At 39.3% G+C, this 71,468-nt stretch overlaps 3 protein-coding genes across 5 annotated transcripts; all 3 read right to left on the bottom strand.

The window, feature by feature from the left end:
- Positions 1-11,259: 11,259 nt before the first annotated feature.
- On the bottom strand, positions 11,260-12,485 carry LOC118584495 (protein CTLA-2-beta-like). The gene is made up of 4 exons (XM_036188783.1): positions 12,355-12,485; positions 11,946-12,068; positions 11,707-11,850; positions 11,260-11,405 (listed from the first exon to the last, which is right to left on the bottom strand). Exons 1-4 carry the CDS (start codon positions 12,439-12,441, stop codon positions 11,397-11,399), a joined length of 363 nt encoding a protein of 120 aa, XP_036044676.1. The 5' UTR covers positions 12,442-12,485; the 3' UTR covers positions 11,260-11,396.
- Positions 12,486-19,814: 7,329 nt separating this feature from the next.
- Positions 19,815-21,151, bottom strand: LOC118584467 (protein CTLA-2-beta-like). 2 transcript variants are annotated; one of them, XM_036188719.1, is made up of 4 exons: positions 21,050-21,151; positions 20,632-20,754; positions 20,424-20,534; positions 19,815-20,044 (listed from the first exon to the last, which is right to left on the bottom strand). In XM_036188719.1, exons 1-3 carry the CDS (start codon positions 21,134-21,136, stop codon positions 20,424-20,426), a joined length of 321 nt encoding a protein of 106 aa, XP_036044612.1. In that variant the 5' UTR covers positions 21,137-21,151; the 3' UTR covers positions 19,815-20,044. The 2 variants fall into 2 exon arrangements, with proteins under 2 accessions (XP_036044612.1, XP_036044613.1); XM_036188720.1 differs by lacking the exons at positions 19,815-20,044; positions 20,424-20,534 and adding an exon at positions 20,274-20,384.
- A 29,521-nt stretch (positions 21,152-50,672) lies between these two features.
- LOC118584078 (protein CTLA-2-beta-like) lies at positions 50,673-52,805 on the bottom strand. Of its 2 annotated transcripts, none has more exons than XM_036188049.1 (5): positions 52,665-52,805; positions 51,907-52,032; positions 51,489-51,611; positions 51,281-51,391; positions 50,673-50,901 (listed from the first exon to the last, which is right to left on the bottom strand). In XM_036188049.1, exons 1-4 carry the CDS (start codon positions 52,695-52,697, stop codon positions 51,281-51,283), a joined length of 393 nt encoding a protein of 130 aa, XP_036043942.1. In that variant the 5' UTR covers positions 52,698-52,805; the 3' UTR covers positions 50,673-50,901. The 2 variants fall into 2 exon arrangements, with proteins under 2 accessions (XP_036043942.1, XP_036043941.1); XM_036188048.1 differs by having other exon boundaries at positions 50,673-50,978.
- Between the last annotated feature and the right edge of the window lie 18,663 nt (positions 52,806-71,468).

A 71,468-nucleotide genomic window follows, 5' to 3' on the forward strand; every position in this document is an offset into this window, starting at 1 on the left:
TGTGGGCATGTGACCATTACCGAAGCCTCAATGGGGGTTGGAACTTCCAGGCCAAGGCTGGGATGGCTACCCACTACATCTCCCCCTTTTGTCTAAATTAGAAGGTTCTAACCTAATAAAAGATTATATACAAGGAAATGGTTATCAAATATTGTCCAGGAGTAATGAGGGATAATGACCTAGATAAGTTGGAATTACAATAAATGCAAACAATATCAAGCAAAAAAAACACATACTAAAATCCAGGGAAGTCTAGAGCATGGGTAAGTGACATGTTACAAAGATCATTCCAAAAGGTGTCCTATCCTAAAGAACCTGAGTCTAATACTTAATATATTCTATCTAAGATATTACATATGTATATATACTAAGTTGTAACTATAACTGCTAGTCTTCAACCTCATCAAAGGCCTGAGGAGGAATGTAATAATACCTGAGAAATGGGAAAAGGATGCAAGCAACTTTCAGGAGTCTTGCAAGAGTAGACAGAGACAGCTGGCAGCCTGGACAGTCACCTAATGTTTCTCAGCATTGTTTGTGCATTCAAATTGGCTACAGGCCTAGAGTATCTGACAGACCATTTTCAGAAGCAGGAATTGTGGAAGACCATCTTACCCTGTCTTGGCAAAGTATAGTGGTCACTTTCCTTGTGTCCTGCTTGTCCAGAAAGGACAGCATTTGTACTGTCAGCAGTTGAGGCAAGCCCGGCTAGCTCAGTTGGTAGAGCATGAGACTCTTAATCTCAGGGTCATGGGTTCATGCCCCACACCATTTGTAGATGGAGAGTTTCTCTCCAGCCCCTGCCAAGCCCTATTAGTCCAACAACCCATTTATAAAATAAACACACAGACATTCATATTATTTAAATTGCTTGGCCATTAGCTCAGGCCTACCATTTTCTAGCTCTTACTCTTATATTTAGCCCATTTTTAATCTATATTTTGCCACGTGGCTTGTGGCTTACCAGTGTCTTTACATGTTGCTTCTCATGGCAGCTGCTGGCAGTGTCTACCCTCGCCTTCCTGTTCCCAGCCTTCTCCTTTTCCTTGTCCCTCCTACCCTATCCTTCCTTCCTGGCTACTGGCCAATCAGCACTTTATTTATACAGAGTGATATCCACAGCACTTCCCCTTTTCTTTTCTTTTTTTTTTTTTTAAAAGGAGGGTTAACTTTTACACAGTAAAATTACAGATAACAAAACAATTATCAAGCAAGAATTATAGTTACAATATTAAAGAAGATATCCTATCTATCTTATATTTGTGAGTCTCAAGTTTTATATCTGACTTATCTTTTATCATAACTGAGGAAATTATAACTATCTAGTCGCCAGCCTGGCTAGCTCAGTCAGTAGAGCATGAGACTCTTAATCTCAGGGTCATGGGTTCGGGCCCCATAATGGGCGCCAGATATTGGTGAAATTATTAAGGCCACTCCACGTAGTTAAAAGGGAGGTTTATTTCATGGGGTAACTTACAAATGAAGGGATAGGTTGTAGGGTCTGGCACAGGTATGGTACAGTCCAGCAGTGTTCTCTGGAAAACTCTGCTTGGTGTACCTCCAGCGTCCAGGATCCCAGAACCAAGAGAGAGCTCTCTTCTGGATCCTGGGTCTTCCGCTTCCTCCCTCAGCCCCACCTTGTGGTCGTGACCATTACTGAAGCCTCAATGGGGTTTGGAACTTCCAGGCCAATGCTGGAATGGCTACCCACTACAACATACAAATAAAATATCACATTTCAACACAAATAAAATATCACCACACTTCAAACACTTTTTCCTAAGGTTTTTGTGTCTGAATCAGCTAATAAGATATCTTCCATTTTCCTCCCCATGGGAGGTCTTGCCTTCTTTTAGTGGGGAGTGTGGGGTGGGTTGTCAGGGCGAGGATACAGTGTGGGAGTTCTTTGATTTATGTGTAAAATGAATGAAAAAAATCTTAATTAAAAAAAGATATCATCCATATAATAGTAAATTATAGATTGAGGAAATTGTTTACAAATTATTTCCAATGGCTATTGTTCAAAATATTGACACAGAGTAGGGCTGTTTAACATCCTTTGTGGATGAACTTCCACCGATACCTTTTAAGAGGCTGGAAATTGTTATAATTAGGCACCATGAAAGTAAATTTATCTCTATTTGTAAAAGTATAGTAAAAAATCAGTCCTTTAATTCAACCATTATAGTAGACCATCCCTTAGATAATAAGGAAGGCAAAGGAATTCCAGGATGTAAAGAGCCCTTGGTTGAGTCATCTTATTTATTGCTCTTAAATCTGTTAACATTTTCCATTTTCCAGATTTATTTTTAATAACAGGTATAGGAGAATTCCAAGGACTGGTCGATTCTTCAATATACTGAGCATTTAGCTGCTCTTCTATCAGCTGTTCTAGGGCCTGCAATTTTTTTCTGGTGTCAGTTGCCATTGTTCTATCCACTGGTTTGTCAGTTAACCATTTCAAAGGTAGGGCTGTTGGTTCCTTTGAAAGACCAACAGCTGTTGTGCCCTGTTTATGTACAACCTGAACAGTATGTGACTGTTGGTGAGAATACTTCTCAATATTTCTCTCAGAACAATTCTTTATCTTTTGCTTTGTCTCTGAGACTGGAAGAATGTTAATTTGTTTTTTTCAGTGCTACAACAATTATGTTCCCTTAAATTCATTGCTTTGTTAGCCACATGTGGTTTCAACTTTCTCACCTGTCCTTCTGGCTCTTTATACTTGACCCATCTTGCACTTTGTTTTAACTGAGACCAAAGTTCCAATTCTTTTTTTTTAGTTGTGATATTATTTTTTTCTCCTTTTTTATTTATTATATTTGTGTTTTAATTTTATACATCAGCCATGGGTTCCCCTGTCCTCCCCCTCCCGCCCTTACTCCCACCTTTCCCCCAGCCCCTCCCCTCCATTCCCATCTCCTCCAGGGCCAAGACTCCCTTGGGATTCAATTCAACCTGGTGGATTCAGTACAGGCAGATCCAGTCCCCTCTTCCAGGCTGAGCAAAGTGTCCCTGTGTAAGCCCAAGGTTCCAAACAGCCAGCTCATGCACTAAGGACAGGTCCAGGTCCCTCTGCCTGAATGCCTCCCAAACAGTTCAAGCTATTCAATTGTCTCACTTATCCAGATGGCCTGATCCAGCTGGGGGCTCCACAGCCTTTGGTTCATAATTCCTGTGCTTCCATTCATTTGGCAATTTGTCCCTGTGCTTTTCCAATCTTGGTTTCAACATTTCACACTCTTACAGTCCCTCCTCTTCCTCGACAATTGGACTCCTGGAGCTCCACCTGGGGCCTGGCTGAGGATCTCTGCATCCACTTCCATCAGTTATTGGATGAGAGTTCCAGGACAACTGTTAGGGTGTTTGGCCATCTGATCACCAGACTAGGTCAGATCAGGCTTTCTCTCGACCATTGCCAGCAGTCTACAGAGGATGTATCATGAACAACCTGGATGACAGTGGGAGTAATGAAAGGCAAGGTTTGAGGGTAAGAAAGCTTAGGAGAGCAGGAGATCCCAGCTGGATCAAGAACGGGAAGCAAGAACAAGGAATAACAGACCGTGATAAATGATGACTACATGAGAACAGGAAGAGGCAGAGTGCTGGAGAGGTCCCCAGAAATCCACAAAGTTCCAATTCTTAGAAGCTGAACATTTACTTTCTGAAGAGGCTAATATGGTTGACAAGATTTTGGTCAAATTATTGTTACATGCATGCTTGTGTCAACCAAACCTTCAATCACAATGCCCTTTATCATTTTTTTAGCTTTGGTTTTGGTCATTTACAGAAGTTTGCTAAAATACTTGGTTTATATTCTCCACTGAAAATTTTGTTTTGTCTAGTGAAGTTGTTTGGTCATTCAGAGAAGCTTGGATTTAACCAGTATTTCCTTTCATTGATCTGTGGGGGAGTTCCCCCCATGCTGACAGGGAATGACTGAACCAAATTTGACTTTGGTGCATGTGAGAGACCTCTTATGGCATTTCCTAATTGCAAAAGGTTGCCTTGCTTGTCCCTTGTTGATCTGCATTCACTAGTCCAATGACAACCTTTGACACACCTTCTACATACTCCAGAAGGCTGAGACCTTCTGTTTCTAGGAATGCCTTGTCTACAACCCTTTTTAGATGACCTTTTCACCACAGTTACAACATCTGACATTTTGATGTTTATTAAAGTTTTGGAAATCACCTCTCCTATTCAAGTAGTATCATTAATACAAAATCCAATACTGACTGTATTTTGGATCCTTTCATCTATGGATGCTGATCTTGCTTTTAAAAGCCTAATCCTCCTCTTGCACTATGAATTAGCATTTTCAAAAGCCCAAGATTCAATTAATATTTGTCTAACTTCTGGATCTGATATCATTCTATTTACAGCTAAAGTCAATCTTTGTAAAAAACCAGTGAAGGCTTCTTTTGGGCCTTGTATAAGTTTAGTAACTGGCCCATTCCTCTTTCCTGATTCTTCAACCCTGTTCCAAGCATTCAAAACTGCTGTACAACATAGAGCCAAAGTGTGATCATTAAATATAGACTGTCTTTGTAAATCACCATATTGAACTTCCTTGAGATGCTGGTCTGGGAAATTTCCACGTCTCTAGCCTGACCTTGTTGCTATATCACCCTAGCTTCCTTTCTCCACCATGTTTTTCATTGTAACTGAGGACCAGCTTCCAGTATTTCTGTAGCTAAATCTTCCCAATCTTGTGGAATAATTCTGTTCCTAGTTGCCCATGAATTTAACATCTGCTTCACAAAAGGTGAATGCATACCATATAAAACTATTGCTTCCTTAAATGTTCTCAAATATAACATTTCAACAGGATTCTAGTTAGCTTCTGCACAGCCTTGGGAAAGCCTGTTATCTGGTGGTTGTTCTTATATGGTAATTGGATAAATTAAGGTTGGTTTTCTAATAACCTTTAATTTCATAGTGCAATAGTGTGCTAGGTTCTGCCCTAAATTCCTGTCTGTGTCTGAATAATTTTCTTATTTTTATTAGTAGGTCTTTCTAAGGCTTATATTTGTAAGTAGTAAGTCTTTCTGAAGCTTATACCTTACCAATAGTAAGTCTTTCTAAAACTTCCATCTTATCAGTCAAAGTTTTCTTACTTTCATTAGTAAGTCTTTCTAAGGTTTGTATCATATCAGTCAAGTTATCATATTTAGCACAGTTAACCCATTTTAAGGACCAAATATGAATTAATAAACTGATAATTATGAATGACATTGTGTCAATCCCAGCTAAGTTGTCTATCCCCTCATTTATTTTTCCATTTCAAGTCATCCATAGTAGTGCTAAACTGAGTCCTAACTCCCTGCATTGTGACATTTCTGATTCTTAACATGGGAAAGATTTTCTTCCTTTTTATAAATACCTCATTTAAAAATTCCCAAGACTCTTACCAGCTCTGATGTTGCTGACAGTGTGGGCAGAGCTGTACACTGGTAATCATCTGTAGTCATGATGTTTAATAGTGCTAGGGTAGGCTTGGCACCGAGGCAGGATGGGAGGTGTTACTAAGAGAAAGTACCAAGTGCAAGAATGACCACTGGCTCTGGCTCAGGATCTGGGAGCCCAGGAACCAGCCATCACAAATGAGCTCTTGTCTTGGGCAGCAGCAGAGGTGGCAGGTTATGCTGAACCAGCTGTGCTAAATGCATGGCTGAGCTGCGGTGGGAAGGCACTGTGGTTGCTCACGTGCAGCACTGTACTGGGAGAGTGGGGTGGTGGTGAGCCACCTGAAGAGCTAATGTAGAGAAACTGGTAAAAGAAATCTAGGTGGCTGGGACACAGCAGCATGGGATAGGATTGCCCCACCTGGCACTAATTGTGGCTGCTCCCCATAGTGTGCTTATGGTTGCAGCAGCAGCAGTAAAATCCCAACCCTCAAACATGGGCACTGCGAGTGGGGGCCACAGAACTGGTGGTGGCTCTAGGGGGTGGCCAGGCATCTAGACTAGTTCTGCTCATCCCTGGTGCTTGTGCTGTCCCTGTAGGACTGGCCTGAGAAGGAAGCAGCTGGCTTGCTCTGTTCTGCCCTGGGATTTGTGCTATACAAGGAGAGCAAGCGAGTGGCCTGAGAAGCAAGTATGAGGGGCAAATAGGCAGAAGCCCATTTGGCTAGTACCCAGGGTGGCAGGGCACTGAGTTGCAGCTGACTCAGGCAGCTGAAGAGCCAGCGGGTGGCTGCATAGATCGCTAGGGGAAAAGCCCTTGTGAAAAGCCAGTGACCCATGGTGGCATGGGGTCACCTGGAAAATGACAGGTTTAAAAGTCACCATGTGACATCACCCCACATTGGGTACCAGATGTTTTGATTCCTTTTACTGTTTTGTTAACAAAATAAAACTCAGGGATAAACATTAGGGAATAAACCTGAGAGATCTCAGAGCAACTGAGACATGATCCTGCTCCCTCTACAATTCTGGATCAAAAGAGCCAGAATCCCTCACCTCCTCCTCTTCCACCCCTGTGTGTCTTTCTAGCTCCCTGTGTCCACCAAAAACTCTTTGGTCCACCCTGGCCAGCTGAATGTGGACTCCACTCTCTGAACCGAGGTTGGACTAGATTGGTGGTCTTAGAGCAATCAACACAAACAGAACTCTCCCAACAAGGAACTGAAGCAAAAACCATGGAGAAACGGGGCTTACTGCCTTAATTCCAGGCTCATATTCTGCTACTTCTCTTATATAGTCCAGACCTACCTGTTCAGGAATTGTATCCTTTCCATTAGACTGAGACCTCCAACATCAATTAGCAGTCAAAAATATTCCTCAAAGATATGCCCACAGTCCAATCTGAGGAAGGTAAGTCCTCAGCTAAGAATTCCTTTTCAATGTTGTAAGGTTGACAAGATAGATTAGCCATCACAGGGAGTATCATAAAAATCCATCCAAGATCTTATTTAACAAAAGCTATGAGACTACCCTGAGATCAGGGCTGTCCACACAGCTAGTGTGGCCAGGCTCTCATTGACTGTGCCAGATAGAAGCTGCTCCATCAAATAGCCTTGGACAGCAGAAATGCAGGACACTGACCTATATAAGTTTTGACTCTTTCCTTGAAGCATGCTTCAGTTTCCATCTCCCCAGCATATGGGTAATTGGAGTACACACAAAGTTACAGGCACTCATGAATGTATGGACCCTCAGACATATCTGGAGACCATGCAAATCTCAGTTTCACAGATACAGATCTCCAAATTAGAACCTTTCAGGCATTCATTAAGGGTGAGTTGACATTATATTAATCACTTGATTTAAATATCTACAAAGAACCATCATAGTCTTTTTTTTTATCCAAGGTTCACAAAGTGACAGAGTCTGAACAGCTAACTCCTGCAGGTGTCAGCACATCTCTCCTAGCCACCAGTATCTTCAGCTACCCATGTCCCCTGCTCCTTGACAGCCTCAGAGGCCAAGGCAAACTCCTAATATGATGACATGAAATATTTTTTCCACAAGTCTGTGATCTTTGACTATGTCTCCAGTGACATCATGCATCACTCATTTCCTATGCCACCTGGTAAAGTAACAATACCTTCATTCTTGAAGGGTCTGAGCCATTTTTCATCTGCTTTGATTGGATTTGTATGGTTTCATATTGGCCTTAGTGATATGACATGGCCACACCATGATGTACCCTAAAGGATCTTGTGCACTTCAAACTCTTCCTTACCTCAATCGTGGAAAATAGGTTCACATATTTTAGTCTGTATCAATCACTCTTCCTAATACTGTTATTCCTCTCTTAGTCTCTTGACTTAAAAACATCAGGAACCCAAAGTGGCCAGAAGGAAGTCTTAGCTTCCAGTTCAATTTGTATGGTACCTCCTGAAAGAAGCCCTCCAATCTCTGGATACAAAATTTCTAGTTCACCTAGTAATAAAGTTTGGGGAAGAAAATTTTTTCTTAGTGGGTTACTAGAGGTGATGCTGAGTGGTACCACTCCCATGGCTACCGCTTTATTCCTGGATCAGTGGACTCTTGGCTACAAGAGAAGCCATCCAGATAACCTATCCCTAGTCCACTGTGCTATTACTAACTAATTGGTGCTGTGACTGTGTCTTTAAAAGACCATTATATCTTTCTATTAAACCAGCTGCTTCAGAATGGTGGGGGAATTCGATAAGACAAGTGTATTTCCACTGCCACACTTATTTGACCATGAAGTTGCTTATTCAGAAATAATACTGTGTGGAACACCATGACAGTGGATAAGGCACCTGTAAGTCTAAGAAAATATTTTTGGCAGGAAACTAATTCACAAGAAGATAAACCTGTAACCAGAATAAATGTCAATTCAATAGAAAACAAAACACAACCCTTCCCAATTTAGTGATCCTGCCACCAAGTCATCTCAGAAAAAGTACCATCTCTAGGGCTCAGTATTGATCCCCACTTTTGGAATATTTGGTGCTAAGCAGTAGTAATATCCTAGTCAGTTTTGGTGTGTGGAAGACCACATTGTTGAGTCCATATTCAGCCTCAATGTCTGCAACAACTGCCTCTTTATTCTTGGACCCATTGAGCAATGATGGGTATGGCTAGTGAAAGGGGTTGATGTTTCATAGAATAACTCACAATATCCTCTTAATTAGTGAGCATCTCCTTTGCTGAAATTAGCTTTTGATGAATATTTTAATGAGTCTTTAAGTATCTTTAAGACATTTTACCATTTGAAGAGATCAATCAACATATGGTTATCAGAAATCTTGGATAGTCATGCCAGAGTCAATTACATGTTCCTAGGAAAATTGAGGTCCCCAAGAATTTGAGTAGCTTAGTCATGCTAATAAAATATCTTAAGAATGAACTAAAAGTGTAATAATAGCCTTAGTAGGATTTAAAAGAAAAACTAAAAGTAAGATATTCTCCAAATATCTTCGCACTAATTTTCCAATTATTCTCCTTCCTAAGTAAGTCTCTGACACAAAGCCAAACCTTTGGCTATGGTCCACAAGTCAGAATCAAGTTGAATATCTGGTCATTTCTTCCAAGGGAAATATATGACCTGTGCCTTGCCCAGAGTTCTGCCCATTGTGAGGTGGTCTCTTCACCAGTGCTTTCATGGTTGTCCCAGTAAGGGGCTCTAACATAGATGTCCCCTTCTGGGTGGTTCCTGTTTTGTGTGAAGAGCCATCAGTGCCACACCCTGACCTCTTTCTCAATAATTTTATGAGGCCATATGTGCATGTTTGGGATAGAAAGACATTGTTACAGATCTAGGAACCATAGGCATTTGACAATTTCTTCATGTAAATTGCTTGTTCCTTCAGGACCTGCACAACCACATATATCATAGCTATTTGATGAAAGATTACATCTATGAAAGTCTAATTTTATGGCTTAGTGAGTCCAATAAATCTCAATTCATGAAGTACTGCTCAGATCACATGGTAATTTGGTGTTCCATTGCCAAGTATTCAGTTCTCATGAAAGCCCAATAACAAGCCCATAGTTGTTTTTCAGAGGAGAGAGGTTGGCTAAAGATGATCAGAGGATCCTGCTCCAAATTTTCAAGGGCGTCTCCTGAAATTCACTTATGGAGTCTTCCATAGACTCTAAACAGCATTCTTATGTGCCACTGAGACCTGTGGTCTAATCAAGTATGCTGGATTGCATGAATCAAGTGACAGAGCATTCTACACAGAAGCCTGGGCCCACTGAAAACCCGTATTTTGTTTTGACTCTATTCAAAACTAACAGCTTTAAGGTTCACTTGCTATTTGGGTTAGAGTAACACATTCAAGTGAGGAATGTGCTGCTTTCAAAATCCAAATAGGCCACTAAGCTCTGTGCATCTTCGTCAATAGACTTCCCATCCAGCCACAAGCAAGCAACTGGAATTAAACTCAGTGAGTCAACTCACTGAAAAGAGCTATTAAGGCAGAAGGGTTATTGTTGGAGAAAATCAGTTTAAATCACAGGCAGGAGGTAAGAAAGTATAATGGGGGATAGAAATGACAAAATTAGTTATGTATGTATAAAACTGTCAAAGAATAAAAAAATTAATTACCAACAGCTTTCTGTATGTCAAATACAGAAAAAAATTCAATTCACAAAGTTTAAAAATTACCTAGGACTACACCTAACCGAGTTGGTAAAGGGCCTCTGCAATGAAAACAGTGAGACAACAAAGAAACAGTGGATGAAGAAGCCTGAAGATAGAAAGCCAACCCTTGTTCATGGATCGGTATGATAGTATAAAAATTAGTGCCGGGCGGTAGTGGCACATGCCTTTAATCCCAGCACCCAGGAGGCAGAGGCATGTGGATCTCTGTGAGTTGGAGGCCAGCCTGGTCTCCAAAGCGAGTTCCAGGAAAGGAACAAAGCTACACAGAGAAACCCTGTCTCAAAAAACCAAAAAAACAAAAAAACAAAAACAAACAAACAAAAAAAAATTAGTAGACTATCAAAAGTTATCTAGCCAATGGTCTTTTTACTAAATTCCTGTGTTCCTCAGAAAAGTATAAATCAGCTCTAAAATTTATATGAAAACACAAAAGACATATTTTACATACTGACATAGCTATGAACTTCTTCCATGACTGGGTTGTGTTGGGTTATGAAAGGGTCACTTGAGCATGACCTACACTCCTGTGACCACAGACCTTGTTCTCTGAGTGGCTTCTACAAGTCCACAGTGCAACTAGAACACAGTTCTGATCTGTTCATTAGAAAAGATATTCATGGCACAGGTGCGATGTAGTGGAAGGGAAGATGGTGCCTTCTCTTTGCACCAAGTGACAGACAGTTTGCACTTGTCACATTCATGTGAGTTAAAATCATTGAGTTGTAGAAATTTTCAAATAGACTTTCAAATCATTGTTGAAAGAGGGCATCTAAAACCCTGGAACCAAGCTCAACCAAGGATGCAATACTGACAGTATACTGAAAAGACCCACAAACACTACCATCCAGAAAGCCATTTACACAGTCAGGTGTACCATCAAGCAGAATTATTTGCTTAACTACATAAAAACCTACAGAAATAAAACCAGAAAGAAAGCAGAATACTACATTTAAACCCAAGCTTTTTTTTTTTTAGACATTACAGTGTATGCTATTTTTATTTAAGCAAAATTTAAAGATCCTTGTGAGAATTAATAACATAAAGGACTTCAGAGCATGTAATAAAATATTGGTAAAGTTTTATTAGTGTGAACATGACAGAGTTCACATAACAGTGTGGACCTTACAGGTCTTGAGTGTTGGATCCCTCATAGCACAGGGAAGCCTCCTGCTATTTCTTCTTTTCCTATAGTTTAGCCTCGTCACCATCATGTAGTTCACATCTTGGGGCAGAATGCTCCTCAGGCAATGGCACAGTAATTTCTTCACTCCTTTGTGAAGTCATTTGTGTTGTCATCCAAGTCCCAACAGTTACTCTGGCTGGAAGAAAAACACACGTAGCATTAACTTGAAAGAATGCAGCAGAGTGGCTTTATCACAGTATCTACCCTGGACTTCTACCATTCATGTTCACCAGCCATATTCAAACCAAACTCACAGAACATCTACCATGAGCAAGAAGAAAAGGTTGTCATCCATAACCAAATATCGACTCTAGCTGCTATTCACAGAGTTGAACACTTAGTGAAGAGTGAACTGTGTGTGTTTTTCCACAGCTGACATAAGTTCCTTCTTGGCTTCCCTGTGAGTAGTTCAGGGTGGGAATGTGACACTGTCATACCTGATCCTTCTCAGGTATATTGTTTTCCTCTGTCAAATCCTCAAATTCAGGAATATCACTAAAGAGATGTGTGTTGATTATCTCCTGGTCTTCCAATATTGAGTCTGGAGAGCAAGTCATCGTTTCCCAGAATTCATCATTAGTCTTTATGGAAAAGCAAATAAAATATTGAAAACCAACAGATACTAGAAAAATGTGCAAAGAAAAACTATAGAGTTAACAATTGCCATGTCACTCACCAAGTCACTAAATTCATTCAGGCCCATGCAGAAGCTGGCCATGCCCTGCTCATATTCTGCATTGTGCTCCTCAATTTTCTTTTTATTTTCCTCCCACACCATTCTCCTGTGTCCTTCTTCATCCTGGAAATAAATGCAAAAGATAATATTTCTTTCATATTAACCCCCACACAAGCTGACCAAGTAAAGTGTAGTGAGAGGTAAAGAGGACCCATGGAGAGGGATCTCAGGACACTACGTTCTCCACACTCAGAGGATAAGAAATACTGGCCACCTTGAGTTCATAATACAGGTCTTTAGGCAATTCCTGGTGACAGCTGGTTTCTGTGACCACTTTTATGTTCAGGAAGTCCTTACAGTTAAGATCTTTCTCTTTGAGATCCCCCTGGACGGTTAATACGTTACCAACCTGGCCGTAAGTTTTCTCATATCTCCTCTTCCACTCCTGCCATTCAGCATCCAAACTGGGATCAGGTAATGGAGAAGCTGAAGCCATTTCCAAGCAAAGGATGGTTGGGAAAACAGCAGGAGTCAGTTATCAAAAATCTAGAGAAAAGAAGTCTAGGGTTAGCCATACCAAAACTATTGAAATATTTTTTGCAGCATCAGTTAGCTGCATCTCCTGCCCTGTACACCTTGGCTGGTGTCTGATTCTTGCCTGAAATTTGTAGTTTCCAACGCAGAGGCTGAAGCCAGTACTGCATTGTCCTAGGCTGACTAGGAGCTGCTTAAATACAAAGGAGGCCCCCAGGGCACGGGCTCAGCTCCACCTCCAATCCAATCCCCTCCAGGTGGTGGCTCTCCCTACCTGGAGGCTTTGGCCCACCACCTGGCATCACGTGCAAGCTCAGCTAGTGCATCTAGGCCACAAAGCTAAAAATTATGGCTCAGGAGACAAACTAGACCTCAGGCCCAAGCTGTGTTTTATAGGCTGTGACTTTTCTAAGAATTCTAAGACTCACAGAATATTCTGTTTGTTACAAAATATTTTCAGGAACAGCAAAATCATGGCAGGATGACAACAATGGGGACAGCTAGTGTGTCCCACAGTCCTACCTCAGATTCTGTCTGTGTGGAGAGCATATGCTAGTCTAAGAACTGTGAAGGCTCTTCTGATAGCACATCTGAAGAATCAAGAAATGTGTAGGTATCTGCATCTGCCTTGCCTGAAACTCAGCTTATGACAGACAGGAGCATCTTCAGAATGGATGAAATAATCACCCCAAAACCAGAGATGTTAGAAATACTGGTCACTTAACCTGACAGTCAGTGTTTCAGCCCAGGAATTCTCATCATAACTAAAGATTATCTGAGTTGCCTGAACCAAAGAAGAGATGGCTCATGTGCACAAAAAGGTGGTCTACAAGGTTTGACTGGACACATGGAAACTGCTGTGTGGACTTTACCATTACCCTGACTAGCACAGCTGGGCATCACAAAGCAGATGTAGCAATAGTCAGAAAAGTGGATACAGGTGTGACTGAAAAATACACAATGTAAATCACTGCATGTGAAGAGATCTGAAGCTTGTTTCTATTTTAATATATCACAGGAAAACATAAAAAAGTAGATCCATGCCCATTTTCCTTTGAGTTTTCTAAAGTTTTACCGTACATTTGTCAGCCGGGCAGTGGTGGCACATGCCTTTAATCCCAGCGCTCAGGAGGCAGAGGCAGGTGGATCTCTGTGAGTTCGAGGCCAGCCTGGTCTACAAAGTGAGTTCCAGGAAAGGCGAAAAGCTATGCAGAGAAACCCTGTCTCAAAAAACCAAAAAAAAAAAAAAAAAAAAAAGAAGAAGAAGGATAATTGATATTTAAGGATGTTCATGTGTTTCTTATAGGCAGAGTCAGATAGATACAGCCCTACTGAATGTGTATGCCTTTCTCCTCAGTCAAGATAGATGGAAGTCTGCACAGCAAATTGAAATATAAATAGGAACAATATTTAGTCCCACATTTCAAACAAAATGAAAGAAATCCCTGCATGTTTGCAGTGTACTTGGGGTTTGGGAATGTAGTCATGGTATAATCTTTGGTTAGTGTTCTGTACTTGTGTTTAAAACATAAATGATATTGAGAAAATACTGGGGGGCTACTCTCTTAGACAAACTTTGCCTTCATTGTAACATGGCTTTTGGCAGCAGGATCAAAGGGGTAAAGAGAATCAGATCTGTCCTATTCACACCAACAGTTGGTGAGTATTTAAGCCTAGATAAATTCAGCTTCTACCAGTGCCCTATGTAGAATTGAATTTGTAGGTGGATAGTGCTTAAATTTTGTTTTTATCATGTAATGATTTAAAGTCTGGCTGGGTAGAGTTGTCTGTCTAGAGATGTATAGACTCTGTGGCCTCCTAGAGTCTATATGTCTGTCCAGGCCCTTCTGTGTCTTTGAGTCTCCATTGAGAAGTTCAGTGTTATTCCGACAGTTCTGCCTTCACGTTACTTGGTCTTTTCCCCTTGCATCTTTTAATATCTTCCTTTGTTCTGCATGTTTAGTGTTTTGATTGTTATGCGTTTTGAGGATTTATTTTCTGGTCTGTGTTTTTAGTGTTCTATATGCTTTTTGTACCTTGATAGGCACCTCCTTAGGGTTATGGAAATTTCCTTCTTTGTTTTTGTTGAAAACCCTTCCTGTGCTTTTGACTTGGGTTTCTCCTCCTTCCATTGCTCCTTTTACTCATAGATTTGGTTTTTTATAGTTTCCCACATTCCTGGGTGTTTTTGCCTGGATCTTTTTAGGTTTAGTGTTTTCTTTGACCGAGGTGTTCATTTCTTCTACCTTGTCTTCACTGTCTGAGAGTCTCCCTTCCATGTCTTGTTCTTTGTTCTTGGGACTTACCTCTGAGGGTTTTGTTTGACTTCGTACATTTTTCATTTCCTGTTTCATCTCATTTTGGGTTTTCCTTCGAGATTCTATTTCTACTTTTATGTCTTGAATTGTTCTTTTTTTTATAATTTCATTACACTGTTTTGTTTTGGGTTGTTTGTTTGTATGGTGTGTGTGTGTGTGTGTGTGTGTGTGTGTGTGTGTGTGTGTGTGTGTGTATTTTCACAGACATCAAGGGCCTCTGTTGAGGATCATTTATGGGTCCTGCCACAGACTCCAGACAGCATTCCTATCTGTTACTGAGGACTGAGGTTTGATAGATCAAATATGTTGGGTATGACAGAAAATTCTACATAGCAGCAAGGATTTGTTGAAAAACCTTGTTTTGTTCTGGCTGAACATAGAACTAGCAGCTTTAAAGTTCACTAGCTATATGGGTTAGAATAACACATTCAAGTGAGGAACGTGATACTTTCAAAATCCATATAGACCATTAAGCACTGTGTATCTTAGTCAATAAAATTCCCACCCAGACACATGCAAGTAATAATAATAAAACTCAATGGGCTACACACTCAAAAAAGTCGTTAAGGTAGAAAAGAGATATGTTGGAGAAAAATAGTGGGAGTGGGAGGCAAGAATATTTAATAAGGGATGACAATGACTAAATACTTTATATACATATAGAGCTTTCAAAGTATAAAACACTTAAAATATAAATGGTATTCTATATGTCCAACAAAAATACAAAGAATGAAGTCACAAAGCATCAAACAACAATAACAACAACAACCATATCCACTTAAACAATGTAGTAAAGGTCCTCTTCAACAAAAACATCAAAATAATTATGAAAAAAAAATTTATGAGACTCTTGAAGATAGAAAGGAGCCCCATGCTCATCAATTGGCATAATTTTGAGAGATGGCTATATTATTAAATACTATTAGAATTTTAAAAGTGTTCTTACTAAACTTCTAGTTATGGCCTTCTGAAACCTTCAAGTCTCAATTCTAAACTTTATTTTGAAGAACAAAAACCATTAGTCCAAAAAATACTAGACAGAATAATTGTAAAGTATTACAGTAACTAATGTCACTTTACATTATAGAGTCACAGTGACAAAATCAGCACTGTATCAGAATAAATGTCATACAAATCTAAGGAATGGAATTCAAGACTCAGAAATAAACACCTACAGCCCAAGTCCGGCAGTGTTTGATAATGGTGTCAAAAATGTATATTAAAAAAGACAACCTCTTCAACAATTGGCACTGGGAAAATTGTATATCTAAATTTATATGATGGAGGCTAGTTCCATAGACACATACTCTCAGCACATAGTCATCGCTCAACAGGATCAAAGACCTTAATGTAATCGCCCAAACCTCAAAACTACTGCTGGAAAATACAGGGAAATGCATAAATATTAAGCAGACTAGAACTGTCAGAAAGGGATGATAATACAGGATATCAGTGCAGGACAGCTCATAATTGATTGCAAAACAACAACAATAACAACAACAATCAGTAAATGAGCTTCTGCACCAACAAGAAAAAATCAACAGACTGAAGACAAAGCATACAGAATGGGAGAATATTTTGACAACAAATCTAAGACGGGAAATTAATATTCTAGAAAACATGAACAACTTCAAGAACCAAGCCTCCAGATATTTAGCAGGTCAAAACACTGGCTACTTTTCACCTCCAGGGGGCAGTCAAAGCAAGAACAACTGCCTGTAATGTTTTGGGAATCTCTAGGATAACTCTGACCAACAACTCCAAAGAGGGCTTCTCAATTTGGTGTTGTGGATTCTCTGGGCTCTTGGAGGGAGCATTGTCAGCCCAGATTGGAAATTTTTACTTAAACTGTATATATATTTATAGACTAACTTATGTGTGTTGTAGTTATTTTTAGGCGATAGTTAACAACACAGTTTCTTTGGAGTTTTTCAGACATCCTTAGTGTTACTTTGCTTCCCTCCCTCCTTCACTATTTAGCACCCTCTTCCAACCTAATTATACCCCTCTGTTTTTACATTTCTCCCTTTAGACACTGATCTACTTTTCTCCTCTTTATTGATCCCCCCAAACCCCAACCAGCAATGGTCTCTTTCTATTTTCCTGGTGTCTACAGTTACTCCAGGTTATATACAAACATATGAAGGTTTAGAGCTATGAACCTTTGATGAGAGAGAAAATGCAACATTTATCTTTCTGGGTCTGGGTTACCTCCCTCAATATGATCTTTTCTAGTTCCATCTGTATACTTGAAAACTTAAAAAAAAATAGCCAGTGAACTGATGAGTTATCTAAGAAGGTTGTACATAGTTTAAAAAATTAAAGTTAGCCAGGCAGTGGTGGTGTACGCCTTTAGTCCCAGCACTTGGGAGGCAGAACCAGGTGGATCTCTGTGAGTTTGAGGCCAGCCTGGTCTGCAGAGCAAGATACAGGACAGGCACCAAAACTACACAGAGAAAACCTGTCTCAAAAAAAAAAAATAATAACAATAATAATAGTAAAAGTTCAATGTCCTTAGCCACAAGGGAAATGAAAATTCAACTGCTCTCAGAGTCTCTCCACAAGAGTCAGAATGTCAGGGATTCAAACGTCATGACAAGTGCAAGCCCAAGATAAGAGTCAGTGTCCACTGTGGATGGGGATGTGGACCACAGCAGACACTGGGAATTCAGTGTGTAGGCTTCTCAAGAAACAAAATTATAACTGAAACGTGGCTATACCACTGCTGAGTATCCATGAGATGCTAAGTCAACATACCTGTATCATTCATACACCTGAGCTCACTGCTGTAACATTCTCAACAGCTAAGACCTGTGACCAGCCTAGACACCCACCAAATGATGAATGAATAAAAGAAACACAATGTGCTCATTCAATATACTTTCCTTCAGACATAAAGAAAAATGACATCATGACATTTGTAGGAAACCCATGGAAATGGAGATTATTATGTTAGCAAATGAAACCAGGGTTATTAAAGACAAATATCATGGGTATTATGATGTGCTGGACCTGAATTTCTGTGTGTGTGGCAGAGTGGCAGAAGTAGGTCATTAAATGAGAAAGGGGATACTGAAATAGAAGAAAGGCATCATAAATTTAGGGGACCAAGAAAGGGATTTTTTGATGGTAAATACACTCATGCTTAGGCCAGAAAAGTAAGGTTATTAAATACCCTGCAGAAAGACACAAGGCTGGGTATTGGCTTTAGTCCAGCCTACTGTACAAAGTATTGTGTGACAAGGTGTAAGGGCTGATTTTCATTTTGGAGAGATGTATTTATTTCATGGTTTTCTGGCATGCAACTGGCACCATGAGGAAAGCAGGGTGGAATGACCTTTGGGAAGTTAGCACAAATAGCTGTGCATATAATCTCTCTCTCTCTCTCTCTCTCTCTCTCTCTCTCTCTCTCTCTCTCTCTCATATATATATATATATAGTGTATACCAGATGGCAATCCTGGCAAATAACGTTCAATCACAGGGAGGAACTGTAACAGTTGTGCAGCTGTTACCGCTACGGTTTGAATGTGAACTACATCCCACAGCCTCATCAACTGGTAAGGAGGCAGAAGGATATGGAAAAGGAACATGGTAAATATGGAGATTCCAGAGATTAATATAGGAAAAGTAACAAGAAAGTCATGACAGAATGTCCCTAGTCTATATTCTAATGTGCTTACAAACACTTGGCTAATTCTCATTTAATAAATGCTCTGCTTTCTTGGAACTATCCATGTGTGTTTATAAAAGTCATTATTGAAACTTAAGATCTGGGAAATGAGAGGGATTCCCCTACAAACTAAAATACATGACTGTAACAATGGGAGAGTCAGGGAGGGTTGGTTGTGAAACTTTAGGGTGTTCTGGAAAACTAGTTCCTAGGGAACTGAGTCCCCAGAATCATTGCGCCAAGGTGATGCATTCAACATCCCAAAGTGCCAAGCTTTACCCAAAGGTGTCTTAAAACCATGTGATGTAATATATGAACAACTGGTTCCATAGGCTTGAAAATTCCTAAATTTGATGAGTCATGGATTCTGAGAGACACTGAGGTGAGGCACTTGTTCTCAGGTAAGAGTATCTGCAAGCAGGCACTGACAGGCCCCTCATGGGAAAGTGAAATCTAAAAAGGTGGTGAGACCAAAGCCATGGGATATCCACCACAGAAAGCTAAATATATGGCAAGAACCAGCCCAGGGCAGTCTACAGGTCCTACAGGGATCATAGGTGAGGCAGTCAGATATCTGTGTCAGCCATGGAGTATAGTACATCATACTTTAAGTGACTGGTTGTTGTCTTGCTTTGGACTTGTTATTCTGTTATGTCCCCATAATTCCATTTGGGATTGGAAATTTAAACTATGTGCATTTGTCTGTTCGAAGTCTGTATTGTGCTGTTACTGTGTTTGTTTCATAGGTAGTCACAGTAAATGAGCTTCCATTAGTCCAAAAAAAATTTGAATTTCAGAAATATGAACCCTCCTGAAACTGATGACTTTTGAGATTGGACTGAATGCAATTGCAGTAAGAGACATCCACGTACCATTTGCATGACTGGGCTCTGTTGGTTTATGAAAGGGTCACTTGAGCATAGACTACATTCCTTTCACTCAGACCTCATCCTTTAGTTGGCTTCTATATAGCCACAGCACAGCTAGTACAGATTACTGATATGATCATAAAATTAGATTCATGGAACAGGATCAGGGCACTGGGACAGAAGATGCCATCTCTGCACTCACTAGTTTTCCAGTAACCAATTATACTTGGTCAATCCATGTGAATTAACACATTGGAATCCCAGAAAATTCCTTGTCAACTTTCAGATAATTCCTGAAAGTGGGCACCTGAAGCCCAGGAAACAGAGCTCAACTAAGGATGGGAAACTGACTCTATAATGAGAGAACCTGGCACTCCTTCTCCTAGAACACCTTCCCACAGCCAGGTATACCTTCAAGCAAAAGGTTTTAATGACATATAATCTTACTGAAACAAAACCAGAAAGAAAGCATAATATTACCTTTAAAGTCAAGCTTTAATTTTAAGATATTGTGGTAAACATTGTTAATATTCTATTAGTGAGAATATTCATGATGGTTCACATCACAGTGTTGATATTAAATGATTCAGCATTTCATTCTACACAGCACTTGCTGGACAATGTGATGGAGAGGAATTCCCCTGTTCCTATTTCCCCAAGTCCATTCTCCTCAGCATCATGCAGCTCACATCTTGGCAGAAGACTCCTAAGGCAATGACAGAGTGATTTCTTTACTCCTAGGCTATCTCATTGTTGCCAATCATGCAACAATTATTATTCCAGCTGGAAGAAAAGCACATATCCCATTGATTAGAAAGATTGCAACACAGTGGCTTTCTCACAGTACCTTCCCTGGAACCTTTTTCCTTCATGGTCACCATACTTAATGCCCAACTACAGTACTCTAATCAAGAACAAAAGGTTGTCATCCACAACCTAATACAAACTCTCTCCACACTTCATAGAGCAGAACACTTAGTCAAACAGTGAAACTCCAGTTGTTCTACAGCTGACCTCAGTGAGAACTTCAGTTTCTCCTCGGCTTCCTCTGGACAATTGAAGGTAGGGATGAGACTCTGTCATACCTAATCCATCACAGGTGCCACATTGCTGTTCTCTTCTAAAGTCTCAGATTTAGGCAAATCTACATTAGACTTTGACCTTCCAAGGCAATTTGTCCTGAATTCTTCATCTGTCTTCAAGAAAAAGCAAACAAAACATTGAAAACCAAGAGACTAAATGTAAAGACCTTACGTGAACAAGCACAGAATTCATAATCCATATCTCACTCACCATGTCGCTAAATCCATTCAGGCCCATAATGAAGCCTGTCTTTCCCTGCTCATAGTCTGCATTGTGCTTCTCAATAAATTTCTTATTCTTTTCCCACACTGCTCTTCCGTGCCCTTCCTCATCCTGGAAATGAATACAACAGATAGTATTTTCTTCTTATTAACTCCATACACAAGCTGACCAAATGGAGTGTAGTAACAGGTAAAGAAGAGCCATGGAGAGGGATCTCAGGACACCACAGCCAGCCATTCTCCAGACCCAGAGGATTAGCAAAGCTGGCCTCCTTGAGTTCATAGTGAATGTCTTAAGCAAGTCCTCAGTAATGGCTAGCCTCTTTGGCCACGTTTATGCCTACAGACTCCCAACAGCAAGGGCCATTCTTTCTGAAATCCCTCTGGACAGTGACCATGTTACAAACCGGGCTGTAGGATTTTTTAAAGTTCATCTTCCATTCCTCCCATTCAGCATCCAAACTGGGATCACATGATGGAGCAGCTGAGGCCATTCTCAAGCAGTAGGACAGCATTAATGAGGTCAGAAAAACCTAGGGAACAAGGAATTGTCCAATACCAAATGGTCATACCTGAAAAACCTGAAAGGAAGTAATATTATGCATACTGATTAGTGAGATGGCACCTTCTGGTGGTACAAAAGGCCCTGCAGTGAGGCAGGATGCCCTAGGTGAGTGAGTATAGGTGGTGAGCTGTGGTTTCCCGACCCCAATGGTAGCTCCTGCTTGCCTTGCTGGGTCTTTGCCAGGGCCCCCTAGCTCTGTACTTCCAACTTGCCACTTTGCCATTCAGCTATGAGTCCTGGACTGTCAGAGGCCTCCTTTCCCCCACACCCCCTGTCCTGCTTAAAAGACTCCACATCTTACTGATCTTTGCAGGCTAGAGCCAGCCAATCAGAAAAGGGCAGATCTTGCACCACCCCCTTTTCTTTGTAATCATAATTGTAGCAACAATGAAAAATGAGGCCAGATTTATAAATGAATCAGGAAGGGTTTTTCTGAGGTTATGAGGGAGGATAAGGGGGGAGGGGCAATGATGTAATTCTATTATTATCTTAAAATAATAACAAGAAAATCCCCAAAACAAACAAAAACAAACCAAAACAAACAAACAAAAAAGAAAGAAAGAAAGAAAAACAAAATCTAGAGAAAGAAGAGAAGTCAGGTTGCCAGAGCAAAGCTGTGAGGATGTTTTTGGAGCATGATTCCTTAGGATCCAGGGCCTGTGTACCTTGCCTGTCTCAGCTCCCTCATGGAGTTCTGCAGCTTCTGTTCAAAGGCAAAACCAGGACTGTGCTGTCCAGACTCTGCTAAGAGCTATTTATAAAGGTGGCTAGTGATGCAAGAGCAGAGCAGCCTATGGCTCCACCCTTTCCTCTCTGAAACAGTGCCTACCTCTTCCCCGAAGCCTCAGTCTGGCCCACAGAGTAGTCATAAGCTAGCTTGACTAGTGAGTCAGGATCCCCAAGAAGGAAACATGGTTCTGGAGAAAAACCCCACGCCAAAGCTTACAGAGTGTGGCTTTTCTGAAAATCCTAAGACTCATGGATGGCCTGTTTCAAATAATTGACAGTCTTCAAAACACAGACTTGTGGGAGGATGAACTCACTGGGCACAGTTTGTGTGAGCCACAGCCCTACCTCAGATTCCCCATCTGTATGGAGAACATATGCTAGCCTAGGAACTGTGAAGGCAATGCAGACAGCTCATCAGAAACATCAAGGAGGGTGTATCTGTCTGCGACTTCCTTGCCTGAAACTCAGCCTGTGACAGACAGGAGCATCTTCAGAGAGGATGAAATAACCCCAGCAGGAAACAGAAGTGCCAGAAGTACTTGTAACTCAGACCAACCATCAGTGCCTCAGCCTATGACAGACAGAAGCACCATCAGAGATGAAATAATAAGAAAACAGAGATGTTAGAGAAACTTGTCATTCACCCTGACATCAGTGTCTCAGGCCAGCTTTAGAAAAAGTACTGGAGCTGTTCAAACCAAAGGAGTGATGACTCATGTGCACAAAAAGGTGGTCTACAAGGTTTGACTGGACACATGGAAACTGCTGTGTGGACTTTACCATTTCCCTGACTAGCACAGCTGGGCATCACAAAGCAGATGTGGCAAAAGTCAGAAAAGTGGATACAGGTGTGACTGAAAAACACACAATGTAAATCACTGCATGTGAAGAGATCTGAAGCTTGTTTCTATTTTAATATATCACAGGAAAAGGTTAAAAAAGGTAGATTCATGCCTTTTCCTTTGAGTTTTCCTAAGTTTTACTGTGTACTTGTCAGATAATTGATATTTAAAGATGTTTCTATGTTCGTTACTGGCAGAACTGAATAGATGCAGCCCTATAGAACATGTATGCCTTCCCTCAGTCAAGGTAGATTGGTGGTGGCCATGTCAGGGGAGCAGCAGATGCCAATGGACTTCAGGGGACCCACCCACCAGGAAATGAGACTCTGATGTGTGAATCTCAGAAAGGTAAGGCCCTGGAGCCTTGGACCCAGAATCTCTCTTGCTACTGCTGTTTGTTTGTGTACTTGTGGCTGCCATCTATCTCTGGTATCTGGGATGGTGTGAATGCATGTGAGGAGATTCCCACTGCCTGTAATTTAATGTGTTTATCTCATGGAAATATCCTGTTCTAGTAGAAATTGAAAAACATTTTTTTCATTTATTTTACACACCAACCAGTTTCCCCTCCCCTCTCTCTTCCCTCTTCCTTTTCTCACCTCCCTTCCACCCCCCCTTACTCCTCTGAATGAATAATACCTCTCTTGGAAGTCAACAAACCTTGGCATATCTAGTTGCGTCACAAACAAATCCCCACCCACCACCACCCAATCCCCTCCCTGTATCAAGGCTGAGTGAGGCATCTCACCGTAGGGAATAGGTTCCAAAAAGCCAGCTTATGAGCCAGGAACAGATCCTGGGCCCACTACTGTGATCTCCACAAACAGACCATGCTACACAACTGTCATTCACATGCAGAGGGTCTAGATAGGTCCCATTCAGGCTATCTAGCTGTTGGTCTAGAGTCTATGAGCTACCATGAACTTTGGTCAGCTGTCTCTGTAGGTTTCTAGGTCATGATGTTGACCTCCATTGCTTATATAATCCTTTCTCCTTTTCAACTGGACTCCTGGATCTTGGCCCAGTGCTTGGTTGTGGAACTCTGCTTCTGCTTCCATCAGTTACTGAATGAAGGTTCTCTGATGACAACCAGGTAGTCTGATTACAGGAGAAGGCAATTCAGGCATCCTTTCCACTATTGCACGGAGTCTTACCTTGGGTCATCCTTGTAGATCCTATGGAGTTTCCCTGGCACCAGCTGTTGTAGGGTATTATTTTGAGGTGTGTTACTTTTGTTTATGTTGCATTTGTTTAGCTCTGTGAGGCTGTGTTACTGTGCATGTGTAAAACACCTGATGATCTAATAAAGAACTGAACAGCCAGTAGCAAAGCAAGAGTAAGGATAGGTGAGCCTGGCAGGCAGAGAGAATATATAGAAGGAGAAATCTGGGAAGAGAAGGAAGTAGTCAGAGAAGAAGGAAGACCCAGGCACCAGCTACCTAGCTACACAACTAGCAATGGAGTAAGAAAGAAAGATATACAGAAATAGAAAAAGGTAAATGCCTAAGAAGCAAAAGATACACGGGATAATTTGGAGTTAAGAAAAGCTGGCAAGAAACAAGCTAAGCTAAGGCTGGGCATTCATAAGTAACAATAAGCCTCCATGTGTGATTTATTTGGGAGCTGCGTGACAGGCCCCCCAAAAGAGTAAATAATAAGCAACAACAACCATTTTTCTCCTTAACCCCACAATGGCCCCTTCCATCAAGCTATTTCTTTTATTGTTCTCCCTATCCATTCCTCCCCCATCTCAACCATCCTGATCCCTCATGTTCCAGTTCCCCATCACCTCTCCTTTTCCTGTCCCCCTTACCCCCAGTTTACCCAGGACACTTCATCCATTTCCCCTTCCCAGGGTGATCCATGTGTCTCTCCTAGGATACTCCTTGATTACTAGTTTCTTATGGGCTGTGGATTATAGCCTGGTTATCCTTTGCTCTACATATACTATTCACTAATGTGTGAGTACATACCATGTTTATCTTTCTGGGTCTGGGTTAACTCACTCAGGATGATGATTTTTTTCTAGTTCCATCCATTTTTCTGCAAATTTCATGAGGTCATTGTTTGTTTGTTTGTTTGTTTTACCACTGAGTAATACTCCATTTTGTAAATGTACCACATTTTCTTTATCCATTTTTTGGTTTAGGGATATCTAGGTTGTTTCCAGGTTCTGGCTATTATGAATACACTGCTGTGAACATTGTTGAGCAAGTGTCCTTGAGGTATGATTATATTACCAAGAGTGGTATTGCTAAGTATTGAGGTAGACTGATTCCCAATTTTCTGAGAAACGACCATACTGATTTCCAAAGTGGCTGTACAAGTTTGCATTCCCACCAGTAGTGGAGTAGTCCACCTGACTCCACATCCTCCCCAATATAGGCTGTCCTTAGCATTTTTTGATCTTAGTCATTCTTACAGGTGTAAAATGGTATCTTAGAGTCATTTTGATTTGCATTTCCCTGATGACTAAGGATGTTTGTAGACAAAATGCTAAACAGTCTTAGTAAATAAGAAACACAGAGACAAATAGCCAAAGAGATCAGAGAGCCATGGCTAGCTTTAGCTTTCCACCAGCAATAGCTTCCCCTGAGAGCCTTTTCCTGTGTGACTTGTGTTTTTATTGCTTTCCTGTTCTGCCTTCTCATTGGTTCTAAGCCCAGCAACATGACTTCCTCATCACTGCCTGTCTATATGGACTTCCAGGTCTCTATGGTTGGTACTAGGATTAAAGGCTCCTGTCACCACACTTGGCTATGTCCTTGACCACACAGGGACTCTGCCTGGCATGTGATTGGATTAAGGGTGTGTGCCACCAATGCGGACTTCTGCTTAATGGCTATTTGACCTCTTATCTCCAGGCAACTTTATTTATTAATATATAAAAAAATCACATTTTATCACAAATAAAGTATCAACAGATGTTGAGCAATTTCTTAAATGACTTTTGGCTATTCAAGATTCTTCTGTTGAGAATTCTGTTTATATCTGTACCCCATTTTTAATTAGATTGCATTTTAATTGGGTTATTGTTATTTATTATTATTTTGATGTCTAGTTTCTTGGTTCTTTATATACTTTGGAGATCTGCTCTCTGTCAGATGTGAGGTTGGTGAAGGTTTTTTCCCATTCTGTAGGCTGTCATTTTGTCTTACTGTGTCCTTTCCTTTACAGAAGCTTTTCAGTTTCAGAAGGTCCCAGTTATTAATTGTTGATCTCAGTGTCTGTGCTATTGGTGTTATATTCAGGAAGTGGTCTCCTGTGCCAATGCATTCAATGTTATGTAGTTGGTTGATTTTGTTTGTTTGTTTGTTTGTTTTTCTTACTCCATTGATTTTTGGTCTTTTGGGCCGCCCACCACCAGCTCCCTAATAATTCACACTTGGAGGCTTATTCTTTCTTATAAATGCCCATCCTTAGCTTGGCTTGTATCTTGTCAGTTTTTCTTACCTTTAAATTGTCCCATCTACCTTTTGCCTATGGGCTTTTACTTTTTTCTATTTCTGTATACATTATCTTTCCTTCTTACTCCAGGCTGACTATGAGGCTGGGTGCCTGTTCCCTAGCATCCTCCTCTCCTTCTCTCACTCCTTCCTCTCCTTCCAGATATCTCTTTCTATTTTTTCTTTCTGCCTTCCAGCCCTGCCCATCCTTTTTCCTGCCATACTACTGGCCATTCAGCTCTTTACTACACCATCATGTGTTTTAGACAGGCAAAGTAACAGAGCCTCACAGAGTTAAACAAATGCAACATAAACAAAAGTAACACACCTTAAAATAATATTATACAGCAAGGCTACTCCCCACTTTCACTTCTATCAGGTTCAGTGTATCTGGATTTAGATCGAGGTCTTTGATCCACTTGGACTCCAGTTTAGTGCATTGTAATAGATATGTATCTATTTGTATTCTTCTACATGCTGACATCCAGTTATGCTGGCACCATTTGTTGAAGATACTTTCTTGTCCCTTGTACAGTTTGGGCTTCTTTGTCAAAAATCAGGTGTTTATAAGTATGTTATGTTAGGAACTTTGATTCATATCCTTTGATACATGTGTCTGTTTTTATGCCAATACCAAGTTCTTGTATTTATTACTATAGGTCTAGATTAGAGCTTGAAGTCAGGGATGGTGATGCCTCCATAAGTTCCTTTATTGTACAGGATTGTTTGAACTATCCTGGGTTTTATGTTTTTCCATATGAGGTTGAGTATTGTTCTTTCAAGGTCTGTGAAGATTTGTGTTGGGATTTTTATGCAGATTGCATTGAATCTGTAGATTGCTTTTGGTAAGATTGCCATTTGTACTATGTTAATCCTACCTAACCACAAGGATGGGAGATCTTTCTGATATTTCTTCAATTTCTTTCTTCAAAGACTTAAAGTTCTTGTCATACTTGTTTTTCACTTGTTTGGTTACCTCAAGATATTTTATATTCTTTGTGGCTATTGTAAAGGGTGATGATTCTCTGATTTCTCTCTCAGCCATTTTTCTTTTGTATATATGAGGGCTACTGATTTTTTTAGTTAATCTTGTGTCCTGCCATATTGCTGAAAGTATTTATCAGCTGTAAAAGTCGCCTGGTAAACTTTTTGGGGTCACTTATGTATACTATCATATCATCTGCAAAAAGCAAAAGTTTGACTTCTTCCTTTCCAATTTGTATTCCCTTGATCTCCTTGTGTTGTCTTATTGCTCTGGCTAGAACTTCAAGTGCTGTGTTGAATAGATATGGAGAGAGTGGACAGCCTTGTCTTGTTGTTTATTTTAGTGGAATCACTTTGTCTCTCCATTTAATTTGATGTTGGCAATCTGCTTGTCGCACATTGCTTTTATTATGTTTAGGTATGTGTGGTGGAATTGTGTTCCCCAAAATATTGTGTACCCTAATAAATTTATCTGGGGTCAGAGAACAGACAGCCACTAGATACAGAGGCTAGAAAATGGTGGCACTCACGCCTTTAATCTTAGAATTTCAGAGACAGAAATCCCTCTGGACCTCTGTGAGTTCAAGGCCACATTGGAAATAGCCAGGTATGGTGACACATGCCTTTAATCCCAGGGAGTGATGGCAGAAAGCAGAAAGATATATAAGGCGTGAAGACCAGAAACTAGAAGCATTTGGCTGGTTAAGCTTTTAGGCTTTAGAGCAGCACAGTTCAGCTGAGATTCATTCTGGATGAGGACTCAGAGGCTTCCAGTCTGAGGAAACAGGACCAGCTGAGGAACTGGTGAGGTGAGGTAGCTGTGGCTTGTTCTGCTTCTCTGATCTTCCAGCATTCACCCCAAAACCTGGCTCTGAGTTTTATTTTATTAATAAGAACTTTTAATATTCCTGCTACAGATATGTTCCTTGTACCCTTCATCTTTTTGAGGCCTTTATCATAAAGGGGTATTGAATTTTGTCAAACGCTTTTTCAGCATCTAACAAAATGATCATGTATTTTTTTTCTTTCAGTTTGTTTTGATGGTGGATTACATTGAAAATATTTTCATATGTTGAACCACCTTTGCATCTCTGGGATAAAGCCTACTTGATCATGGCAGATGATTTGTTTCATGTGTTCTTGAATTTGCTTATCCAATATTTTATTGAGTATTTTTGCATCAATGTTCATGAGGGAGATTGGTCTATAATTATCTTTCTTTGTTGCATCTTTGTGTGGTTAGTGTTTCAGAGTAACTATGGCCTTATAAAAAAGAGTTTGGCAATGTTCCTTTTGTTTTTGTTGTATGGAACAATTTGAGGAGTATTGGTATTAGAAAATTCTGGTAGAATTCTACACTGAAATCATCTGGCTCTGGGCTTTTTTAGAATGGGAGACTTTTAATGACTGCTTCTATTTACTTATGGGTTATATGTCTATTTAAATTGAATATTTGGTCTTGATTTAATTTTGTTGGTGGTACGTATCCAGAAAATTGTCCATTTCTTTTAGATTTCCAAATTTGTGGAGTATAGGTTTTCGGAGTATGACCTAATGATTATCTGGATTTCCTCAGTGTCTGTTGTTATGGCTGCCTTTTCATTTGTGATTTTGTTAATTTGGATATTATCTCTCTGTCTTTTAGTTAGTTTGGATAACAATTTGTCTATCATGTTGATTTTCTCAAAGAACCAACTCTGTGTTTCAGTGATTCTTTGTATTGTTTTCTTTGTTTCTACTTTTATTGATTTCAGCCCTCAGTTTGATTATTTCCTGTTGTCTATTCCTCCTATGTGTGTTTGCTTTTTTCTTTTTTTGTTCTAGAGCTTTTAGGTATGCTGCTAGGTCACTAGTGTGAGATTTCCCCAAATTCTTTATGTAGGCACTTAGTGCTAGGAACTTTCCTCTTAGTACTCAGATGTTTTGCATTCATTTTCATTGAATTCTAGGAAGTCTTTAATTTCTTTTTTATTTCTTCCTTTACCCAATGGTGATTCAGTTGAGTGTTGTTCGGTTTCCATGTGATTGTAGGCTTTCTGTAATTTGTGTTGTTGTATTCTAGCCTTAAGCCATGGTGATCTGATAAGATACAGAGGGTTATGTGTGTATGTCTGTTGAGATTTGCTTTGTGACCCAGTATGTGGACAAAATAGAGAAGGTTCCATGAGGTGCTAAGAAGAAGGTATATTCTTTTGTGTTTTGGTGAAATGTTCTATAGATTTCTGTTAATTCCATTTGGGTCATAATATTTGTTAGCTCACTTATTTCTCTGTTAAGTTTCTGTCTGACAAACTTGTCTAGTGGTAAGAGTGGGATGTTGAAGTCTCCCACTATTAGTGTTTGGGGTTTGATGTGTGATTTAAGCTTTAGTAAGGTTTCTTTTACAAATGTGTATGCCTTTATATTTGGGGCACAAATGCTCAGAATTGAGACTTCATCTTGATGGAGTTTTCCTGTGATGAATATGTAATGTCCTTCTTCCTTTCTTTTGATTAATTTTACTTTGAAGTTTATTTTGTTAGATATTAGGATAGCAACACCAGCTTGTTTCTTAGGTCCATTTAATTGAAAAATCTTTTTCCAACACTTGACTCTGAGGTAGTGTCTGTCTTTGAAGTTAAGGTATGTTTCTTGTATCAACAGAAGACTGGATCCTGTTTTCATATCCATTCTGTTAGCTTGTGTCACTTTATAGATGAATTGAGTCCATTGATATTGAGACATATTAATGTAAAATGATTGTTAATTTCTGTTATTTTTGGTTTTCTTGTTTGTTGTGGCTATGTGTGTATTTCCCTTCTGCTGTGGATATCGCTCTGTGTAAATAAAGTTCTGATTGGCCAGTGGCCAGGCAGGAAGTATAGGTGGGACAAGAGAGAAGAGAATTCTGGGAAGTAGAAGGCTGGGGAGAGACACCGCCAGCAGCCGCCATGAAAAGCAACATGTAAAGGTACTGGTAAGCCACAAGCCATGTGGCAAAGTATAGATTAATAGAAATGGGTTAATTTAAGATAGAAGAAGTAGATAACAAGAAACCTGCCACGGCCATACAGTTTGTAAACAATGTAAGTTTCTGTGTGTTTACTTGGTTGGGTCTGAGCGACTGTGGGACTGGTGGGTAAGAGAGATATGTCCTGACTGGGCCAGGCAGGAAACTCTAACTACAAATGGCGCCCAAAGTGTTTGCAAGAGTTTCCACCTAAAACCTGGGGGAAAAAGATTCTAAAACAGAGCTAAAAACAGCTTCCTAATTGTTTCTCTCAAGTTAGCGGCAGCCTGCCGGTTTGAGCTACTATGGCGGGTTCCTGGCATGTGCGTCTGACCTGCAGTGCAGCGGGAATGAGGAGTCTACAAGCAGCACTTTACTCTGCTGCATGGTGGATTTAGCCTTTGCTAGTTAAAAAAAAAAAAGTTTCTGGGCTATGTACTGCTTTGATAGAACTGCTTCTAGACCCAGAACTGGCTGTAAACTGTACCACCACCATGTTGGGAAGCTGAGGTGAGTGGAGCCAGCAGCCACAGCAGCGTTTCAGTCTTACAAAGATGGATATTACACAAAGAATCTGGTTTGTCTTGTCTTTGGGATTTTTAACTACAGAAAAAGATTTGATCGTAAAAACTGTTGAGTTAAACAAATATGTAAATTTTAAAGGTACCTTGACTTCAAAATTTGGATATAAGGATATGTTGCTTTGGAAAGAGTCTCTGCTTTTGTTTCCACAGAAAGCTTGAGGCTGTGGATTTGTTCCAGATTAAGATATATCAGGTTTGATCAGCCAAGACCACCTGAAAGGTCTCCGATGACACCATGGCCCAGACGATCTGACATCCAGAATGGTTTCAAGGCAACTGGCTCAGAGGTTCACCCTAATGGACTACTCCATAATCCTAAAATTTTCTTTGTATCCCCATAAGATACAGCGCCCCCCTCCAGCAGGAAGTAGTAAGAGAAACTACGCCCACATCCCCAAAATTATCAAGCTGGCTTTGGAGATGGAATTGGCTCACTCCTTCTCTAAACCCAGACATATTGCTAAAAGAAATGGTTAAGAGATTCTTGTGTCCCAAATCAGAAGAGCCCTTTGGTGTGGGACAGAGAAAAACCAATATTTTTCTTTAAAGCAGGTTGATTATAAATGAGATCTCTTTCTAAAGAAGAAAGGGGAATATGAATTTGTAGCTAGAGTTTTCCTGACTGGCCCACAGTCAGGACAAATCTCTCTTACCCACCAGTCCCACAGTCGCTCAGACCCAACCAAGTAAACACACAGAAACTTACATTGTTTACAAACTGTATGGCCATGGCAGGTTTCTTGTTATCTACTTCTTCTATCTTAAATTAACTCATTTCTATTAATCTATACTTTGCCACATGGCTTGTGGCTTACCAGTACCTTTACATGTTGCTTTTTATGGCGGCTGCTGGCGGTGTCTCTCCCCAGCCTTCTACTTCCCAGAATTCTCTTCTCTCTTGTCCCACCTATACTTCCTGCCTGGCCATTGGCCAATCAGAACTTTATTTACATAGAGCGATATCCACAGCACTTCCCCTTTTCTTTTTTTTTAAAGGAAGGTTTTAACTTTTACATAGTAAAATTACATATAACAAAACAATCATCTAGCAAGAATTACAGTTACAATATTAAAGAAGATATCCCATCTATCTTATATTTGTGAGTCTAAGGTTTTATATCTAACTTATCTTGTATCATAACTGAGGAAATTACAACTATCTAGTCTTCAACCACATCAAAGACCTCAGAAGGATATAATATTACCTGAGAAATGGGAGAAGGATGTAAGCATTTTTCAGGAGTCTTGCAAGAGTAGACAGAGCCAGCTGGCAGCCTGGACTGTCAACTAATGTTCCTTTGTAAAGTTGGGGCATCTGTTTTCAGCCCACAGGGCTAGAGTCTCTTGGTCACTTCTCTCAGTGTCCTGTAGAATGTCTGGCAGTTTCCTCTGCGAAGCAGGAACCTGAAGGACCATTTTGTCAAGCAAAGTTTAGTGGTCACCTTTCTATGGGTCCTGTATGTCCAGTTGATCAAGCAGTCCAGGCAAGAACAGTTTCTTGCCCAAATGGCTATTTTTGCCAAGGTGAAGATAAGATATGAAGTGTCTTCAATGCCCATTCTCCTCTCTGAAGTAAATTGGTGTTGCCAGGAGCAGACATGTCTCACTGTCCAGAAAGTCTAAATTTTAAAAATATTTTAAATGCCATATTCTGTAGACCTTTGAAGTGTTTGAAGAGTACCTGTCTATCTGAAATATCTCTGTGTATACCTAGAAGACTTAACTAACATGGCTATGAGTATAATTATCATAGATGACCAGTTATTAATCTATTTTTAATTATCCATTACAATTTTAAATGAGCTATATAAACATAATACCTTAAACAAGAGTAGAAATATACACACAATATAACAAAATTAACGAAGTTTGTATCAATAGACTAAAATCTAAACCAATGTAAAATATTTTAAACAAGTTGTTGCTCTTTAGAAGTAAGTTCCCTAATCTACCCTTTCATCCTATTATATCTATACCCTTCTTTGGGATTTGCTGGTGTGAGATTATCTATTGCCTGTATTTTCATGGATGCAACTAACTTTCTTGGGTTGGAGTTTTCCTTCTAGTACTTTCCATAGGCATGGATTTATGGATAGGTATTGTTTAAATCTGGTTTTGTCATGGTATATCTTGTTTTTTCTGTCTATGGTGACTGAAAGTTTTGCTGTGTGTAGCAGTCTTGGATTTCATCTGTGATCTCTTAGTGTCTGTAAAACATCTTTTCAGGACCTTCTGGCTTTCATAGTATCCATTTAGAAGTGAGGTGTAATTCTGATAGATCTGCCTTTATATGTTTGCTAGGGATTCTGTGAATGTGTTGCTGTGATTGACTGATAAATAAAACACTGATTGGCCAGTAGCCAGGCAGGAAATATAGTGTAAGCAGGACAAGGAGAGAGGAGAATTCTGGGAGGTACAAGGCTGAGTCAGTAGAAGCTGCCAGCCACTGCTGCCATAGAAGCAAGATGTTAGGTACCAGTAAGCCACAAGCCATGTGATAACTTATAGATTAATAGAAATGTGTTAATTTAAGATATAAGAACTAGATAGCAAGAAGCCTGAGCCATTAGGTCAAACAGTTTAAATAATATAAACGTCTATGTATTTATTTGGGTCTGAGTGGCTATGGGTCTGAGCAGGACTGGAGAAAACTCCAACTACATATGTTACTTGGCCTTTTTCCTTTGCAGCTCTTAATAGCCTTCTTTATTCTGTATGTTTTGTTTTCATTATTATGTGGTAAGGGGACTTTTTTTTGGTCCAATCTATTTGGTGCTCTGTGAGCTACTTGTATCCTTATAGGTATGTCTTTCTTTAGGTTGGGAAAGTTTTCTTTTATGATATTGTTGAGTATTTTTTCTGTGCCTTTGAGCTGGAATTCTCCCCCTTCTCTAACCCTATTATTCTTAGGTTTGTTTTTTTTTTCATGGTGTCCCAGATTTCCTGGATATTTTACATTAAGAATTTGTTGGATTTAACATTTTCTTTGACCAATGAATCTATTTCCTCAATCATATCTTCCAAACACCTGAGATTCTCTCTTCCATCTCTTGCATTCTGTTGGTTATGCTTGCATCTGTGGTTACTGTTAATTTACTCAGATTTTCCAGTTCCAGAATTCCCTCAGTTTGTGTGTTTTTTATTGCCTCTATTTCAATTTTCAAGTTTTAGACTGTTTCTTTAACCTGTTTGATTATTTTTTTCTTGGCTTTTTTAAAGGGATTTACTGATTTCTTCCAAGTTTTTTGTCTGCCTTTTCCTCCATTTCTTTAAGGGAATTTTTCATTTCCTCTTTAAAGGCCTCTATCATATTCATAAAGTTATTTTTAAGGCTGTTTTCTTCTGCTTCATCTGTGTTGGAATATTCAGGTCTTGCTGTTATAGCATCACTAGGTTCTGGTGGTGCCATATTGTTCTTTATGTTGTTTAATGTATTCTTACACTGCCTTTTACCCATCTGGGTTTGGGATAATTATAGGAACAGGTGTTGATTCTTGTGATGTCTTTGTTGGATAGGTCTTTTGTTCCTTTATTGTCTCTTTCCTTTTGCTGCAAGTTGCAATAATATGAAATAGGGTTTCAGCTCGTTTTGACAAGCTAATACCTGGAAGAAGCCAAGGGCCTTCCAGAGGTCAAGCTGAGGCTCAAGGCATCTGGTGATAGTAGATCTTGAATATTAGCCATTTTCCTTCAATAAAATTTTTTACATGTTATTGTAGCTTTTTCATTCAATTCCTCTTCTAAGAACAGTGTGTTTGTTGATCAATTATTGGGCACCATTTCCCTTGTACTAAAGGAATATTTAGATAACCTGCACTAATAGCAGTACACAGCCAGGACCCCAGTTTCTGGCCTCCCTGTAATTATTGTCATTAGCTGCATCCTTCCAGAACCTTTCTCCTGGACAAAAGTATCTTATCTGAGAAACTTCCTGTACTTCCTAACAACAGACCATCTGTCAGAAAAGGCAAAGATTTACACTGGCAATTGCCCAGTTCAGGTGTATGTGCTAATTAAGCTTAGCTTTCTGCTTTTCCAAATCTTACCTCTAGTTCCAGATCTCCCTTTAACTATTACCAGATGCATCTAGCTGTACACAGGTTGCTTAGCAACCAAGTACACTTTCCCCCACCCTGGAGAAAAATGGCAGATAACATGGATGGGTAAGGAACTACAGGAAAAAGGAAGGCAGTTTTATTTTTACCCATTGACCTAGCAACTTATAGATTCTTAACATTTTCTACTAACCATGTTTAAGAATATAGTTGAGCACGTAAGATCCCTTTTCTTAGATATTACCTGAATTTAGCCTTTAGTTAATTCATTTCCCCATTAGTCACTTACCTTTTGGGTTGCAAATAATAATTAACAATTACTACCCTTCTTTGTGATTCTTATCACCCCTCTGTTTGGCCCTGGAAGCCTGACTTTGCACTGCCAAGGGATTACTGCTTGTAAGTGTATATATACTGGGACTCCCAGGGCACAGGATAGTGGAGAAGAATAAAATCATTGGACTAAGGGCTCAGTGTAGATTCATTTCCCAAAAATAATTCTTACCATTCATAGTTTCACTTCTGAGTCCCTGGGAAGTATATTATTAAGGCTGGTCCTTTTAATAATACACAAGAGTCTTTTGCCTGAATATCTAAGGGTTCTGGTGATTGGGTGGTTGTCAGGTGGAGTAGAGTTATCTCAGTTGAGGTTTGTGGGGGTTTGAGAACCTAGATCCAACTATTGTCTGGTTCTTCTGGCTGGTGTGGGCTTTACTTGTATCTATGGGGTCTGCTCTTCAAATTCAAATGGGTTGTGCCTGTTCCTATGGCGTCTGTTTTCCCAACTGGTGTACGTTTTGCCTGTGCCTGTTTGTCCAGCTGGGTGGTGCTTGTGACTATAGGATCTGCTGATGTTGTTGGAGAGGGCTGTTCACGGTTAGGCTGCTTTTCCTCCAGTTGGTGCTTGTGCCTCTAGAGGCTACTGATTTTGCAGCAGGATAGTTGTCCAGGGGAAGGATGCTGGGTTCTGTTTGAGCATCTGAGTGGGTCTTGTAGGTTACAGGTTCCAATTGGTGGGGGCAGTGGTAGAGCCACTGCCCCACAGGACTCTTACCTGCTGGCTGATCTACCGGGAATTTTTACTATGGATTATTATGAAGGTGATTTTCTCTTAAACTTTATTGATAAACTGAAGCAACAATTTTATACAATAATAATAGCAGTTTAAATACAATTTTGATTATTGAGGTTCTTTAATAAATATAGTAAAGAATTATGATAGAGTTTAGTTTAGTGGAAAATTTAATATACATGAAAGTAGGATAAAATGATGCCCCTGCCTCTGATAAAGCAGAGGCTGCAAATGATAAAAAAAATGAAACAAGGAAGTGTCAGAACTAGAACACATGAGTTTCTATTGAGGAGCTATATAGACTGTGACTTAGGTTAATGATTAAGAAAAACAATTGAGTCCTGGGAGGCAGGTTGGCTCAAATTCTTTGAATTTTAATATTGTGAGAGAGATGTGTTCACGGGTTTCATAGTGCAACAAAGCTGAAACAAAGCGTTAGAATGACCTTAGGTTAGATTAAAATATTTTGATGATATCTTTGAGGTTAGTGTTCAAAACACAAAGCAGCCCAATTATTGATAACTGATGTAATTTCCTGGTGTGATTGGTTGGTGATCAAAGATGATGACTGATTCCTTGTACTTATTTCTACTCCAGTTTCCTAATATAAAAGAAAAACTATCAGTGACTGAGTATGGACCATAAAGATTTAAAATAGTACTGAGTGTTTGATTTTCATGCATAAAAGTTTAGGTTTGTGATTCCTTTAAGATTCTTTAGAAGATTACCTTTCAAGATAAGTAGTAAAGTGTTGTGAGATGTTCTGTATGTTAAATGTGTTGCTCTGATTGGTTAATAATAAAACACTGATTTGCCAGTAGCCAGTCAGGAAGTATAGGCCAGACAAGGAGAGAGGAGAATTCTGGGAAGTGGAAGGCTGAAGGGGAGAGATGCTGCCAGCCACCGCCATGACGAGAGAGATGTAAGGTACTGGTAAGCCATGAGCAATTTATAGACTAATAGAAATGGGTTAATTTAAGATGTAAAAATGTAGCAAAAAGGCTGCTATGGTCATACAGTTTATAAGTAATATAAGTCTGTGTGTTTAAGTGGTTGGGTCTGAGCTGTTTTGGGACTTGCAGGTGAGAGAGATTTGTCCTGACCGTGGGCCAGGCAGGACCAGGAAAACCGTAGCTACAGTAAAGTAATTGGTCCTTTCTTTGTATCTGCAAAACACAACCTGCCAAAGAACTGGCTGAGAAAAATACCTTGCTTGCTTACACTCTGTTAATCTATAACAAATTGCTTGTGTGTGAATGGATGTGGGTTCTTGGGACAACTTGTTTTTCACCTTAATACGTAAAATATTGAATCATATAAGGGATATGGAAAACATGGTTGGTTTTTTCTTTTACTTGTATTCATTGTAATCATTCATTTGAAAACAGAACGTAACCACATTGTAAATTTTATATTGCTTGGAATATTTGCTGGGGTATATAAGTTGTATGGAAAAATAGAGTTAGAAGGAAAACATCAAGAGAGTTAGAAGGAAAACATCAAGAGAGACAAAAATGAAATTTCTGGATAGAGATAAAAGATAATAGAGAACACAGAACAAAGAATAGAGAAGAAGGAAACCATCAAGAGACTGAGTGTCTTTTCCCTTACACCCCCAGATAAAAAAGTCATAGTACATCATCTCAGTGGGTTTCTTTTGAGCCCTGTGCTGCTGGAGACTAGCTCCCCAGGTATCAATAGTGGATGGAAGTCTGCACAACAAATTGAAATATACAGATAATAGGAACAAAGTTTAGTTTCACATTAGAAACAAAATGAAAGAAATCTCTGCATGTTTGCAATGTACTTGGGTTTGGGGAATGTTGTCATGATATAATCTTTGGTTAGTGTTCTGTACTTGTGTTTAAAACATAAATGTTATTGAGAAAAGACTGGAAGGCTGCTCTCTTAGACAAACTTTGCCTTAATTGTAACATGGTTTTTGGCAGCAGTAGCAAAGAGGTAAAGAGGATCAGATCTTTCCTTTTCACACCAGCAGTTGGTGAGTATGTAAGCCTAGGTAAATTCATTTTCTATCAGTGCCTTCTATAGAGCTGGATTTGTAGGTATATAGTGCCTAGATTTGGTTTCATCATGTAATGATTTAAAGTCCAGCTGGATAAAGTTGTCTGTGCTGACACCTGTGATCTCCTACAGTCTGTATATCTCTCCAGGCACTTCTGGCTTTTGATGTCGCCATTGAGAAGTTCAGTGTTATTCCATCAGGCCTGCCTTCACGTGTTACTTGGTCTTTTTCCTTTGCATCTTTTGATATCTTCCTTTGTTCTATATGCTTAGTGTTTTGATTACTATGTTACTTGGAGGATTTATTTTCTGGTCCCATGTTTTTGGCATTCCATATGTTTCCTGTACCTTGATAGGCACCTCTTTCTTTTGGTTAGGGAATTTTTCTTCTCAGATTCTGTTGAGTACTTTCTCTGTGCTTTTGCCTTGGGTTTCTCTTCCTTCTTTCCACTGCTCCTTTTACTCATAGATTTGTTTTTTTATAGTTTCCCACATTTCCTGGGTGTTTTTGCCTGGATCTTTTTAGGTTTAGTGTTTTCTTTGACCGAGGTGTTCATGTCTTCTACCTTGTCTTCACTGTCTGAGAGTCTCCCTTCCATGTCTTGTTCTTTGTTCTTGGGACTTACCTCTGAGGGTTTTGTTTGACTTCCTAAATTTTTCATTTCCTGTTTCATCTCATTTTGGGTTTTCCTTTGAGATTCTATTTCTACTTCCATGTCTTACACTGTTTTTGTTGTTGTATGTTATATGTTGTGTGTTTTCAGATGTTACTAAGAGATTTATTAATATCCTCTTTAAGGATCTTCTACATAATTCCTATTTTTAAATCCTTTGTGGTGATATATTTTTTGTAATATAAAAAATAAAGCTTGCCTGAAGATCAGTGGACAGAGCCCACCACAGAATTAAACATAGAGGTCAGGCAGTGGGTGGCACACACTTTTAATCCCAGCACTCAGAGGCAAAGATCTCTCTGGATCTCTGTGAGTTCAAAGCTACCCTGGACTATACAACATTAATCCAGTTTAAAAAAGAAACAGCTAGGCAGTAGTAGCACATACCTTTAACCCCAGAATTAGGGAAGCTCATAAGCCTTTCATCCCAGCACTTGAGATCTCATGCCTTTGCTACCAGTATTTGGGAAGCACACACACCATTAATCCCAGCATTAGGAAGGTTGACATAGGAAGAGAAACACTTGGGCAAAGAAAGGCATATGAGGCATGAGACAGGACCTTAAGAGCCCTTTTTGGTTGAGGACTCTGGGGCATTTAGTCAGAGGATTTGTGGAGCTGGTGAGGTGAGAAGTGGCTGTGCCTTCTTTCCTCTGATATTTCAGCATTTACCCCAATATCTGGCTCCTGGTTTTTATTATAATTAGTCTTATCTTTGTTGAGTGAGTGTTCTGTTCCTTCTCTTTTCCTGCCTTCTCTGTATCTCAGTCCAGAAATAATAAACCAAGTCCAGAAAGACAAATGGGTTTCTTGGTTGAGATGCCACCTGGTTTTGGAGGCTGACACAGTGCTTTGGGCCACAGGAATATTATCATAAGAACTCAGCTGGTTATGGCAAAGTCACTACCTGGAGGGATCAAGGAATTCCTCAAGAGAAAGCCAAAATCCAAGGAGCTTTTGGTGTTATTTGGCTTGTTATATATCAGCTGTATTCTGTTATTAAAATCATGTGTACCTTCATAGTTTTCCCAATTGATTTTTCCCTAAGAAGGGCTAACGGTGTGGACTGATCACTCTCTGGAATACACATTCAAGGTATTTGGAGAACAGCCGCAGGAAAGGCTTCCTCTGGAATCAGATATCCCCCTTAGCCACTTTCAAAGACTAACAGTAATAACAGTCCACATGCGAGTCTCCTGATTAAGGTAAATTCCACAAGGAGACACTGCCTAGGTCAGGTGGACGTTAAGTAATAGCTTTACACAACTTAGCTTGGAACCTCCATTCTTACAGTCTTACTAACTTTATAGACCTCTAACTCCTTACCTAACCACTTCTAGGAATATTTAGATAACCTTCTGCACTGACAGTATGCTCAGCCCAAACCCCAGTTCAAGCCTCCCTGTAATTATCATCATTGGCAGCATCCAGCCAGGCCCATCCCCAGATGGAGGAAAGTACCTTATTAGAGATACCGCTGTACTCTCTAAGAACATACCTAAGCATCCAGGCTAACTGTTTGAGAAGGCCTGACAGATGTGCCAATTAAGCTTAACTTCCTCCTTTCCCAAATCTTACCTCCAGTTCCAGATCTCCCTTTAACTATCACCAGAGGCATCTACCTGTACACAGGTTGCCTAGTAACTGAGCACACTTTCCCCCACCCTGCAGAAAAATGGCAGGCAGATAGCTTGTACAGATAGGAGCCACAGGAAAAAAAGAAGGCAGTTTTATTTTCTCCCATTGACCTAGCAACTTAAAGATTCTTAACATTTTCTACTAACCATGTTTAAGAATATAGTTGAGCACATAAGATCCCTCTTCTTAGATATTACCTGAATTTAGCCTTTAGTTAATTCATTTCTCCATTGGTCACTTCCCTTTGGGGTTACAAATGATAATTAATGGTTATTGCCTCTCTATATGATTCTTATCATCCCTCCATTTGACCCTGGAAGCCTGACTTTGCACTACCAAGGGATTACTACTTGCAAGTGTATATATACCAGGACTTCCTGGGCACTGGAGGACAGAGAGGAGAAAAGAGAATGGAAGAACTAAATGGGTAAGAACTTGAGAGGAACAAACTGAGGATGGGGAAGAACTCAATTGAAGGGCTAGAGAGAGTACTAGAAGAATGAGATGGAAGATGAGGAAGAGCCAGATGGGGAAGAACAAGGTGAGGAAGAACAAGATTAGTGAGAAGGAGATGGGAGAGGAACTGATATGGGAAAGAACTAGATGGATGAGAACCTAGAAGGGACAGAACTAGATGAAGGAAGTAAGACAGAACCTGAAGGAGACAACAGATAAATGTAAAGAGAAATTGGACACGAAAAGAACTAAAAATGAGAGCAGAGTATAAACTTGTAGAGAGAGAACTGACACAGAATAATCAAGTGTATGGGCTAAGGAATTTCATGTATATATTCATTTCTTTTCATCAAAGTTTAATTATCAGCTGGTTGTAGATTCTTCCCAGACCCTCGGAGGGGACTATTAAGGGGCTGGACCCCCATAGTCCCTGATAGAATGGAATGAGGGAAGAAAGCTGGGTTCACTGTTAGGTTCTATGGAGTCCTGAGGCCATGGAAATAGAGAGGGATGACAGGCTCTTAAATTTCTCTTCTAAAATATGTCAATTAGGACACAGTCTGAAAGGAGACATCACAGATGGCTATGTCAAGAACAAGTCAAGTCAAGAACATCAAGTCAATAACAAAATCCCGAGATCATCATTGAAACTCATTATGCTGTCCTGCACCAGAGATATCTTTATCAATCTTTTCCCTAAACACATAAAGAATAGCTGTAAGTTTATTTTGTTTATATGAAATTAAAACTCAAAAAAAGAAATTAAAACTCTATTTTCCTTTTTTTTTAAAAATTTATTTATTATGTATACAGTACACATATCCCTGCAGGCCAGAAGAGGGCACCAGATCTCATTACAGATGGTTGTGAGCCACCATTTGGTTGCTGGGAATTGAACTCGGGGCCTTTGGAAGAGCAAGCAGTGCTCTTAACCTCTAAGCCATCTCTCCAGCCCCTATGTTCCTTTTAATATCCAGTGAATTCACTAAATAAAATGCACCTGAAATTTAAGTTTCAAAGGCTTTGAACCCTTCATTTTTCATGTGCTTCATTTTGTTGAATGCTTTGGTTGAAATAATTTTTAAAGGCACTAAAATACTTTGATAGTCTTCTTCTTCTTCTTCTTCTTCTTCTTCTTCTTCTTCTTCTTCTTCTCCTTCTCCTCCTCCTCCTCCTCCTCCTCCTCCTCCTTCTCCTTCTTATTCTCCTTTTTCTCATTCTTCCTCTCCTTGTTTTTTTTTTGTTGTTGTTTGTTTGCTTTTTGAGACAGGGTTTCTTTATACAATTCTGGCTGTCCTAGAACTAGCTCTGTAGACTAGTTCTGGCCTTGAAGTTATAGAGTTCCATTTGCCTCTGCCTCCTGAATCCTGGGATTAAAGGCATGTGCCAGGCTGGGGTCCTGAACCCCAGGCCAGGTCAGCTCTCCAAAAACTAGGCAGATGCCTCCTACTCTACCTGAAGCCAGGCCAGCATCCTGAGCTCCAACAAACCTCTGGCCAAATCAGAGGCCACATACACTGTCATATCTCCAGCCCCCAACATGGGCAACAACCCCCTCCTGCCCCATTTCAAGCAGGCCATCAGAGGTCTATCCTGTAATTCGGACAGGGAATCTCTACTCAACCACAGCCACTCCCAACCAGAAGACCAGAGAAGAAATGGAAACCAAGGAAGAAAACACTGATTAAATAAAGAGAAAGCCCCAAATCAGCACCTAAAACTATAATCACTCCAAGTTCAGATGCCTAAATATCAGTGTAGAAACACTAGCAAAAATAGCCACTGAAATGAGCCCCTAATTAGTCTCATTCAGTAAAAATGTGGAGTCAGATATTAGGGTGAAAGCTGACAGATCAGAGAAGCAGAGCAGCAGACACTAGAGACTTCTTACCTCTATAAACCCTCAGACTGAAAGGGCCTAAGATCCTGTCTCCACCCTCCAAGTGCTGTGATTAAAGGCATGCACCACCACCACCTGGCCTTGTTTCTCTTTTTGACTGGTTCAATTCTCCTTTAGCCTAGTTTGGCCTTGAACTCCTGATCTTCCTGCTTCTTCCTATGAAGTACTGGGATTAAAGGTGTGTGCCACCACTGTCTAGTTCCTATGGTTAACTATTGGCTAACTCTACTCTCTGATCTCCAGACAATCCTTATATTTCAGAACACAAACAAAATAGCATACAAGAAGCCAGGGCAATATGTGACCATCAAAGCCAAGGCATTCCACTGCAGTAAACCCTGAATATTCCAACACAGCTGAAACACAAGAAAATGACATTAAAACCAACTTGATGAAGATGATAGAGGCCCTTAAAGAGGAAATGAATAAATCCCTTAAAGAAATTGAGGAAAAGAGAATGAAATATTTAAGGAAATCAATAAATACCTTAAAGAATGTCAAGAAAACACAAACAAACAAACAAACAAACAAACAGTTGAAGGAAACAAAGAAAATTGTCCAAGACCTGAAAATGGAAATAGAAGCCATAAAGGAAACACAAACTAAAGGAAATCTGGGATGGAAAGTCAACACAAGCAAATAGGAACTACAGACACAAGCATTACCAACAGAATATGAGAGACAGAAAAACTAATCCCAGGCACTGAAGATATGACAGGATAGAAAAAATAGATACATTGGTTAAAAAAATGTTAAATCTAGAAAATTCCTGACACAAAACATTCAGGAAATATGAGACACTGTGAAAAGGTCAAATCTAAGAAAAATCTAAGAATAGAAAAAGGAGATGATTCCCATCTCAAATCCCAGAAGATATTTTTAACAAAATCATAAAAGAAAAATTTTCTAATCTAGAGAAAGACATGCCTATAAAGGTACAAGAAGCTTACAGAACACCAAATAGATTGAACCAGAAAAGAAAGTTCCCTTGACACATAATAATCAAAACCCTAAATACACAGAACAAAGAATGAGTATTAAAAGCTGCAAGAAGGAAAGGCCATGTAACAAATAAAGGCAAAGCTCTTAGAATTACATCTGACTTCTCAATGGAGACTCTAAAAGCCAGAAGGCCTGTTCAGATGTGCTACAGACTCTAGAGACCAAAGATGCCAACCCATAGTACTATACCTAGTGAAACTTTCAATCACCCTTATGGAGGAAAAAAGATATCCCATGAAAAATTCAAATTTAAATAAAATCCACTAATTTACCCTACAGAAGGTGCTAGAAGTAAAAACCCAAGCCAAGAAGGTTAACTACACCATGAAAATATAGTCAATAATAGGGGCACACACACACACACACACACACACACACACACACACACACACACACACAGAGAAAGAGAGAGAGAGAGAGAGAGAGAGAGAGACTATCACCACCACCTACAACAATAATAGAAATGAACAGTCATTGAGCATTGATATCTCTCAATGTCATTGGACTCCATTACTCAGTAAAAAGACACAGACTAACAGATCTTGCTTTTGAAAACAAGATCCATCCTTCTGCTGCATACAAGAAACACACCCCAACACCAAAGATAAACATTACCTCTGAGTACATATTGGAAAAAAGATTTTCCAAGCAAATGGACCCAAGAAGGAAATTTGTATAGCCATTCTAATATATAACAAAGTAAGACTTTGAATCAAAATAAACCAGAAGAGAAGAAGAAGGACATTTCATACTCATCAAGGGAAAAATCCACCAAGATGTCCTGTTAATTCTCCATGTCTAAGCCCCAAATGCAAGGACACCCACATTTGTAAAAGAAACATTACTAAAGCTTAAATCACACATTGACCCTCACACATATTCATGGAAGGCTTCAATACCTCACTTTCCCCATGGACAGGTCACCCAAACATAAACTGAACAAGAGAAATAATGGAGTTAACAGACTTTGTGAACCAAATGGACCAAACATATATCTACAGAACATTTCACCAAAACACACAAGAATATACATACCTTCTTCTCACCACCTCATGCAACTTTCTCCAAAATGAGCACATACTGGGTCACAAAGCTAGTCTCAACTGATACAAGAAAATTGAAATAGATCCTTGCATCCCATTAGACCACTATGGATTAAGCTGTATTTCAACAACAACAGAAAAGCCTACAAACTCTTAGAAACTGAACAATTTTATACTGAATGACTTTTGGGTCAAGGCAAAAATAATGAAGGAAATTAAAGACACCTAAGAATTCAAAGATATGAATGCACCACATACCCAAACTTATGGGACACAATGAAAGTGATGCTAAGAGGAAAGTTAATAGCATCAAGTTCCTTCAAAAAGAAATTGCAGAGATTTCATAATAGTTACTTAACAGCACACCCAAATTCCTAGAACAAAAAGAAGGAAATGCACCCAAGAGGAGTATGCAGCAGAAAATAATCAAACTAAGGGCTGAAATCAATAAAACAGAAACAAAGAGAACAATACAAAGATTCAATGAAACAGAGTTGAATTTCTGAGAAAATCAAAAAGACAGACAAACCCTTATTCAATATAACTAGAAGGCAGAGAGAGTATCCAAATTAACAAAATCAGAAATGAAAGGGGGCATAACAACAGATTCCAAGGTAATCTAAGTCATTAGGTGACACTTTAAATATGTACTTCACAAAACTGTAAAGTCTGAAAGAATTAGACAATTTTCTTGATAGATACCACTTACTAAAGTTGAGTCAAGATCAGATAAACAATTCAAATAGACACATATCTTCTAAGGAAATAGAGGCAGTCATTAGAAGTCTCTCAATCAAAAACAAAAACAAAAACAAAACCCAGGCTCAGACAGTTTTAGTACAAAATTCTACCAGACTTTCAAAACAGACTAATACAATATTTCCCAAATCATTCCACAAAATAGAAACAAAAAGACATTGCCAAATTTATTTTCTGAGGTCACAGTCAATCTGATACCCAATCCACATAAAGACTCAAAAATGAAAGAGATTACAGACAAATTTCCCTTATGAACACAGATACAAAAATAATAAAATATATGGAAACTGAATCCATGACACATCAAAGAGATCACCCACCATGATCAAGTAGACTTCACTACAGAGATGCTGCAAAGGTTCAAAATATGAAAATCTGTTAATGTAATCTACCACGTGAACTAACTGAAAGAAAAATAACACTACATTATCCTCTCATTAGATGCTGAAAAAAACCTTTGACCAATTTGAACAACCCTTCATCATAAAAGTCTTAGAGAGATCAGGGATACAAGGGACATACATACCTAAACACAATAAAGGTTATACTGAGCAAGCCTGTAGCCAACTTCAAATTAAATGGTGAAAAAAATCAAAACAATTGCACTAAAATCAGGAACAAGTCAAGGTTATCCAATCTCTCCATATCTATTAAGTATAGTGCTTGAAGTTCTAGATAGTATGAGAACTAAGAGAAAACAAGGAGATATAAATATGAAAGGAAGAACAAAGTATTATTATTCACAGGTGATATGATAGTATACATAAGTAACATAAAGAATTCTACAAAGGAAATTCTACTGCTAATAAACATCTTCAGGGAAATGTCTGGATACAAGAGCAATTCAAAAAAATAATCAGTAGTTCTCCTATATTCAAACAATAACTGGGCTGCAAGATATCAGGAAAACAATATCCTTTATATTAATCACAAATAATATAAAATATCTTGGTATAACTCTACAAAGTATATGAAAGACAAAATTGACAAGAACTTCAAAAAAACACAAACACATATACTCAGACTCATATATTCACAGGTAGATGTAACAACATACAATGAAAAAAAATGAGCTCTGAGTTACAAATAGAGGAAGGAGGGGCTAGATGGGAGTACATGGGGGAAGGAAAGGAAAGAGAGAAATTGTATAATTATGTTATAACTCAAAATTAAAGAAAATAAAGCTTTAAAAATAGCCAGTGAACTGACAAGTTATCTAAGAAAGTTAATACATAGTTTAAAAAAAGTTAAAGTTCAATGTCCTTAGCAAGAAGGGAAATGCAAATTCAAACTGCTCTCAGAGTCTCTCCACCAGAGTCAGAGTGTCAGGAAATCAAAGCTCATGACAAGTGCAAGTCCAAGGAAAGAGTTAGTGCCCACTGTTGACAGGGATGTGGACCATTGCAGACACTGGGAATTCAGTGTGCAGGCTTCTCAAGAATCAAAATTATAACTGAAACATGGCTATACCACTGCTGAGTATCCATGAGATGCTAAGTCAACATACCTGTATCATTCATACACCTGAGCTCACTGCTGTAACATTCTCAACAGCTAAGACCTGTGACCAGCCTAGACATCCACCAAATGATGAATGAATAAAGGAAACACAATGTGCTCATTCAATATACTTTCCTTCAGACATAAAGAAAAATGATATCATGACATTTATAGGAAACACATGGAAATGGAGATTATTATGTTCAGCCAATGAAACCAGGGTTATTAAAGACAAATAGCATGGGTATTATGATTTGTTGGACCAGGATTTCAGTGTGTTTGGCAGAGTGGCAGAAGTAGGTCATTAAATGAGAAGGGGTCACTGAAATAGAAAAAAGGCATTATAAATTTAGGAAACCAGGAAATGGATTTGTTGATGGTGAATACATTTAACCTAAGGATAGAAAAGTAAGAAAAGGTTATTAAATACCCTGCATCATGACACAGAGCTGGGCAGTAGGTGGGGTCCAGCCTATAGAGCAAGATAGTGTGTGCAAAGGTGTAGGGGCTGACTCTATGTTTGGAGATGTACTCTCTCATGGTGTTCTGGAGTGCAACTGGCACCACAGGGAAAGCAGGTGAACTGACCTGTGTACAGCATTGGGAAGTCAGCATGAACAGCTGTGCATATTATTCAGTTACATATTACACATATTTAATATATAAGCAACATCATACATAGGTCAATTGTCCTGACTGGGCCAGGCAGGAAAACTCTAACTACAAATGGCTTCCAACGTGTTGGCAAGAATTTCCACCTAAAACCTGAGAAAAAAAGATTCTAAAACAGAGCTAAAAACAGCTTCCTAGTTGTCTCTCTCAAATTAGCGGCAGCCTGCCAGTTTGAGCTACTATGGCGGGTTCCTGGCGTGTGCGTCTGACCTGCAGTGTGGCGGGAATGAGGAGTCTACAAGCAGCACTTTACTCTGTAGCATGGTGGATTTAGCCTTTGCGAGTTTTTAAAAAAAAGGTTTCTTGTCTATGCGCTGCTTTGATAGAACTGCTTCTGATAGTTGATGGTACACATGGCTCCAGACCCAGAGCTGGCAGTAAACTGTACCACCGCCATGTTGGGAAGCAGAGGTGGGCGGAGCCAGCAGCCACAGCAGCGATTCAGTCTTACAAAGATGAATATTACCCAGAGAATCTGGTTTGTCTTGTCGTTGGGATTTTTAACCACAGAAAAAGATTTCATCATAAAAGCTGTTGAGTTAAACAAATATGTAAATTTTAAAGGTACCTTGACTTCGAAATTTGGATACAAGGATATGTTGCTTTGGAAAGGAGTCTCTGCTTTTGTTTCCACAGAAAGCCAGAGGCTGTGGATTTGTTCCAGATTAAGATACATCAGGTTTGATCAGCCAAGACCACCTGCAAGGTCTCTGATGACGCCATGGCCCAGATGATCCAACATCCAGAATGGTTTCAAGGCAATTAGCTCAGAGGTTCACCCTAATGGACTACTCCATAATCCTAAAATTTTCTTTGTGTCCCCATAAGATGCAGCGCCCCCCTCCAGCAGGAAGTAGTAAGAAAAACTACGCCCACATTCCCAAAATTATCAAGCTGCCTTTGGAGATGGAATTGGCTCACTCCTTCTCTAAACCCAGACATATTGCTAAAAGAAAAGGTTAAGAGATTCTTGTGTCCCAAATCAGAAGAGCCCTCTGGTGTGGGACAGAGAAAAACCAATATTTTTCTTTAAAGCAGGTTGATTATAAATGCGATCTCTTTCTAAAGAAGAAAAGGGGATATGATATAGATATAATAGGATGAAAGGGTAGATTAAGGAAGGAACTTACTTCTAAAGAGCAACAACTTGTTTAAAATGTTTTACATTGGTATAGATTTTAGTCTATTGATACAAACTTAAAGTTAATTTTGTTATACTGTGTGCATATTTCTACTCATGTTTAAGGTATTATGTTTGTATAGCTCATTTTAAATTGAAATGGATAATTAAAAATAGATTAATAATTAGTCATCTATGATAATCATACTTGTAGCCATGTTAGTTAAGTCTTCTAGATATACATAGACATATTTCAGATAGATAGGTAATCTTCAAACACTTCAAAGGTCTACAGAATATGGCATTTAAAATATTTTTAAAATTTAGACTTTCTGGACAGTGAGACATGTCTGCTCCTGGCAGCACCAATTTACTTCAGAGAGGAGGATGGGCATTGAAGACACATCTTATCTTCATGAAGACATATCTTATCTTCACCTTGGCAAAAATAGCCATTTGGGCAAGAAACTGTTCTTGCTTGGACTGCTTGATCGACTGGACGTGCAGGACCCATAGAAAGGTGACCACTAAACTTTGCTTGACAAAATGGTCCTTCAGGTTCCTGCTTCACAGAGGAAACTGCCAGACATTCTACAGGACACTGAGAGAAGTGACCAAGAGACTCTAGCCCTGTGGGCTAAAGAGAAATGCCCCAACTTTACAAAGGATCACCTGAGGAACTAGCAAGGTGAGATAGCTGTGGCTTGTTCTGCTTCTCTGATCTTCCAGCATTCACCCCAATAACTGGCCTCGGGTTTGAGTTTCATTAATAAGACCTTTTAAGATTCATGTTACAGTCAATCCTGGCTGATAATGTTCAATCACAGAGAGAAGCTATAGCAGGTGTGCAGCTTGTACTGCTGCGGTTTGAGTGTGAACCACATCCCACAGCCTCACATGTTGATGTTGAGGCAGAGGAAATGGAACAGGAACAGGGTAGAGGTGGGGATTCCAGAGATTAATATAGGAAAAGCAGCAGGACATGACTGGACACTTCTAGTCTACCTTCTAATGCTCCTACAAAATTTGGCTATTTCTCATTTAGTAAATGCTCTGCTTTCTTGTAATTATCCATGTATGTTTGTAAAGGTCATTGTTGAGACTTAAAATCCAGGAGATGAGAGGGACTCCCCTACAGACTCAAATACATATCTGTAACAAAGACATAGTCAGGGTGGATTGATTGTGGAAACTTTAGGGTGTTCTGAAAAACTACTCCCTAGAGAACTGAGTTCCCATTATTTGTGCACCAAGGTGAGGCATTTAACATCCAAAAGTGCCCAGATTTACCCAAAGGTGTCTGAAAACCACATGGTGTAATTTGTGAACAGTTGCTTCTATAGGCATAAAAATTCCAAAATTTGATGAGTCATGGATTCTAGAGACACTGAGGTGAGGCACTTGTTCTCAGGTCAACAATCTGCAAGCAAGCTCTGACAGACCCCTCATGGAACTGTCAAGTTGAATTCTAACTAGTAGTGGAGCTCACCAAAGTTTGTGAGACCAGAGCGATGAGACATTCACCAACAAAAGCTAAACATATTGTTTATGAAAGGGTCACTTGAGCATAAACTACACTCCTGTCACTCAGACCTCATCCTTTAGATGGCTTCGAGGTGGTCACAGCACAGCTAGTATAGATCACTGATACGATCATATAAAATGAGATTCATGGAACAGGATCAGGGCACTGGGACAGAGGTGGCATCTCTGCACTCACTAGTTTTCCAGTAACCAATTATATTTGGTCAATCCATGTGAATTAAAACGTTGGAATCCCAGGAAAATTTCTTGTTGACTTTCAGATAATTCCTGAAAGTGGGCACCTGAAGTCCAGGAAACAGAGCTCAACCAAGGATGGGAAACTGGCACTCCTTCTCCTAGAACACCTTACCACAGCCAGGTATACCTTCAAGCAAAAGGTTTTAATGACATATATTCTTACTGAAACAAAACCAGAAAGGAAGCATAATACTACATTTAAAGTCAAGCTTTAATTTTAAGATATTGTGGTAAACATTGTTAATATTCTATTAGTGAGAATATTCATGGTAGTTCACATCACAGTGTTGATATTAAATGATTCAGCATTTCATTCTACATAGCACTTGCTGGACAATGTGATGGAGAGGACTCCTCCTGTTCCTATTTCCCCAAGTCCATTCTCCTCAGCATCATGCAGCTCACATCTTGGCAGAAGACTCCTGAGGCAATGACAGAGTGATTTCTTTACTCCTATGCTATCTCAGTGTTGCCAATCATGCAACAATTGTTATTCCAGCTAGAAGAAAAGCACATATCCCATTGATTAGAAAGATTGCAACACAGTGGCTTTCTCACAGTACCTTCCCTGAAGTCATTTACCTTCATGGTCACCATACTTAATGCCCAACTACAGTACTCTAATCAAGAACAAAAGGTTGTCAGCCACAACCTAATACAAACTCTCTCCACACTTCATAGAGCAGAACACTTAGTCAAACAGTGAAACTCCAGTTGTTCTACAGCTGACCTCAGTGAGAACTTCAGTTTCTCCTCGGCTTCCTGTGGACAATTGAGGGTAGGGATGAGACTCTGTCATACCTAATCCATCACAGGTGCCACATTGCTGTTCTCTTCTAAAGTCTTAGGTTTAGGCAAATCTTTTGTAGACTTTGACATTGCAAGGCAATTTGTCTTGAATTCCTCCAGTGTCTTCATGGAAAAGCAAACAAAACATTGAAAACCAAGAGACTAAATGTAAAGACCTTACGTGAACAAGCACAGAATTCATAATCCATATCTCACTCACCATGTCGCTAAATCCGTTCAGGCCCATACTGAAGCCTGTCTTTCCCTGCTCATAGTCTGCATTGTGTTTCTCAATAAATTTCTTATTCTTTTCCCACACTGCTCTTCTGTGCCCTTCCTCATCCTGGAAATGAATACAACAGATAGTATTTTCTTCTTATTAACTCCACACACAAGCTGACCAAATGGAGTGTAGTAACAGGTAAAGAAGAGCCATGGAGAGGGATCTCAGGACACCACAGCCAGCCATTCTCCAGACCCAGAGGATTAGCAAAGCTGGCCTCCTTGAGTTCATAGTGAATGTCTTAAGCAAGTCCTCAGTAATGGCTGGCCTCTGTGGCCATGTTTATGCCTACAGACTCCCAACAGCAAGGGCCATTCTTTCTGAAATCCCTCTGGACAGTGAGCATGTTACCAACCGGGCTGTAGGATTTTTTAAAGTTCATCTTCCATTCCTCCCATTCAGCATCCAAACTGGGATCACGTGATGGAGCAGCTGAGGCCATTCTCAAGCAGTAGGACAGCATTAATGAGGTCACAAAAACCTAGGGAACAAGGAGTTGCCCAATACCAAATGGTCAGCCCTGAAAACCTACACAGAAGTAATATTATGCGTACTGATTAGTAAGGAGGGCGCCCTCCAGTGGTACAAAGAGTAGCTAGGAAGCAGCAGGAGCCAGCTCCAAGCTGCAGTGAAGCAGGGTACCCTGGTTGAGTGCAGGGGCAGAGCTGGGGGTCGGACCCTGCTGGCAGCTTCCTCTTGCCTTGATCTGGCCTTTGTCAAGGTGCCCAGCTCTGCTCTTCAGACTTGTCACTTTGTCAATCAGCTGTGTGTCTGGCCTGCCAGTGGCATTCACTCCTGACCTTTCTCCCACCCCCTCCTGGAGCCTGGGCAGAGTGCCTGGTCTTGGTAGGCTAAATTCAGCCAATCAGAAAGGCAAGATCCTGCACCACCCCACTTTTTTTTAAAATCATAATTGTCCTACAATGAAAAAGGAGGCCAAATTTTTAAATGAATTGGAAGAGCTTTTCTGATGGTATGAGGGAGGAAAGGGGGCCCAGGGGTGGGGCTCAATGATGTAATTATGTTATCTTAAAACAACAACAACAACATTATAAAACAAACAAACAACAAAACAAAGAAACACAAAACCCAAAGAAAGAAGTTCTAGTTTACCAGAGCAAAGCTGTGAGGATGTTTTTGGAGCATGATTCCTCAGGATCCAGGGCCTGTGTACCTTGCCTGTCTCTGCTCCCTCGTGAAGTACTGCAGCTTCTGTTGAAAGGCAAACCAGGACTGTGCTGTGCAGACCCTGCTAAGAGCTATTTACAAAGGAGGCTAGTGATGCAAGAGCAGAGCAGCCTGTAGCTTCACCCTTTCCACTCTGGAACATTGCCTAGCTCTTCCCTGAAGCTTCAGTCTGGCCCACAGAGTAAATAAAATCATAAGCTAGCTTGACTAGTGAGTTAGGCTCCCAGGCAGAAAACACGGTTCTAGACAATAATCCCATACCCAAGCTGTGCCTTACAGAATGTGGCTTTTTTGAGAATCCTAAGACTCATGGATGGCCTGTTTCAAATAATTGACAGCCTTCAAAACACAGACTTGTGGGAGGATGAACTCACTGGGCACAGTTTGTGTGAGCCACAGCCCTACCTCAGATTCCCCATCTGTATGGAGAACATATGCTAGCCTAGGAACTGTGAAGGCAATGCAGACAGCTCATCAGAAACATCAAGGAGGGTGTATCTGTCTGCGACTTCCTTGCCTGAAACTCAGCCTGTGACAGACAGGAGCATCTTCAGAGAGGATGAAATAACCCCAGCAGGAAACAGAGGTGCCAGAAGTACTTGTAACTCAGACCAACCATCAGTGCCTCAGCCTATGACAGACAGAAGCACCATCAGAGAGGATGAAATAATAAGAAAACAGAGATGTTAGAGAAACTTGTCATTCAGCCTGACATCAGTGTCTCAGGCCAGGGTTTCACAGCTTTAGAAAAAGTACTGGAGCTGTTCAAACCAAAGGAGTGATGACTCATGTGCACAAAAAGGTGGTCTACAAGGTTTGACTGGACACATGGAAACTGCTGTGTGGACTTTACCATTTCCCTGACTAGCACAGCTGGGCATCACAAAGCAGATGTAGCAAAAGTCAGAAAAGTGGATACAGGTGTGACTGAAAAATACACAATGTAAATCACTGCATGTGAAGAGATCTGAAGCTTGTTTCTATTTTAATATATCACAGGAAAAGGTTAAAAAAGGTAGATTCATGCCTTTTCCTTTGAGTTTTCCTAAGTTTTACTGTGCACTTGTCAGATAATTGATATTTAAAGATGTTTCTATGTTCGTTACTGGCAGAACTGAATAGATGCAGCCCTATAGAACATGTATGCCTTCCCTCAGTCAAGGTAGATTGGTGGTGGCCATGTCAGGGGAGCAGCAGATGCCAATGGACTTCAGGGGACCCACCCACCAGGAAATGAGACTCTGATGTGTGAATCTCAGAAAGGTAAGGCCCTGGAGCCTTGGACCCAGAATCTCTCTTGCTACTGCTGTTTGTTTGTGTACTTGTGGCTGCCATCTATCTCTGGTATCTGGGATGGTGTGAATGCATGTGAGGAGATTCCCACTGCCTGTAATTTAATGTGTTTATCTCATGAAAATATCCAGTTCTACTGGGCATTATTTTTAAAACATTTTTTCATTTATTTTACATAGCAATCAATTTCCTTTCCTTCATCTCCTACCCCTTCCTCTACCCACCTCTCTTCCACCCTCCACCCCCACTTCTCAGAATGGGTAATACCTCCATGCGACTCAACAAAGCATGGCATGTCAAGTTGTGGCAGGAACAAGCTCAGTTCCTTTCTCACCAGCATCAAGGCTGAGAGAGGCATTTCACCACAGGGAATAGGTTCCAAAAAGACAACTCATATGCCAAGGTCGGATCCTGGTCCCACTACTAGGGGCTCCAAAAAGAGACCAAGCTACACAACTGTCACCTATACGCTGAGGGTCTAGGTCGGTCCCCTGCAGGCTACCTACCTGTTCATCTTGAGTCTGTGCACACCGACGAGCTAGGGTCAGCTGTCTCTGTGGATTCTGCAGTCATGATCTTGACCCTGCTTATATAATCCTATTGGTATTAAGTAGCTAACAATCCAGGGAGTCAGTTTAATGATCAAAGAATTTATTTGGGGATTAACTCATAACCACGGGAGATTTATCATAGGGTCCTGGAAAGGTGAACTATGTCCCATGCTGATCTGCTTGGTCCAAGATCTCAGCATCCAAACCACAAGGTAGCCTAGTGAGAGCACATATGTGCTTCCTGGGTCTTAGGGTCTCAAGGATCTTCCAGTGGTCATGTTCCAGCAGCATGTACCTCAAGGTCATAGGTAGGTATAGGAGTTCTGCTACTTCATAGGGGCAGTGCTTCAGGGTAGGACTCAAACCCACTGCGTAATCCCTCCTCCCTCTCTTCAAGTGGACTCTCAGAGCTTAGGCCAGTACCTGGCTATGGATCTCTGTATCAGCTTCTATTAGTTACTATATGAAGGTTCTAGGATGACAACCAAGGTCATCACTAATCTGATTATCAGAGAAGGTCAGTTCAGACACCCCTCCACTATTGCTAGTCTTAGCTAGGGTCATCCTTGTGGATTCTTGGGAGTTTCCCTAGCACCAGCTGTTTGTTGTAGGGTATTATTTTAAGATGTGTTACTTTTGTTTATGTTGCATTTGTTTAACTTTGTGAAGCTGTATAAAATGCCCGAGGACCTAATAAAGAACTGAACGGCCAATAGTAAGGCAAGAGAAAGGATAGGTGGACCTGACGGGCAGAGAGAATATATAGAAGGACTGTCTGGGAAGAAAAGGAAGTAGTCAGAGTAGAAGGGGGACCCAGGCACCAGCTAGCCAGCTACATATCCAGCAATGGAGAAAGAAACAAAGATATACAGAAATAGAAAAAGGTAAATGCCCAGAGGCAAAAGATAGACAGGACAATTTGGAGTTAAGAAAAGCTGGCAAGAAACAAGCCACGTTTGGCCGGGTATTCATAAATAAGAATAAGCCTCCATCTGTGATTTATTTGGGAACTGGGTGGAGGGCCCTCCAAAAGAGTAAAAGCAAGCAACAACAATGGGTTTCCTCCTAACCCCAGAATGGTCCCTCCATCAAGCTATTTCTTTCATTGTTCTCCCTTTCCATCCTTCCTCCATCTTAACCATCCTAATCCCTCATGTTCCAATTCCCCATCCCCTCCCCTCTATCCCCTCCTCACCCCAAGTTTACCCAGGATATTTCATCCATTTCCCCTTCCCAGGATGATCCATTGTCTCTCCTCGTGTTGTCATTGTTACCTAGTGTTTCTAGTGCTGTGGAATGTAGCCTGGTTATCCTTTGCTCTACATCTACTATACACCATGAGCACATACCGTGTGTGTCTTTCTGGATCTGGGTTACCTCACTTAGGATGGTTTTTGTTGTTGTTGTTGTTGTTTTATTTGTTTGTTTGTTTGTTTTTCCTAATTCCATCCAAGTGCCTACAAATTTCATGATGGCATTGTTTTTTTGTTTTGTTTTGTTTTTTTAAACATTGAGTAATACTCCATTTTATAAATGTACCACATTTTCTTTATCCATTCTTTGGTTGAGGGGTATCCAGGTTATCCAGGTTGTTTTCAGGTTCTGACTATTACAAATAATGCTTCTAATAACATTGTTGAGCAAGTGTCCTTTTGGTATGTTTTAGCATCCTTTGGTTATATGCCCAAGAGTGGTATAGCTGGGTCTTGAGGTAGATTGATTTCCATTTTTCTGAGAAATGGCCATTCTGATTTCAAAAGTGGCTATGCAAGTTTGCACTCCCACCAGCACTGGAGGAGTGTTCCTCTTACTCCACATCCTCTCAATATAGGCTGTCCCTAGAGTTTTTGATCTTAGCCATTCTGACAGGTGTTAGATGGTATCTCAGAGTCATTATAATTTGTATTTCTCTGATGACTAAGGATGTTGAACAATTCTTTAAATAACTTTCAGCCTTTGAGATTCTTCTGTTTAGAATTCTCTGTTCAGATCTGTACCCCATTTTTAATTGGATTGAATTTTATTTCTTATTGCATTTCTTCTTCTTCTTCTTCTTCTTCTTCTTATTATTATTATTATTATTATTATTATTATTATTTTGTCTATTTTCTTGAGTTCTTTATATATTTTGTAAACCAGCCCTTTGTCAGATGTGGGGTTGGTGGAGATTTTTTCCCATTCTGTAGGCTGCAATTTTGTCTTGCTGACTATATCCTTTCCTTACAGAAGCTTTTCAGTTTCAGAAGGTCCCACCTATTAATTGTTGATCTCAGTGTCTATGCCACTGGTGTTATATTCAGGAAGTGGTCTCCTGTGCCAATGCATTCAAGGCTATGTAGTTTTTTGTTTGTTTCTTTGTTTTTTTTACTCCATTGTTTGTAGTTAGAGTTTCTCTCCAGCCCCTGCCAAGCCCTATTAGTCCAACAACCCACTTATAAAATAAACACACAGACATTCATAATATTTAAACTGCTTGGCCATTAGCTCAGGCCTACCATTATCTAGCTCTTACTCTTATATTTAGCCCATTTCTATTAATCTATACTTTGCCATGTGGCTTGTGGCTTACCAGTGTCTTTACATGTTGCTTATCATGGTAGCTGTTGGCAGTGTCTCTCCACCCCAGCCTTCCACCTCCCAGAATTCTCTTCTCTCTTGTCCTGCCAATACTTCCTGCCTGGCCACTGGCCAAACAGCATTTTATTTATACAGAGCGATATCCACAGCACTTCCCCTTTTCTTTCTCTTTTTTTTAAAGGAAGGTTTTAACTTTTACATAGTAAAATTACATATAACAAAACAATTATCAAGCAAGGATTACAGTTACATTATTAAAGATATCCTATCTATCTTATATTTGTAAGTCTAAGGTTTTATATCTAACTTATCTTTTATCATAATTGAGGAAATTATAACTATCTAGTCTTCAACCACATCAAAGACCTCAGAAGGATATAATATTACCTGAGTACCAGAAGAAGGATGCAAGCAACTTTCGGGAGTCTTGCAGGGTAGACAGAGACAGTGGGCAGCCTGGACAGTCACCTAATGTGTCTTTGTAAAGTTGGGGCATTTGTCTTCAGTCCACAGGGCTAGTGTCTCTTGGTCACTTCTCTAGTGTCCTGTAGAATGTCTGGCAGTTTCCTCTGCGAAGCAGGAACAAGGACCATTTTGTCAAGCAATGTTCAGTGGTCAACTTTCTGTGGGTCCTGCATGTCCAGTTGATCAAGCAGTCCAGGCAAGAACAGTTTCTTGCCCAAATGGCTATTTTGCCAAGGTGAAGATAAACTCCATATGAAGTGTCTTCAATGCCCATCCTCCTCTCTGAAGTAAATCAGTGCTGCCAGGAGCAGACATGAACTAAATTTTTAAAATATTTTAAATGCCATATTCTGTAGACATTTGAAGTGTTTGAAGATTATCTGTCTATCTGAAATATATCTATGTATACCTAGAAAAGTTAACATGACCATAAGTTTGACTATCATAGAAGACTAATTGATCTGTATTTCTTAATTATCCATTACAATCTAAATGAGTTGCATAAACATAATACCTCAAATGAGAGTAGAAATATATATACAGTATAACAAAATTAACTTTAGGTTTGTATCAATAGACTAAAATCTATACCAATGTAAAACATTTTAAACAAGTTGTTGTTCTTTAGAAGTAAGTTCATTAATCTACCCTTTCATCCTATCATATCTATATCATATGCCCTTTTTATTTTAGAAAGAGATCGCATTTATAATCAACCTGTTTTAAACAAAAAGATTGGTGTTTTTGTTTTTTTTTTTGTTTGTTTGTTTTTTTTGTTTGTTTTTTTTTAGTGATATGTTTGGGTTTAGAGAAGGAGTGAGCCAATTCCATCTCCAAAGCCAGCTTGATAATTTTGGGAAATTGGGCATAGTTTTTCTTACTACTTCCTGCTGGAGGGGGGCGCTGTATCTTATGGGGACATAAAGAAAAATTTAGGATTATGGAGTAGTCCATGAAAGTATATCTTTTGAGCCACTTGCCTTGAAACCATTCTGGATGTTGGATCATCTGGGCCATGGTGTCATTGGAGACCTTTCAGGTGGTCTTGGCTGATCAAACCTGAGGTATCTTAATCTGGAACAAATCCACAACCTCTGGCTTTCTGTGGAAACAAAAGCAGAGACTCTTTTCCAAAGCAACATATCCTTATATCCAAATTTTGAAGTCAAGGTACCTTTAAAATTTACATATTTGTTTAACTCAACAGCTTTTATGATCAAATCATTTTCTGCAGTTAAAAATCCCAAAGACAACACAAACCAGATTCTCTGTGTAATATCCATCTTTGTAAGACTGAAACGCCACTGTGGCTGCTGGCTTTGCCCACCTCAGTTTCCAAAGTGGCGATGGTACATTTTACCACCAGCACTGGGTATGGAGCTATGTGTACCATCAACTATCAGAAACAGTTCTATCAAAGCAGTGCATAGCCCAGAAACCTTTTTTTTTTTAAACTAGAAAAGGCTAAATCCACCATGCAGCAGAGTAAAGTGCTGCTTGTAGACTCCTCATTCCCACCACATTGCAGGTCAGAGGCACAGGCCAGGAACCCACCATAGTAGCTCAAATGGGCAGGCTGCCGCTAACTTGAAAGAGACAACTAGGAAGCTGTTTTTAGCTCCATTTTAGAATCTTTTTTCTCAGGTTTTAGGTAGAAACTCTTGCAAACACGTTGGGCACCATTTGTAGTTGGGGAGTTTCTCTCCAGCCCCCGCCAAGCCCTATTAGTCCAACAACCCACTTATAAAAAAAAACACACAGACATTCATATTATTTAAACTGCTTGGCCATTAGCTCAGGCCTACCATTATCTAGCTTATATTTAGCCAATTTCTATTAATCTATACTTTGCCATGTGGCTTGTGGCTTACCAGTGTCTTTACATGTTGCTTATCATGGCAGCTGTTGGTAGTGCCTCTCCACCCCAGCCTTCCACCTCCCAGAATTCTCTTCTCTCTTGTCCTGCCAATACTTCCTGCCTGGCCACTGGCCAAACAGCATTTTATTTATACAGAGCGATGTCCACAGCAATTGCTCTTTGGTCTTTTGGGGCACCCACCACCAGCTCCCTAATAATTCACTTTTGGAGGCTTATTGTTTCTTATAAATGCCCATCCTTAGCTTGGCTTGTATCTTGCCAGTTTTTCTTATATTTAAATTGTCCGATCTACCTTTTACCTCTGGCCTTTTACTTTTTTTACTTCTGTACACCTCATCTTTCCTTCTTACTGTACAGCTGGCTGTGAGGCTGGGTGACTGTCCCCTAGCATCCTCTTCTCCTTCCCTCACTCCTTTTACCTTTCCTTCCAGATTTTTTCTCTTCTATTTTTTTCTCTCTGCCTGCCAGCCCTGCCCATCCTTTTTCCTGCTATACTGCTGGCCATTCAGCTCTTTACTAGACCATCATGTGTTTTAAACAGGCAAAGTAACAGAGCCTCACAGAGTTAAACAAATGCAACATAAACACAAGTAACATATCTTAAAATAGTTTGTTACAATAAGGCTACTTACCACTTTCTCTTCTATCAGGTTCACTGTATCTGGATTTATGTTGAGGTTTATGATCCACTTGGACATGAATGTTATGCATGGTTATAGTTATGAATCTATTTGCATTCTTCCTCATGTTGACATCGAGTTATGCCAGCACCATTTGTTGAAGGTACTTTCCTTTTATTCCATTGTACACTTTTGGCTTCTTTGTCAAAAATCAGTTGTTCATAGGTGTGGGCATTTATGTCAATTTGATTTGATTCCATATATCCATATGTCTGTTTTTAATGCAAATACCAAGGTGTTTTTATTACTATAGCTCTATAGTAGAGCTTGAAGTCAGAAATGGTGATGCCTCCAGAAGTTCTTTTATTGTACAGGATTGTTTTAGCTATCCTGGGTTTCTTATTTTTCCATATGAATTTGAGTCTTGTTCTTTCAAGGTCTGTTAAGAATTGTGTTGGGATTTTGATGGGGATTGCATTGAATCTGTAGATTGATATTGGTAAGATTGCCATTTTTGCTATGTTAATTCTACATAATTAAGAGCAAGGGAGATCTTTTCACTTTCTGATATTTTCTTCAATTTCTTTCTTAAAAGACTTAAATTTCTTGTCATACAGGTCTTTCACTTTTTGGTTAGTGTTATCTCAAGATATTTTATACTCTTTGTGCCTATAGTAAAGTGTATTGTTACTCTGATTTCTTTCTCAGCCTATTTATCATTTGTATATAGGAGGACTACTGATTTTTTTGAGTTAATCTTATATCCTGCCATATTACTGAAGGTGTTTATCAGCTGTAGGAGTTCCCTGGTAAAATTTTTGTTGTCACTTATGTATACTGTCATATCACCTGCAAATAGGGAAAGTTTGGCTTCTTCCTTTCCAATTTGTATCCTCTTGACCTCCCTTTGTTTTCTTATTGCTCTAGCTAGAACTTTGAACACTATATTGAATAGATATGAAGAGAGTGGACAGCCTTCTATTGTTTTTTATTTTAATGGAATTGCTTTGAATGTCTCTCCATTTAATTTGATCTTGGCTGTCTGCTTGCTGTGTATTGCTTTTATTATTTTTAGGTATGTTCCTTGTGTTTCTGATCTCACCAAGACCTTTATCAAGAATGAGTATTGGGTTTTGTCAAAGGATTTTTTCAGCATCTAATGAGATGATCATGGTTTTTTTTCTTTCAGTTTGTTTATATGGTGGATTTTTTGGTATGTTTAATCATCCCTTCGTCTCTGGGATTAATCCTAATTTATCATGGTGGATGATTTTTTGATTTGTTCTTGGATTTGATTTGCCAGTATTTTATTGAGGATTTTTGCAGTAATGTTCATGAGGGAGATTGGCCTGTATTTATCTTTCTTTGTTGCATCTTTGTGTGATTGGTGTTTCAGGGTAACTATAGCTTCATAAAAAGAGTTTACCAATGTTCCTTTTGTTTCTATTGTGTGGAACAATTTGAGGAGTATTGTTATTAGCTCTTCTTTGAAATTCTGGTAAAATTCTGCACTGAAGCCATCTGGCCCTGGGCTTTTTTTTTGGTTGGGAGTCTTTTAATGGCTGCTTCTATTTCCTTAGGGATTATGGGTCTATTTAAATGATCTACTCTTAATTTAATTTTTACATGTGGTACCTATCAAGAAAATTGTCCATTTCTTTTAGATTTTCCAAATTTGTGGAGTATAGGTTTTCAAAGAATGATCTAATGATTCTGCTTTTAGCTTCTTCTTTTCATTTGTGATTTTGTTAATTAGGATATTTCCTGTAGTGGTATTTGCTCTGCTCATGACCTTGGGCTATATGACCCAAAGAAGGCAGTGCTTCCTGCCATTGTATATGACCTCTTATAAGAAGTTGAAGAGGGGTAAAATGCCCCTTCTCCCTGCTCCTGCCTGTGAGGTGGATTCACTCCTGGTTAGATCAGAAGACAACTTCAGTTGTCTACTCTATTCTGTATTCTTGAGTGTATTTACTTAATTTTACCTTAATAAATTTTGTTACTCATTTAATAGACTGATTTGGCTTGATCATAATAATTTTCTCTGCCTTTTAGTTAGTTTGGATTAGGGTTTGTCTGTCTTGTTCATTTTCTCAAGAACCAACTCTGTGTGTCATGTGTGTCATTGATTCTTTGTACTGTTCTCTTTGTTTCTATTTTATTGATTTCAGCCCTGAGTTTGATTATTTACTGCTGTCTACTCCTCCTGGATGAATTTGTTTCTTTTTGTTGTAGAGCTTTAATGTGTGCTGTAAGGTCACTAGTGTAAAATTTCTCAACTTTTTTATGTAGGCATTTACTGCTATGAATTTTCCTCTTAGCACTGCTTTCATGGTGTCCCATCATTTTGGGTATGTTTTTCATTCATTTTCATTGAATCTTGGAAGTCTTTAATTTCTTTCTTTATTTCTTCCTTGACCCAATGGTGATTCAGTTGAGTGTTGTTCAGTTTCCATGTGATTGTAGGCTTTCTGTATTTTGTGCTCTTGTTGAATTCTACATTATCCATGATGATCTGATACAATTCAGGAGGTTATTCTTTTTTTTGTTTGTTTGTTTTATCTTGTTTTGTTTTTCATTTTTTGTATCTGTTAAGATTTGCTTTGTGACTGAGTATGTGATCAGTTTTAGAGTAGGTTCAATGGGGTGCTGAGAAGAAGGTATATTCTTTCGTGTTTGGGTGAAATGTTCTATACATGTCTATTAAGTCCATTTGAGTCATAACATCAGTTAATTCCCTTATTTCTCTGTTAAGTTTCTGTCTGTCATATCTGTCTAGTGGTGAGAGTTGGGTGCTGAAGTCTCCTACCACTAGTGTTTGGGGTTTGATGTGTGATTTAAGCTATAGTAATGTTTCTTTTACATATGTGGGTGCCCTTGTATTTGGAGTATAAACATTCAGAATTGAGACTTCATCTTGAAGGATATTTTTCTGTGATGAACACATAATGTACTTCTCCATCTCTTCTGATTAATTTTACTTTGAAGTTTATTATGTTAGATATTAGGATAGCAACACAAGCTTGTTTCTTAGGACCATTTGATTGGAAAATCTTTTCCCAGCCCTTTGAGGTAGTGTCTGTCTGTGAAGTTGCTGTATGTTTCTTGTATGCAGCAGAAGGTTGGATCCTGTTTTTGTATCCATTCTGTTAGCCTGTTTCTTTTTATGAATGAATTGAGTCCATTGATATTTAGAGATATTGATGACCAGTGACTTATAATTCCTATTATTTTTTGGTTTTGTTGGTGGTTGTGGTTGTGTGTTGTTTCTCTTCTTTGGGATTTTCTGGTGTGAGATTATCTATGGCCTGTGTTTTTGTGGGTACAATTAAATTCCTTGGGTTGTTGTTTTCCTTCTAGTACTTACCATAGGAATGGATCTGTGGATAGGAGTTGTTTAAATCTGGTTTTGTCATGGAATATCTTGGTTTCTCTATCTATGGTGATTGAATGTGTTGCTGGGCTTAGTAGTTTGAGCTGACATCTGTGGTCTCTTACTTTCTGTAAAACATCTTTCTAGGACCTTCTGGCTTTCATAGTCTCCATTGAAGTGAGGTTTAATTCTGGTTTAATTCTCAATATCCCATCTTTGTTCTGTATGTTTAGTGTTTTGACTATTGTATGACCAGGGGAATGTTTTTTTGGCCCTGTCTATTTGGTGCTCTGTGAGCTTCTTGTATCTTCATAGGTGTGTTGTTCTTTAGGTTGGGAAAGTTTCCTTCTATAATTTTTTGAATATATTTTCTGTTCCTTTGAGCTGGAATTCTTCTTCTTCTATCCTTATTATTTTTAGGTTTGGTATTTACTTGGTGTTCCAGATTTCCTGGGTATTTTGTGTTAAGAATTTGTTAGATTTAACATTTTCTTTGATCAATGAATCTTTTTCCTCTATCATATATTCTAAACACCTGAGATTATCTCTCTTGTAGTCTGTTGGTTATGCTTGCATCTGTAGTTCCTATTTGTTTACTCAGATTTTTGATTTCCAGATTTCCCTCAGTTTTTTCTTTATTGCCTGTATTTCAATTTGCACAAGTCTTGGATTGTATCTTTCATCCATTTGTTTGTTTTTAGTTGGCTTTCTTTAAGGGATTCAATGATTTCTTTCAATTTTTGTTTGTCTTTTCCTGCATTTCTTTAAGGGAATTTTTCATTTCCTCCTTAAGAGCCTCTATCACCTTCATAAAGTTATTCTTAAGGTTGTATTCTTTTTCATCATCTTCATTTGGATGTTCAGGTCTTGCTATTGTTGCATCAGTAGGTTGTGGTGGTACCACATTGCTCTTTATGTTGTTGGATGTATTCTTACATTGCCTTTTACCCATCTGAGTTTGGGATAATTGTAGGAACAGGTGTTGATTCTTATGATATCTTTGTCGGATAGGTCTTTTGTTCCTTTTTTTTTTTTTAATCTGTTTCTTTTATTGCCTTTTGGCTTGAATGTCCAGGGGTTCTAGTGATTGTATGATTGTCAGGTCAAGTAGAATTGTCTCATTTGAGGCTTGTTGGTGTTGGGTGCTTGATCCAACATATTGTCTATTTCTTCTGGCTGGTGTGGGCTTTACTTGTGCCTATGGAATCTGTCCTTCCAACAGGTATGGGTTGTGCCTGTGCATATGGAGTCTGCTCTTCCAACTGGTGTTGGTGGGTGGCACTTGTGACTATAGGATCTGCTGATGTTACTGGAGAGGACTGTTCATGGGGAGGCTGCTCTTCTTCTGATTGGTAGAGATGGTGCCTGTGCCTCTAGGGGCTCTTCTTCTGATTGGTGCAGGTGATACTTCGGCCTCTAGAGGCTGCTGATTTTGCAGCAGATGGTGAGCCAGGGGAAGGATGCTGGGTTTGGTTTGGGCATCATAGTAGGTCTTGTAGGTTAGAGGTTCCAATGGGTGGTGGAAGTGGTGGAGACATTGGCCAACAGGACTCATACCTGCTGGTTGCTCTACTGGGCATTTTTACCTGTGGATTATTATAAAGTTGATTTTCTCCTAAACTGTCCTGTTTAAGTGAAGCAACAATTTTAAATAATAATAATGGTAGTTTAAATGGAATTTCTATGATTGGAGGTTTTTAATAAATATAGTAAAGAATTATGATAGAGGTTAGTTTAGTGGAAAAATTAATATAGGTAAATATAGGATAAAATGTTGCCCTTGCCTCTGATAAAGCAGAGGGTACAAAAGATAAAAACAAGAAAGTGTCAGAGCTAGAACACATGAGTTTTTATGGAAAATCTGTATAGACAGGGACTTAGATTAATGATTAAGAAAAACAACTGAGTCCCAGGAGCCAGATTGGCTTGAATTCTTTAAATCTTATTGTTTGGAAGGAAATGTGTTCACAATTTTTTATAGTACAATATAGCTGAAACAAAGCCTTGGAATGGCCTCAGGTTAGATTAAGGTATTTTGATAATAGCTTTGAGGTTAGGGATCAAAACACAAAGCAGCCCAATTATTACTAGCTGATGTACTTTCCTTATGAGGATTGGTTGGTGATCAAAGATGATGATTTATTCCTTGTACTCATTTCTGCCCTCAATCTCCTTATTAACAAAAAATCTATTGATGAGTGGGTATGGACCCTAAAGATTTAAAATAGAGCTGAGTGATTGTTTTTCATGTATAAAATTATGATACCTTTAATATTCTTTGTAAGATTATCTTTCAAGATAAGTAATAAAGTGATTGGCCCTTTCTTTGTATCTGCAAAACACAGCCTGCCAGTAAAAGAACTGACTGAGAAATATACCTTGCTTGCTTACATTATGTTAACCTGTAATAAGTTGCTTGGGTATGAATGTATATGGGTTCTTCAGACAACTTGTTTTTTACCTTTAATACCCAAAATGTTGAATCACATAAGGGATATGGAAACTAAATTTTTACTTGTATTTGTAATCATTCACTTGTAAATAGAATGTAACCACATTGTAAATTTTATATTGCTTGAAAGATTTTGCTGGAGTATATAAGCTGTAAGGGAAAAATAGAGTTTGAAGGAAAACACTGAAGAAGTTAGAAGTAATGCATCAAGAATGAGAAAATTAGAAGGAAAACATCAAGAGAGTTAGAAGGAAAACATGAGAGAGACAGAAAGGAAATTTCTGAATAGAGATAAGAAAAGATGATAGAGAACACAGAACAAAGAATAGAGAAGAAAGAAATCATCAAGAGACTGTGTGTGTCTTTTCCCTTATACCCCCAGATAAAAAAGTCATAGTACATCAACTCAGTGGGTTTCCTTTGAGCCCTGTGCTGCTGGAGGCTTGCTCCCCAGGCAGCAATAGTGGATGGGAGTCTGCACAACAAATTGAAATATACAGATAATAGGAACAAAGTTTAGTTCCACATTACAAACAAAATAAGAAATCTCCACATGTTTGCAGTGTACTTGGGTTTTGGGAATGTAGTCATGGTATAATCTTTGGTTAGTGTTCTATACTTGTGTTTAAAACATAAATGTTATTGAGAAAAGACTGGAGGGCTGCTCTCTTAGACAAACTTTGCCATAATTGTAACATGGCTTTTGGCAACAGCAGCAAAGAGGTAAAGAGGATCAGATCTGTCTTTTCACACCAGCAGTTGGTGAGTATTTAAGCCTAGTTAAGTTTTTCTACCAGTGCCTTTTGTAGAGCTGGATTTGTAAGTAGATAGTGCTTAAATTTGGTTTCATCATGTAATGATTTAAAATGTAGCTGAGTATAGTTGTCTGTGCTGACACCTGTGATGCCCTAGAGTCTGTTCATCTGTTCAGGTCTTTCTGGCTTTTGATGCTGTCATTGAGAAGTTCAGTGTTTTTCCAACAGGCCTGCCTTCATGTGTTACTTGGCCTGTACCTTTGTATCTTTTAATATCTTCCTTTGCTCTGCATGTTTAGTGGTTTGATTATGTGACTTGGAGGATTTATTTTATTGTTCTGTCTTTTTGGTGTTCTATATGTTTCTTGTACCTTGATAGGCACCTCTTTCTTTGGGTTAGGGAATGTTTCTTCTCAGATTTTGTTGAATACTTTCTCTGTGCTTTTGATTTGGGTTTCTCATCCTTCCACTGCTATTACTAATAGATTTGGTTTTTCATAGTTTTCCACATTTCCTGTGTGTTTTTGCCTGGACCTTTTTAGGTTTAATATTTTCTTTGACTGAGGTGTTCATGTCTTCTACCTTGTCTTCAGTGTCTGAGATTCTCTCTTCCATGTCTTGTACTTTGTTCTTGGGACTTACCTCTGAGGGTTTTGTTTGACTTTCTACATTTTTTGTTTCCTGTTTTATCTTGTTTTGGGTTTGCCTTAGAGCTTCTATTTCTACTTTCATGACTCACACTGCTTTTTTTTTAAACCATCTCAATACAATTTTTCATTATTGTTGTTGTTTGTTTTCTTGTGTGTGTTTTCACAGACTTCACTAAGAGATTTATACATATCCTCTTCAATGGTCTTCTGCATAGTAACTATTTTAAAATCCTGTCTTTTGCTACAAATTCATTGGATTTCTTAGGGTCTACTATAGTAGGAGACATATTGCCTTGTATGTTAACAATTATGTCTTTGAGCTCATGTCTGGGCATCTGGGATTGATGTGTTTATGATTCTGGTTGTTGATAATTAGTCTTATCTTTGTTGAATGAGTGTTCTGTTCCTTGTTTTTATTATTGTTTTCTCTATATGTCAGTTAATATTTTGTGTGACCAATGATTTCCAGTCCAACAAGACAAATAGATTTCTTGGTTGAGAGGACACCTGGTTTTGGAGGCTGACACAAAAAGATGGCATGAGGGAAGGAAGTTGAGTCCACTGTTAGGTTTTGTGGTGTCCCGAGACCATGGAAATGGAGAGGGATGACAGGCTCTTCAAATTCCTCTCTAATATATGTCAATTAGGACACTGTGTAAAAGGTGACATCACAGATGGGTATGTCAAGAACAAGTCAAGTCAAGAACATCAAGTCAATAACAGGGTCCTGAGATCATCATTGAAACTCATTGTGCTGGCCTGCACTAGAGATGTCTGCATCACTCCCCTTCCTAAAAACACAGTGAAGAACTGCCCTAAGATTATTTTGTTTATAAGAAGTTAAAACTCCATTTTGTACCAAGCAGTGGTGGCACATGCCTTTAATCCCAGCACTGGGGAAGGGGGCAGAGCCAAGTGGTTCTCTGTGACTTTGAGGGCAGCTTGGTCTACAGAGTAAGATTCAGAACAGGCACCAAAAACTACACAGAGAACCCTGTCTCAACCCCTCCCAAAACCTTCCATTTTGCTTTTTATATCCAGTGAGTTCATTAAATAGCATGCACCTGAAATTTAAGTTTCAAAGGCTTTGAACCCTTCATTTTTCACATTCAGTTTTGTTGAATGCTTTTGTTGAAAGAATATTTAATGCTGTTAAAATACTTTGGCAGTCCTTTTATATGGAAAATCAGCAAAATATCTTCAGTGAACAGGGGACTTCTTCTCTTCTTCTTCTTCTTCTTCTTCTTCTTCTTCTTCTTCTTCTTTTTTCTCCTCCTCTTCCTCTTCCTCCCTCCTCCTCCTCCTCCTCCTCCTCCTCCTCCTCCTCCTTCTCCTTCTCCTCCTTCTTTTTCTGTTGTTATTGTGTGTTTGCTATTTGAGACAGGGTTTCTTTTTATAGTTCTAACTCTGTAGACTAGTTCTGGCCTTGAACTTACAGAGTTCCACTTGCCTCTGCCTCCTGAATCCTGGCATTAAAGAGATGTGCCAGGTTGGGGTCCTGTACCCCAGGCCAGGTCAGTTTCCTGAAAGCTGGGCAGAAGCCTCTTACCCTACAGGAATCCAGGAAGCATCCTGAGCTCAAGAGAATCCCTGACCATGTTAGAGGCCACAAACATTGCCAAAACTCTAGCCCCAAACATGGGCAGCAACCCCTTGCTGCAACAGTTTAAGCAATCCATCAGAAGTCCAGCTCCCAACTTGGGCATGGAACCTCTACTCAATCACAGGTCATTCCAGCCAGAAGATGAGAGAGGAAACAGAAACTAAAGGAGAAAATACCCATATAAGAAAGACAAGCCCCCAAATCAGCAACTAAACCTATAATCATGTCAAATGCAGATGCATAAATGTCAGTGTAGGAACACTATCAAAAACAAGTGCTGAAATGCAATCCCAATTAGTCTTATTAAATAAAAACCTAGTATTAGATATTAGGGTGAAAGCTCAAAGATCAGAGCAGCAGACACTAGAGACTTCTAACCTCTGTGAATACTCAGACCAAATTGGGGGGAGTAGCGAGATCCTGTCTCCACATGCCTTATATTCCTGTCTCCCCTCTTTAGTATTCGGATTAAAGGCATGCATCACCACCACCACCTGGCTCTGTTTCTCTTTTAGACTGGTTCAATCTCATGTAACCCAGTGTGGTTTTGAACTCCTGATCTTCCTGCTTCCTCCTCCTAAGTGCTGGAATTAAAGGTGTGTACCACTACAGTCTGGCCAGGCAAGATTTATTTGTCAGAATACAAACAAAATATACATTTCTCTATTTTTGTCTAAATAAAAAGTGAAGCTTTAACTAACTTAGAAAAACTATATATAATAAGAACAATAATTATATACAAATATATACAGGTAATAATTACATTAACAATGTTTAGTCCATTAGCATTTGAGAAGTTCTAGAAAATACTCCATTATCTATCCTATCTTGCTGAATCCAATGTGTTGTACCTAATTCACCTTCTATCCTAACTTCCATTACCAACCCAAAACTATCTTTTTATGTCTCTCAGCCTTTTGTACTCTACACCTCTTTTGTGAGTGTCTTTTCTGAAATTTTTAAAAAGGAAAACTATAAGTATAATATCTTCAACTCCATTGGAAACCTGAGAAGGATATAATATTACCTGAGTAAACAAGAAGTGTAGAGCAAACAACTTCCAAAAATAAGAAATGGCAGAAACATCAGGCTGCCTGGACAGTCACCCAAGGTTCCTCTGTAATGTTGGGGCATCCATCTTTAGCCTACAGGTCTAAATTATCTGACAGACTTTTTTGTGAAGTAGGATTTATTGGTGGAATTATTAAGGCCACTCCATTTAGTTAAAGGGGAGGTTTATTTTGTGGGGTAACTTACAAGTGAAGGGATAGGTTGTAGGGTCTGGCAAAGGTATGGCGCAGTCTGGGGGTGTTCTCTGGAGAACTCTGCTCAGTCTACCCCTGCGTCCAGCATCCCAGAACCAAGCGAGAGCCCTCCTCCCGATCCTGGGTCTTCTGCTTTCTCCTCCGCCCCGTCTTGTGGGCGTGACCATTACCAAAGCCTCAACGGGGGTTGGAACTTCCAGGCCAATGCTGGGATGGCTACCCACTACAAGGACTTATGAAGGACTGTCCTGCTTTGCCTTGGCAAGGTTCAGCAGTCACTTACATATGTGACCTGCTTATCCAATTTGGACAGCATCCTGTCAGCAGTTGAGGTAATGGCAGATTTTTGGCCCAGTGGTCAACTTTTAACACAAAGAAAGTAAACTCCACATGGAGTTTTTTCAATGCTCATCATCTTCTCTGAAGTAGATTGGTGCTACCAGGAGCAGATATGTCTCATTGTTAAAAAAAAAAAAACAAAAAAACAAAATAGAACCTTATGTTATTAAAACATCTTAAATGCCATTTGTTATAGATCTCTAAAGTGTTTGAAGACCACTGGCCTATCTAAAATATATCTCTGTTTGATCTTTAAAACATACCTAACATGACTATAAGTTTGATTGTAATAGGTGATTACCTACTAACCTGCATTTATTATCCTAAATAGTTTGTAATAATAATTTTAAAGGACTCAAAATTTACATTATATTGTTAGATGAGCTGTATAGATACAATACCTTTAACAAGAGTAGAAACATATACAGTATGTTCTAACCAAAATAACCTTAAATTTATATCAATATACATAAATCCATACTAATATAAGATATTTAAAACTTGTAGTTGCTTTCTTGGTTTAAAAGTATATTCAATAATCTATATTTTAACCCTATCATTTCTATAACAAAATAACTTCAAATTTGTATCAATATACAAAAATTCAAACCACTGTAAAATATTTAAAACTAGTAGTTGCTTTTTTGGTTTACCAGCCGGGTGGTGGTAGTGTATGCCTTTAATCCCAGCACTCAGGAGGCAGAGGCAGGCGGATCTCTGTGAGTTTGAGGCCAGCCTGGGCTACAGAGTGAGTTCCAGGAAAGGTGCAAAGCTACATAGAGAAACCCTGTCTCGAAACACCAAAAAAATGTAGATCCAATAATCTACCTTTTTATCCTATGTGTATATCCTCTTTTTTTTCTTTTTAGAATATGATCCCTGAATCTAATCTTCTTTGTTCAGATTT

This window comes from Onychomys torridus, chromosome 5 (genome assembly GCF_903995425.1).
Source record: "Onychomys torridus chromosome 5, mOncTor1.1, whole genome shotgun sequence".
In the NCBI taxonomy this organism is placed as follows: Eukaryota; Metazoa; Chordata; class Mammalia; order Rodentia; family Cricetidae; genus Onychomys; species Onychomys torridus.

Bases quoted from the DNA above. Each gene is read 5' to 3' on its own strand.
- LOC118584467 (XM_036188719.1), bottom strand. From the start codon at position 21,136: ATGGCCTCAGCTGCTCCATCATGTGATCCCAGTTTGGATGCTGAATGG. The intron at 20,755-21,049 runs GTTTGTAACATG...ATTCATTTCCAG, and splicing joins TTAAAAAATCCTACAGCCCG to GATGAGGAAGGGCACGGAAG. The intron at 20,535-20,631 runs GTGAGTGAGATA...TTTTTCTTGAAG, and splicing joins TGAATGGATTTAGCGACATG to ACAGATGAAGAATTCAGGAC.
- LOC118584078 (XM_036188049.1), bottom strand. From the start codon at position 52,697: ATGCTCCAAAAACATCCTCACAGCTTTGCTCTG. The intron at 52,033-52,664 runs GTAAACTAGAAC...CTTGTTCCCTAG, and splicing joins ATCCTCACAGCTTTGCTCTG to GTTTTTGTGACCTCATTAAT. The intron at 51,612-51,906 runs GTTGGTAACATG...ATTCATTTCCAG, and splicing joins TTAAAAAATCCTACAGCCCG to GATGAGGAAGGGCACAGAAG.
- LOC118584495 (XM_036188783.1), bottom strand. From the start codon at position 12,441: ATGGCTTCAGCTTCTCCATTACCTGATCCCAGTTTGGATGCTGAATGG. The intron at 12,069-12,354 runs GTTGGTAACGTA...ATTTATTTCCAG, and splicing joins ATGAGAAAACTTACGGCCAG to GATGAAGAAGGACACAGGAG. The intron at 11,851-11,945 runs GTGAGTGACATG...TTTTCCATAAAG, and splicing joins TGAATGAATTTAGTGACTTG to ACTAATGATGAATTCTGGGA.